We start from the raw sequence: 72,089 nt of genomic DNA, 5'->3' as shown, positions 1-72,089 counted from the left end.
ACAAGACCTTACGTGAGCCGGGCATTTGTTTGGTAGGTGATATAAAACTTATTAAGAACATCTTTGTGCTCTTTTAAGTCTACTGTATAGTTGTAGGTACGATGGAAATTACTTCTATCTGCATTTGCTCTAGTAGGCTGTAGTTCATTGATAGCCTCCTCCCGATTGTTACTAGTTCTGAAAAGACTTAGTTGCTGTTCGGTTTCCTCTATTGCAACGTCTGTCAGTGGGGCTTGAAATGACAAATTCTTCGTGTCAGTAGTTGTTATTGTGTAGATTCTCCATTTACGCCAAATACAAACTGATCTTGCAATGTGTAATATACATTATTATTGTATTAACAGAACGAAATTTGTTTCTTTAACAACCTGACATACAGTACTCCGTTATGGGTTGTCTCTCAGCTTATACTAATTTATGTACTCAATATATTTTCTGCAGTTAGATTCTCGTGTGTCCCGTATTAAATTATTAACACTAGTGTCTTCATCAGTTGATGGAAGTTTTTCTTTACCGGAGTATCAGCCATGTTAAGTTTTTAAGGACTTCATAAGTCGGATTAACAAATACTGCTAACAATACTGGTGCTGTTCTTTCTTTATCTATGCTGGCGTCTATAAATAGTTGTTCAAGCTATTTCGTACAGTTACTGTTTGTGAATCAAACAAATTGAAAGTCGACAAATGTGCCATACTGAAGTGTGGTTTCGTTTCCGTGTTCGATGCACCACTGTTTATATTCGAAATCTAGGTGTAATCGTGAATTCTGTATATTTAAGGTAGAACACTTAGTAGCACTTGGTTAGGCATAATGGGTTATCATAAAAAGGCTTACTTAGATTGTACGAATAAATACTTTCACAAATCCCTTTTAATATTTATTAGTATCTCATTCTATGGTGACTTATATCTCATTAGAGTATTATACGACTCTCTAATACTCTACATGAATGAATTATACACTTATTTATCTGCAAACTAAACTAAATAATCTCTTCTGTTATTACAATAACGTAATTCAGCTGTTCTCGTAGTTGTTCATTACATATTTTTATTAACTTTCTGTCCTTCATACAAATTCTTATCAATCTCTCAACATATACATGGACCCTTTTCATCGGCATTGAAAGAGGGGAGAGGGGTCACTGAAAAATTTTAAATTGGAAGACATGTAATTTCATATATCAATGGAAAGACCATGTTTAATCTTGCGAAACGAATCAATATCTCTCACCCATCTTAGAGAAAAATAATAATAATAACGCTTAAGTCCAGTATGACGGAAAAGAAAGGGATATAAATTGTAATGCGTGTTTGGAGGAGCTTTGAGTGTAACAAGGAGAAACAGTTCATTGAAAAATATATGGTGATTGGATTTCTTAAAACATTTTATTTTTATTTTATATGTGACTAGCTGAAAATACCCATTCTTTGCATGGGGGCGTATTTGGAAGTCAACGCCTGTGGGAGTATCACCATTCATCTCAGCGACCGCAAAAACTATGGATTTGATACTAATATCAGTCATTATGGATTATTTTTACATGTCTCGGTCCCCCCTCCCCCGGTGACCCCACTCGCAGCCGAATGGGGTGGATTTGGAAGTTAATGCGATCTGAGTTTCATCATTGATCTCAGCGTCCGCGGAAACTGTGAATTCTACACTGTCATTTTCTACTACTTTTTCATTTTCACGATAAACGCTCCCCTGCCTGAGATCCCCTGGATCTAAATTTGAAAAAAAGAAAAGTTTGTCTTGGTCTAGGGCCTGGATCAAGATACCCGTGACCCAAATGTGGTAACTCTCGGTCCACTCGTCTTCGTCCCCAGGCCGCACACAGGCAGACAGACAAACTCTTTGTTTTATTTATATGAGAAGATTAGATTGATTTTTTTTTAGTTTCACGTTTTGATCTTTAGGCTGAAGGGCGCATGAGAAATAAGGGATGATAATGAATGGCATTATGACAGCACATAATTCATATGCCTTGAGCATGATACCAACGTGCATCTTTTTTTTTATTTGTTTATTTTTTTTTAAAGTAAATGTTATAAGGAACTATATAACATATAGTTGCATCATGTTCTCTACTTTCAGGATACAAAGATTTATTGCAGCAAAATTAAGGGGTCTTGTTTCTTGAATTTACGGAAGTATGGAGAGGAATTTGGAGAAATGTATGGAAGATGTGTAAGTATATGTGCATATATATAAATGAAGTAATTGATTTAAAATGAAGTACGCTAAATTTGTAGCGTACAAATGTTAATTAATAGTCAGTAAGTCATAATTATTAGTACATCTTTTCTTACTTATATATACTTCAAAATACTCCACAGATGTAATGCAGTATAATATATGTATATCAGGTGTTCCAAGAGAAAAGAACAATATTTTGGGAGGTAAAAAGATGGGTCATGACAAGTAAAAATGGTTACATGAACAATAAGTCGAATCGCCTTGATTTTCGAGATGCAGAATCCGAACTACGTGAGCTCCCGTCAGAAATCGTAGCCAGGTCTCCAGCGCAGAAGACGCCTACGCTAATCATTGCCAAGAGGGAGCTGTACTTCACTGCGCATACGAGTAATGTTTTTGGGAGGGAACCTCGTGTAAACAGGCCGGCTGCTGCTTGTGCATAGTGTGGGTCATGGTTATATAGCAGTATCTTGTCCTTTGGTAATTAAAGTTGACTGGTGTCCAATTTTTGATGGGAAAAATAGTCTCGATACCGACGTTCCCATTAAACTGTGATCAATCAATGTTTGGTGTACGGTGTCTCCTGGGAGAATCACGTCACGGTTTTATTACACCTACTCAACGCGCTTGTCCTGTGTTGGGACAGTTCGAGAAATATATTATTTATATTCAAAATAGTCTATGTCTCTCAAACTCCTTGTTTTTCGACCTCATTGAACATAATTGACCATCTAGTCTCAGGAAACATCCCCCACTTCGGCATTGTAGTCATTACTTTGATTCCAACTTTGTATAGAACTCATTTCTCAGGATAATTGGAATTCACTGTAATTCTCGAGTATTATATCAAACTATATCGTATTCATGCAAAAAATCGAAATTGTATTAACTAGAGCCTATATTAAGTGGTATATCGCTTAAAATGTGAGTAGAAATAAAGGCGTTTTAAATTTGAACCAAATAGCTCTATTAAGAACGTCGTTGTGTTGCTTTTAATTTTTGTAGGTTGCATTTAAGTAGAAGATAAAACATCACTAAATTAGTATGTTCTTGCCTGCATTTTTACGTTCATTTTATGTGATGTAAGAATGAAAGTTTTTACATGAATAGCGTGATTCCTGTTTCGTTTCAATGAAATTTCGTTAGCTATAGACCGCAAAGAGTAGCACAAATATTGGATTGAAGGTGGCTTTTAAATCTCCATAAATATCCAGAAATCCTTAACAGGTTACAAGAATTATTGTCTGGATGAGAAAGTAAATATGAGGTTATATGTAATTATAATCGAGCATAATATCGGTATAGCAAAAGAGAGATAAAATCTAGAATAAAGGAACGTACCTAGTTCGACAAAATGTGTCAAGAATATTCAAGGAAATTAATTTTCACATTTGTAATACTATTTTTAAAGTGGTATTGTGAGTCTGCCTTGGAAACAGGCCCGTAACCAGCCTGATTGCTTAGGGCGGGCAATGATGAATACTGAGGGGGCAATGGGAGGGACCACAAAAACTCTTTCTCTCTCTAATATATAATGTATATATACCTACTATATATATATATATATATATATATATATATATATATATATATATATATATATATATATATATATAGAGAGAGAGAGAGAGAGAGAGAGTTTCTGTTCCTTGCGGCGCTTGTCGTTGTCAATGTCTATGTTCATTTATATATATTTATTTATTATTTATGGAATCTATAAGAAAGTTGAAACACTTTATTATGGTGATAATATTACAATACCAAATCCACGACTATCAAATATCATCATTAACATTTTTCGTTAAAATGATGGTATATAATTCAATATATATTTTAATGCACTAAGTAGTACTAAAAGTAAAGAATAATAATTTATTTTAGGAACATTTATTAACAATTATCTAAATTATAGTATTTTGGAACTACAATACTTTTATTACAAGTAGATTATGGAATATTTTTATGTATAAAAATTAAGAAACAACCCTGACATAAGTAAAATAAATATTTTTTACAGTTCTTATGTAACTAATTACATCAAAAGGAGTTTACGTGAGCACTTCGCAAATTCAATTACAAGCTGGTCTAGATCTAGTGCACGCAGAATATCTTTGTTGTAAGCCAGGAGAACGAGGTCCGATTTTCTTTCATGTCCCATAGACAGACGTTAAGGTCGAAGGAGAGCTGTCAGATGTGAGAAGCAGTTTTCGACCGTAGAAGACGGAATAATTAGAGCAGCTTCTGTAAGCATCTTTAGGCCTGGAAAAGCCTCGCCATATTTTCCAATTTGTTTTGTGAGCTCTTCCAGAGATGATGTCTTGTTGATCAGTCGATTTGCTAGATCTATTTCTTGCTTCAAATTCGGAAGCACTTTGCAATGCAGGTCTTTATACTTTACATCACACAGAGGTTTCAAATTTTCTTCACTTCTCTTCTCGTTCAGTAAGTGGTGAATGGCACCAATCACAGCTGTCCCTGTCTCACTGAATCTGCTCCGAATTTCTTCGACGGAGATATCAAGAACTTCGCAGAATAATCTTTTCAGCTCCTTCTCGTCTTCCCTTCCCTTCTCCAAATTTATGCCTTTCAAATCAACAACCGAATCAGCTAAGCGACTGGGGAGTGTGCATTTGCGTTTCAATGGTTGCTGAATCGACGTGTTTAAGGCATATGCCTTCATTGCATCGTGAAGGATATTTTCAAATATTCCTTCGTCTTGCCGGCAAGACCTGAGCTGTTCCGTTACCGATCCTATTAACTTCACAGCGGCATCAATGTCCAAATCTCTTCTTTGTAGCAGTGCGTTTGTCGGTTTTAAATATCCAAGAACCCTGAACATGAGCTCAGTAAGGAAACAGAAAGTCTTAGTGGAGATCTGATGTAGTAAACCAGTAGCTTCAACTTTCATTGAGGCGTGTTCTTTACGATAAGTTTGAATTGCCATCAGTGCGATTATTATGTGAAACCTGTCGTCATGAGTTACAGTCACTGTGTCAAGATGTCCAGTCCAACGTTGTTCCAACATATACCACACCGATTTTACGGTCATAAAAGAAATGAATACATATCAGGCAAATCCTGAATTGGATCGCCAATTTATAACACACCAGTTTATGCCGTTACTTAACTTAACATCAAAATCGACAATATGACTGAACGAAGCCAATTTATTACAGCCTAGCTTCACATATTATAGCAAAGGGTCGCCGATTTATACCAGTCTATTCCAGGGATGAGAAAATCTCGAGGATAAACCAATTTATATAAAAAAAAAAATTCAGTTCAACCATGCGCAACAAATTCTTTTATCAAAAGATCCCAAATTCTTGTTAAGTGGCTAATCGGAATGAAAGACTCAACGTCGTTAACTTAAATTGAATAAAAAAAAAATCAAACTTACATATGCTTAACTCTATGAGCAGTATTTGAAATTATAAAATTGAAATTTGGTCGTGATGTTTATTTGTGCCAATCAGTCAACAGTTACATTGTAATTATCGAGAGCAACAGAATAAAGTTGGTTGAATATTTGCCTACATCGCAGTACTTTCAAACAATTACGATATTATCTTAATACATTGACTTAACATCAGAGTCGTATCCATTCTCACATTTCAATATCTGTACAATATATATTCAGTTCGTGATCACTCGAGATCAACAGTCCATATGCTCTAATTATCCATTTAAAGAAATGACATTATCATTATTAAAATTATTGCTAAATAGACGTTCATTATTCATAACCCTGTCCATATTATTGGAATTAGGCAACAACATAAGCCTACACGACTGCTACTACATTATCATTGCACTCTAGCACAAGTAAGTAGCATGTATCAATCGTACATAATACATCTACAAAAAAAAAAAAAAAAAAAAAAAAACAAATCTACTAGTAATGAGATGATGTATTTACAAATGAAAGGAAAAAAAAATGCTCTACTTCTACTTCTCTACGCCAGGGTTTACATATTTTATGAGAGATTAGAACGTCATTATCAACATTATTATCATTTTTAACTTCACACTATAATGTCATAAAATTTTTCAAGAGCAATGGACACATTATAAATTTTAGATTGTGTGTAAGAACGACAAATTGAATAAATGTAAGTACGTATATGTTTATCGGTAAAGTTGAGCATCAGTTAGCTACGCTGACTTTCCGATGAGGCAAATATATAAGAAATTCCATGACGCGTGAATGGCACCCTTAAAATAAATATATGCCCAAGACAGAGTCTTGCACGGACGCGTATTTTAACAAGATTTTAAGTATAAACAAAATAAAAGAAACTACAACTGAAGGTTAGCTGAAATCTGCATAGATCGAGTATGCACTTACATATCATGAGACAACAGCAATGAAAAACCGGTAAATTTACTATCCTAAATTTACCAAAACCCTTTTCACATTTAAGACCCGAGTCATATGGACGAAATCATTTTCGAAATATAAATTCTTAACCTACATAAAGCCCTAACCTACGCAATTGGAAATACATGTTAAAAAAAAATATCGCGAAACAAAATAACAGGACATTATTTTACCGTAAACACACAAGTTCAATTTACGTAACCTAAGCAAGCAATCAAAATATGTATTTCCCAAAATATATATCACGAGACAAAATAATAGCACATTGTTTAACCGTCAGCACACAATTTCAATTTACCTAACCTAAACACGCAATTGAAATATTAATTTCCCGAAATATATCACAAGACAACACAAAAGTACATTATTCAACAGCAAGCACACAATTTGATTTCCTAACCTAACAATCAAGATAGATGTATATTATGGGACACGTTAAATTTAAATCTTACCTAACCTAAGCAACCTAAACACATTATTTAATAAGGTACACATTAAAATAACATTTCAGAGCAGAGATATTACTTAATCTAACAATAAGGAAAACCGTATCAATTCTCACATGGAAAATATTAATATCAAGCGGTGCGCTTAAAGTAAAGTTCACAAGTTTCGATGTTAATCACATATTCTTATGATATCATTCTATTGAGTGGTAACGAGATGAGCTGTCTAAACGCGTAACGCTCTTTACTTTAACTACACATATTTATTTCAAAGCACTCCATTTGATGAGTTAATGAATCTGTTTATGATCGGAACAAGAAGAAAATAAGATAAAATGGATAGAGATTACCAAATCGATGGGGTTCCTACAAGATAGTCCTCTCAGTCCTTGTCACCTGGATCCTTGGCTTCACAGGACAGAATAGGTTACCAAACCTATTTATTACACGTCGCAATCTATCTCTTCGGATAATCGTTCCACGTCCTATTGAATATGGGACTTGGTCCCTTTATCCGACGAGATGAACTCCAACTGCTATACTTCCTGCCCCATTACTTCATATTACTCATAATGGCGGAAGTGATATTCGATGGCTTTGGCCAAAAATTGTTTCAATGAATTTTCACTTCTGTCGGTTCCTCAGTGTTTCTTTTCCTCCCAAACTAAGTTAGGTTTTCCAATAAATAATTTATAATAGATTAACGTCCAAAATTTACACTTTTGATTACAAAATTTCTGTTTTTAAGGAACCGACTTAAGCCATCGTTCTTTCTATATTGTAAAACGGCGTTTCACTGCGTCATCATCTTCGCGTTACCAGACCTTAATAAACGCGTTTTTTAAATATTGCATCTTCGACTATAATTAACACAATTTTACCATAAATACATATCGATACAAGAATCTAACCTTAGAGACCGCTAATATCTATATAATTTTCCAATTTCTAACTTACCGATAACCATATTTACTAAAATTTTAAATGTTCCTTTGATTTTGTCTGGCCGTTGTTTGTGAATCTCCTTAGAGACGGCGGGATCAACTCACAACGAAATCGCCATATTGAGAATTCTAACATTTCGTTTTCTCTAATAGTGATCCGAATGCCCTCTTGCGGTAGTAACCAGAAATAATCGCTACGTTCATAACAGATGAACGACGAAAACAGCAAACTAACACGAGCAGTTAAATTTTCTGTAACCAAGACTTGTTTTAGATTGATATTCGGATAAGGTAAAGTAAATTGAAATAGAATAAGAGTGTAAATTAAATTTTCACTATATTAAGCTATAAATGAGTGGAATTATTACAATAACGCAAAACAATTGTAGAAAGAAAGAAACAACTCAAATTTTTGTGGTAAATTATTGGTGTGTTTGCGTATCTCATAGGTGTGCATATCGCATATAAAACTAGTAACCCTTTTTGTGCCATTTATCTCATTGGCAACGAAACAGACTAATATTAATACGAATCTTCGGAGGCAATCAGGTGCAGTATTACAATGCACGAACCAACTACAACGCTGTATAAGCAACCGGTAAGAATTACAATCCGGGAGCCAACTTAAATAGAATGTAAACAGCCGTTAGTCGGTCTGTTACAAACAATCGCTTTAAACCCCTTCCTGCGTAATCTGCTACAACGCGTTTTTTTCTGAAAAAGTAATATAGTTGCTGACAAATATCAAAGAACTCATTCAGTTCAGGAATTGTGCCAATGGCTCTACAAGTAACTAAATGTAATTGGTGATTGAAATAGTAAACAAACAAAATGTTCCTCTTCAAATCCTCAGACAAAAGTGCTTGCACTCCATTTTTCTGTCCACTCATGACAGGTGCTCCATCGTAGCACTGTGCACTTATCGTGTCGGTTTTGAATTCTACTTTTCTTAAACAATCTAAAATGGCGTTCTTAATGCTGGCAGCTTCTTGTTTGTCCAACTTCAGTATATCTACGCATCTTTCTTGCACTTTAAAATTCACAAGGTACCTAATTGCGACAGACAAATCTTCGATTCGTTGCTTGTCTCTGGTATCATCTGCAAGTAATGAACAAAATGTACACTTTTGTTTGCTTCATTTAATATTTTCCTCTTAACAGATTCTCCCATGAAATGAATTATCTCATTCTGAATATCCGGACTAGTGCATGTTGCATTGGCAGGGATAGTTTTGACAATTTCTGCTAATTTCGGATCTTTACGAATACTAAATTCAAACAAATTTAAGAACAAAGCACTTGATTGTTTTCCGAGTTGCTCACACCCAGAATCTCCCCTAAAGGACAACTGATTCACAGCCAAGAATTGAATAACTTCCATCACACTTTTCACATAGTACCTATTATTCATAATTACATCACTACACACCTTCTTCACGACAGTTTTCCCTAGGTCCTCACGTTTCCGTTGCTCCAAGTAGCAAGCCGCAGCGTGCCTATGAGTTTCAGAATCGGAGTGACGAAAAACTCCCTTATTTTTCTCGGTTGCATGCTTCCAGTCTCTGAAACCATTCTGCACAAATTAGGGATCATTGTTTCTTGACGGATATTTGCGACATGGGAAGCAAAAGGCAGCATCTAACATAACAGAATACTCGAGCCAATCCCACGTTTTGTACCATATTGGACGAAATCGTCGAATTGAACCAGAAATCCTGGAACCTGGAAAATTTGCAAGATGCGGCTGAGCGGGTTTTGTATCGCCAAGGTCTGATATATAGTGGAAATCAACACCAACATGATGGAAATCAGATGTTTGACGTTTAGTTTCTTCTTGATCTTCTACACATATTGATACAGATGACCCTGCTTCTGAATTAGTTTCATTTTCGATAACTTTTGCACCAAAAATGACTTGATGGATGCCTGCTTCATATTTATGGCATTATAATAGTAGAGTAATTGGAAACGTGTGGCCAGGTACATTTGCCTGTAGTTCATTTTCTACTGTTTTTGTTTCCTTCTGGAAATTCGCTAAGCACTCTGCTACTTATTATTGCGCGCAATTATAATGGTGTGTGACAAAATCTTTTTAAAATAATAGGTTCGGTGTTCTGCTGCCTCTTGATTTTTTCTCTGAGTGCATATAAGGAGTTAACGTTCTCTTCATTCCGTATATTTTTAAACAAATCGTGAAACAAATGGTTCAGAGCCACTCAGAAAACAAAGTGAGCCGATGCAAACTGCTATTTAGAAACATTTTAGAATCATTGATTTATTTTCGCGGGTGCTCGGCGCAAAGACTCAAATCACGTGAAAAATAGCATTGTTGCCGCTTTTACAATAAACAAAACTTTTTTTTTTTTTTTTTTTTTTTTTTTTTTTTTTTTTTTTTTTTTAAATCTGACTATTCTAGAGGCGCATGTACGTTTTCTCCAGACATCACAGTTTCGGTACCATTTTCATATATGAGACATACGTTTTCCTTGCACTGTAAGGAACATGGATATGTTGCATGTTTTACACGTTAATTACAGGCACACGTGAGTCTTGTACTGTCAAGACGGCAAAACAAATGTTTTTTACCTGCAATGTTACACATACACAAGCCGGGCACTCACATTCATGAAACATAGCCTGTTTTTGGGTCAATTTTCATATGGGTATTCCTTGGAAGGGCATCTTGTCCAACATCTTGAATGCTTGTCGTGGTTGTGATTCTTCAAACTCTTGGAATGAGGAAAAGTAATACATGGGAGATTATTGAGTATATCTATCAATAAGAATAACTGTTGTTTTTCGTAGAAATATACGCCACGTTCAATTTCATTTGTTAGTAGTAGTAAATGCGCGCTAAGTTCAATTTTATTTAGTAAATAAAATCACAAGATTTTCCTATTTGAGATTTGCTGAAACAATTTGAAACTTCTGGACAGTGTCCTTTTTAGAGCGGAAAGAAATATTTTAGAGCGGGTATCCCCTCCCTGGCTACGGGCCTGCTTGGAAAGGACACTCACCTTGTATATATATATATATATATATATATATATATATATATAATGATCAATATTAATTAATTTGGAACCTACTTTAGTAATGTCATCTCTAGTTGCTCTTCTTTCCTTACATATTCATCCTCAGAAAGGTATTTTATGAAATATTCGAAGAACGCAGGATCATCTGGAAATCCTATTAAATTTGTAAGTGCTCACGACACGTAACTGGGATGCGAATAAGGTTTTTGAACCATTTGTAAAATGCTTTTCTGAACTCTTAACAGTGACATTCATAATTCAAGATTTTGTATTCAAGAACAAATTTCTACAAGTAACGAAGTGCGAGGATCTACAATTGATACTTCCAATTTAATAGGATTTTCGAATGATCCTGTATTTTCAAATATTTTAGGAAAATCCTTTTCGAGGATAAATATGTAAGGAAAGAAGACAAATTAGAGTAAATGTTGGTAAAGAATGGAGAGCCAAAATTATGTATCTTTTTTGAATACAAGATGATTTCCTGTTATTTAATAAACACTTATCCCATAGCGTCCATTTGCAAATAGCAGATCTCCCTAGTTTATTGCGTCTTTTAGTTTTCCTGAACAGTTAACTTATTCTGTGACTGCTGAAGTCACTCACATGAAATCCGAATCACTGTTTGAAAACATCATGCTCTTTAGTTGCAAAGACACTAAATTTAAAAAAATAAGGAACTGATCTATTGGTAAACTTGTTTTTGTAGAAAATATTCTTGCAAAGTTCTCTTGATGAAAGAACCATCCTACATCGCTCTATCGCTAATTGTAACCCTGAGTAATTAGTTGTCATAGTAGAAATTTCCTTGAAGTTCTGATTTTTCTTTCGATCCGTTGAAAAGGTGATTACATTTCTCTTACCCAAAAGAATTGAAAGCTAGGCGAATATTCAACATATTCCGAAACATCAGCTAGGTTAGAGATGGAGCATTGAACGAAAGTCATGTCATAAGTCACTGAATGTTAATGTGACTTAAGTTGAAATTTTGTATAGATAAAAAAAAAAAAATATATAAATAAATTTTAAAAAAATGGCGTTCACAGTTTGTGATCGAAAAGACTTGGGTTCGAATATTGCTGCCAGACACACTGGCTTGTGTCATATTATTAGGTAAAGTTGAGATGATGATCCCTTTGAAATTTATAGGCCGATTTCTTTCGCAGGTTTCATTGCTATATTTCTAGTGTAAAATTACTATAGTGTGGATATCTGAAAACCTATTTATTAATAAATGCACTTTTACATTTTAGGAGTCGGATGCCTGGGGTAATTGGTGTGGTTTACGCTGATAAACAAGGCTTATGTTTAGGAGGTAAGTGTAAGAATGGAAAATTAGCTAGTTACCAGAAAATAGTAAAAATAAAAGCTGCGTTATAAGCCCTTTCAAGCTTCATCAGATAAATCGGGTCAGAGTTGAAAAGAAAAGAAAAAAAAAAAAGAACATAAAAGTATTGCAATGTAATCCGCTTGAAGATCAGTTGGTTAATTTGAGTTTAGCGTCTCTTTCAGCAGCGAGACCATATGAGATGTAGACCTATAGCTTAACGTGGAGTCCGAACCACATAAGCTCCCAAAGCACTTACCCCAGAAAATGGTTTAGTGGAGATAAGATGTGTGGAAATTAATTACATTTGAAATTTTAAAAGAATCCCCTGTACTGAAAGCTTTTCTCACCCTTGTAATAATGTTGATAGGTGTCTGCAAAAATTGGACATTTAACATGTTTGCTACAGGATACAGAAGTGCAAGGGTGAGTACCTTTTCAGTTTATTGATAAAATTTCTCTTCAAGCAGCTTACATTGTGATGTACGTTGCTTAATTATTAACAGTGGTGTAATGCTAGAATTTTTGGTAGGTATACGCTCCATTGTTTCAAAAGTACAGCGTATACGCAAGACTCCTTGGCGTGCACGCACCCCAATATACGCTCATTCTTTCGTAAATTTAAGGTGAGTATACGCTGGATTATTAACATTTTAGATGAGTATACGTCGTATACTCCCGTATACGCCCCATTACATCCCTGATTATTAACTAAAAGTCAATGTGTACTCTATTGACAGTGCATTTTTTATTTTTTAGGTACCTTCGTAAAATAATTGCAGTAAAATTTTGATATATTTTAATGTACATTATATTGTCGTTACTCACGTCGGTAGAAATGAGAGAGACACTGTGAGGTGTCTCTGACTCTGTTAGGGAGATTAAAAGTTTTATATATATGGATGGATGGATAGATGTGCAGGGTGTTAATGAAGTCGGTATGATTCCTTATATCAAATGCAAGCAAAAACTAGTAAACATGGGTCGTCGAAAACTTCTCCTTTCGGATTTATAAACCATAGGAAACGTGAAATATAATGTATTAAAATGCTATAGTGAGACCTCTCGCAAGCGGTTCAAGGAATTGCACCTAGGAATTATTATGTGGTCTGTCTAAATATCCATATTTCACAATCCTCTGGTACATGCGCAACGAGTACTCAGTACGTAGAAGTGTACCCTTGTGCTCCAACTTGCTTCATACAATTCGTTACACCTATACAGGAGGATTTTCAAACATGGATACATTGATATTTAAAGAGCACATACTGGTTCTGTGTAAATCTTAAACCACTTGCAAGAGATCTAATAATTTTCAAGCTTGGGCGTTTTAAAACGTCATGTTTCGCATCTTCGACGGTTAATAATTCTCAAAAAAGGCGTTTTCCTTCCCATGTTTGTCTAGAATATTTTCTTTCATTTGATATAAGGAATCACCTCCTAAATATTGATATCGAGTTCATTTGCACATACGAATACGCTCTCTCTTTCATATTTTAAATACAGTCATATAAAATTCATTTTTCTAATATATATATATATATATATGCTAGGTGTGGCTAGAAAAGTACGAATTGATTTTGCTATTGGCGAGCAGCTAGCATGTGAAGTGTGAAGGTCAGTCGATGTGTGTGATACTATGATACCCTGCCATTCGAATGACTGGGTGCAGGCCGTTTAAGTCCTCTGTGGCCTTTGAACGAAGCGAACGGTGCGTTTGTGCTCTGTTGGAAAAATGCTTATCAATGTGAAGTTTCTTTTCAAACTTACAAAATCCGCTACACAAATTACGATTTGCTGAAAGTAGTGAACGGAGATGATTGTTTATCACACACTTTGAGTGGTTCAAACGGTTTGAAGAGAGACGAAAAGTGGTCACAGTAAACCCGCCTAGCCACATTTCGTATATTTATAAAGACGTTTAATATTTATTACATGAAAATGATCATTGTTATGTGTGTACTTTCAAGCAGAGAGTAGGATATTCACGGATGCCTCTAGCATGGAAGAATGATCAAATAGGATAATTAACCGGGCCTGTCTGTTTCAGTAGAAGATTCTGTGTTTAAAATGCAAACGAACTCGTTATGTACAGTATATCGGTAGAAATAGACAGGCTGTATTCAGATGAGATTGAGGGAGTGTGTCAAGTTGATTAGGTAAGATGAGAAATCACTTAAGATTTCTGAGCCTATAACACAAAGAAGCTCTTGTTATGCACATTAGTAAAATGGCGAAGGATTGAAGGGAGTCTCCTAGTATAGTAGGGCTTGAGTAGTACTTGTGACTAGATATCCGGGAAAACTTCTTAAAACGTTGCTTCCACAAAAAGTATTTATCCTATTTTATCTGTCGCCAAGTGAACTTTGTGGTGGACAAACACCGTGTGCGTGGGTTTTCTCGGGGTTCTCCCGTTTCCTCCCAATTTCTTCATTCCACCATTTCATTCATCACTCATCATCACCGTCTCCTTTAGCCTAACCGGCATAACCGTGGGACGTAAAACTCAAAGATTTCATTTCATTTCCTATTTTATCTGTGTGAGAAACTTGTAACATAGTCCGTAAGAAAAAAAATTCGCAATTCTGACTGAAAAAAATAAAAATCTTCCTGTAATTACCCTTAATACTTAACGTATGTTCCTACGTGGGTACAGAATTTCACGAAGACCAATCACTCCTCCTGTCTCAATATTGAAAACAAGAATGTAAGGGACGTGCTCTGACTTGTCGTCTTCGTGCTTTCAGTTTTTGGATTGTATTGAATATGGCTTGAGAATATGTTTTCTTCCATCTTTGGGTGCGTTTGCTACTTACGCTGTGTATTTAGTGAGCATATGCGTTTGGGTGTAGGATTGTCAAATGTTAAATCATGAATGTAGATTGTTGAAAACATAGTGTTACTTATAACGGAAGTGCTATAAGAAAGTAAAAGTGTCACCAATAATATGTATCGTATTTCATTACAGTGAAAGGAAAAGCCTCACCAGATAGCACGGGTCTTATTAGTGCTATAGCTGAACAAGCTGCCAAGTTAGAACCAAATTCCAAACCACCGATTATTTTGTTTGAAAGTGATTCCAGGTAAGTTCATTATTTTTTAAAAGTTGTAAAGATTTTGTATTATTCCGAACTCGCTTTTAAAGTTTTTTTTTTTAAATTTATTTATTTATTTTGTGATGTTACTAAAATGAAATCTTCGATATAGCTTTGTACGATTAATGTAAGAAGAGGAAGGAAGTGGGAGAAAATAAAAACACTCCGAGAAAATCTATGATATATGTATGTCAATATTTCTTTTTCAAAAAAAAAAAATCACATTGAATTTTTTTGTATATAGGGAAATCTAGGATATATATGTATAAAAAATCTCAAAATTTTGAAACTGAAATGTAGAGAAGAGAATAAACAGGGAAGAGAGATTTATTCCGGTCAATGAATAACACAGAGTAGGCAGTTACTTACAGACGTAACATCCAAAAAGTGGTCAGATTCTTGTTATGAAGATAATGTCTAATAAATGATCACTGTTTCTGGGCACTCGTTCCAGCAGTTGTCCGTGATTTTACTTCATGGACTGTAGCAAATCGATTGTGGTATATTGTGCTTATAAAGGTAACACCACAGGAAAAAAGTCATACGCCGTGATGTCAAAGGATGTTGGGGGCTTTGACATGTCATCTAATTCACAAATCACCTGGCTAAAAATTTGTCATAGAGCAACTGGTGTTACTCCGCCTTGTTGAAACTATCAGACATTGTGTGGGAAACCCAGTGAATTCTCGCGCAACAGATGTGTCCATAATAAGTTGTGTCTTGCTAACCGTGGCAAATAATTTACTGTGTGACATTTTGTGGACGCGAAAGGACTATCTGCAACATTCTTCAACGTTTTCAGGATAATGTGTTAGCAGAATGCAAAGTGCAGTCTGAAAACAGTGCTTCAATTTCCGTACGCGTGGCGGCCAAGAAGTGTGATGTATCAAAAAGTTACATACACAAGACAATTTATGGAAAGATAAAAAAATAACAGCAGATGACGGTTGCAAAAATTTAATGTGTCCATCTTCACAACAAATTCTCGAAGTATGTGCTTATACTGGATGACTAGTCTTATTTTGCTTTCAGCAATTCAAAATACGGGTAACGTTGGTTTTCACTCTAACGATCCTAGCACAATCCAAGCGATAAAAGGTTTCAAACCAAAGCGACGTTTGAAGCAAAGGTATTGGTTTGGGTTGCTATTAGTCCAAACAGGGTATCCATTGCACTGGTTTAGAAATCTGACTTTTTCATCAATTTCCACACCTACTTTAAGGACTGTATTCACACTAAATTTATTCGAGCTCTTCTCCCAACTGAAGGGACTTAAATAGCTGCTTTCCTACCAGAGGTCCTTTCTGTATGTAATTTGCAGGGTCACATGATTACGACCAGAAGACATTACTGTTGCATTGGCCCTTGCTGTCACAAAGGTCATTTGACTGAACGGTCTGGACTTTTCTTTGGGGCTACCAGAAAAATAAAGTTACACTAAAACCACACTGAATTGTGCAAAAATATCTTCCATAATCTTGAGTTAAAGATTGTCATCATGCCATCTGAAACACAATAGCCATTTGGGTAATATTATCTCTCACACGTGTTATAATGAATTATTGTATTATTGTGTTGCATTACAAAAGTATTTTCATTTCTCTAACGGTGTAATTGCTTAATCTATAGTACACATCTTTACCTCTTATTGAAAGAAATATATATAAATGTAAATCTATAAGGATTTCTGTTTGAGTCTTGCTGCCAACCGATTTGTTTTGTTTTATTTAAATACTCCAACCAAGAAATGTATCTTGTCCTTTATACACTGAAAGACGATAGCGAACCACGCTAATAAGATCACAGTTAACTAGTAGATGCTATTGTAGCTTCATTCTTATCATTAATGTCTCCTGTACGTAACATTCTTTCTTACAATGTAATTATCTTCTCTTGCAGCCAGTGTTTAATCCAGCAGTGTGGGGACGTCACAGCAGCCGTGTACAAAACAATAACTCCATCGTGAATGGATTGACTTCATACTTTCCAAAATGTGAAAGTTGCATTTAAATAGACGCGCGTTTCATTGATATTTTGTGGTACTTTTATATTTTGTATTGTGGATATGAGTCATGTATTTTCGTTGTATAGTTGTACAAATTGGAAAGCGACGAGTTTAGTTATTTGCAAGATAGAAGAATCGTAATTTGGTGTATATTGGAGGTACGAGGATTAAGTTATATTTTCTTATGAGTCTGTATTGTGTATATTGTGTTTTCATTTTTTTTTTTCAGCCAGAGTCTATATATATCTTAACGATCATACATATTTACATTTTTTTCTGAAATTAAATTATCATACAATGTTGAATTGTTAATATTCTGTGTGACCCTTGCATTCGTAGCATGGATTGTTTAATACAAACATATCTCTTATCCATCAGTAATTTTAATTACCATGTACGTTTAGCACTCGAGTAAAATGTTTTGAATAGTGTACATATCATAAGGCAAGCGTAATGCTTAATTATACGTAGAATCGTTGATTTTGTTACATACTTCGTACTATATTGTCTGTTAAATAGTATATTTGTGAAAATTTGTTAGATTTTTCTTCATATTGTGTATGTAAATACTGAAACTCTGTATTACTAGATTACTTATTCGTAACTTGAGATTTTGTCTGTTATACACTTTCAATTAAGTTAATACGCTAGCAGATCTGAGCAAACTTTATGCAACGAATCAACCGGTTCTAATCTAAAGTTGTTTCACTTACTGGATTGAAGTATGTTATACGTATATCCAACCGCGAAGTTAAAGTGACATTTTCTTATAGCACACGGATTGTAAACAGCTGAGACTTTTCTTCTGTGTAATAAAATTTGTTGTTAATAAATGTGAATATGTGATGAATGAGTGTGTCATATTTGGGTTCGTTACTGGATCCTCTGATTTTTGAAGCGAACGACCGAGAGCATAGCCGTCCGCAAGGTAATTGCTCTCTGGATTTTCGAAGACAGTTCAGTTCTTTGAAATAATATCAAAACCTACCAAATTTCCTTATTCACACATAGTGTTCAGTAAATTTATATTAAATACTATAGTATATTTATTATAGTTAAAGTAATGCAATGTGCATGTATTATTGCTGTTCTACATGAAGTATTGTATGCACTTGTGCATTAAGATGTGTCTGTGTATTCGCGATTGCGCTTGTTTGTCGGACGTTTGCCCCTCGCATTGGAAAAAATCCCGCGGGCGTCCCTGAACGAGAGACTTTTACCATTGCACAATCAACATTAATTGAGATAAGTCTTTTTAAAACTCAGTATCTACAAAATATCAATTTGATTAATTTACAGAGAATACTAAACCTTCCTTTCCAGGTTCGTTGCCTCGATCTCATAATCTATAGTAAGTTTCAGAACAGCAAATCCGATGCAATTTCCTCCCCATTATTGCTGGCACAGCTGAGTGCTAAAATGCATGAAGACGATTCTACCACTCATCCATCTGAAAAGGATTTTACAAGTTACATGAATCCCCGTACGAATAGAAGCTGCACGGCATTCCAAAATTAAAATGTTCATAAAAATTAATTCACTACAGTAAACTACAATGCAATTTTGAAAATGACGTCTTTTAGATGGTCTCCTTTTCTAGCTGTGCATTCTTGTGATCTAGCGTTGAGCTTTCGCATTGCTCGCTGTAAAGTCAGGTAGGATGTCACGAATTTCATCTTGAATACATTGCTTCAAAGCTTCAAATCATCTCTTGCCGTTCTTTTCATACCTGATCCAGACTCTTCAAAGTTTTTAAACCACGTTTTCATCGCGTATTTCGATAGAATACTTATTATGAAGTCTGAACTCCCTCTGTACAATATCCAAACTATCATTGTTACGGCAAAAGCTTTCTGTTGAAGGATATGCCTATTTACAACTTCCGTGGTTTTCTAGTTTCATTTCGGCTAATAGCCTTTTATTGATCGTTCCACTGATCCAAGATTACTAAATGGCAAGATTGTCCGTTGCTCTATGTAATGATAGGCAGTGTTGCCAGATACGCTTTTCAAAAGTTCCCGTTTTTCAGTATCACTCTGTATAATAAAAGCGAATGTTCATTCGATGGCTGATAACCATATCAAAGTTGGGGTTGCCAGATTGAATTGAAGGCAATTTCGGAGAAACAATGTTTGTGTAACTAGGGACACCGAAACTGAAGGTTGGTTTGTTATTGCCGCAGTTATTTCTAACACACAACCACTATTATTAACACTACCATTACTGTTAACCAAACATATATTGCACCAAACTAAATGAAAATAATATATGACATTAGTGATTAAGACGCCTACCACATTATTAGCTCTCGGTGTGAGCATATGGGAGCTTATTGTAATATTCGGTAAAAGTTCTTTCCTCTATAATTGGACCCCCTGCCCGTTGCAACTCGGAGATAGATTAGGATACCTCTTGCCCGTTGGGACTCAGAGGTGGGGTTAATATCTGCTCGTTGCAGCTCGGAGGTAGGGTTAATATTCCCTGCCCGTTGCTCCTTAGAGGTAAGATTAGAGGAGTCTCTCCCATCCGTTGCAGCTTGAAGAGAGAGGATATGACCAGTTAACAACTGATATATGTTGCCTTCGAGGTGTCCGTTTATATATGCAGTCTTTGTTGGCGAAACCTGTGGAGGGGTCCTCTTCGTGTTCCGTCGGTGGTACTGCTTTCGTTGGCTGCTTGCTGGTGCTTCTGCCGAAGCACGTGGTTTTCTTTACTAATACGGGATACTTCCAGTATGAGGAGATATTCCATTATAATTTAACTCCAAATGTATGTAAGGGGGTACTTTATTTCTCGTTAATTACTTCCGGGATCAGAGCGGAATTTTGTAGTTAAGTAGTCCATGTCTAAGAAATAAAGCTTGCTATATTTATGGCCGAGCTGTCAGAAGTAGGCTTGATTCGGTTCGATTTACATGTATTATCGGTAACTACTGGCCGGATCTGAACCAAATATGGTAAACAAGTAACCCATAGTCTTAAGGAATAAAGCTCGCTACATTTGACGACATGCTCAAGAGACATGCTCGGCTTGATACTTTATTTCTTGGCAACTACTGGTCGGATCTGAATGAAGTTCTGAGGGAGGGATAAAGATTACAGGCTCCCACAGCTTTCCACGCCGGGAACATTTGAATTCGGTTCACCTCGCTTGTTCATATGAGAAGAGTTTAGTTTCCGAGAACCTTTTCGTAGAAATATTGACAGGTCATTCTCATCTTAACCAAATTTTGGCCATCACAAACTTTGTTCCTCTATTATCTGACAATAAAGCTTTCATTGTACAAAATACTCTTTCGACATGTGCATCTGTTTCCCCAAAATCCACACACTATAATTTACTACAGTTACTATCTTCCTTTTAAGTGTTGATATATATTTCAAAACAGAAAACTCATTGTGTAGTGTAATTCCCATGTTAATTTTCATCCTTAAATTAATGAAATCAGTGCTGGTACGCACAACCATACCACTCGAAGACAGCACAGAAGCATAGCACTGTAATCGTACTGTCACCTCGTGATGTTTCCAAGAAGACTATATACAAGGGCTCATCCACATACAAATCAAAATTAAGGGAAATTTTCATGAGTGCCTGAAAATCCAGACCCTCTCCTTACCACGAATAACCTCAACTTGTATTAAAATCTTTCATGAAAGGATATCAGTTATTCAACTGAAACAAACTTTTAGATACGAAACTAATCCATAGAATAGAAAACTGATCGATACCTTAAGGGAATATTATGTGAAACAAGAAACAAAATAGTGCAAACAGGATGGAGAATTTCCAACATGTAGACTCAATTTCTCAGAATTTAATGACGCACAAAATGTAGACACAAATTTAACATTCCATAAATATAAATAAAAGGACAGAAATTAAATAACAATTGGGATTGTTTAATGCACAAAAGAATTCCAACTTGAATAAAATATTCCGTAAGAATGGGGTGAAGGGCACAAGTATATTTCCAAATAGGAAAGTATATATCTCAAAGTTACTGTTACATTACTCGAAAGTGTCTACAATAATATAGAATGAAGGACCCTGGTAAGATAGCGAGCAGATAAGTACTTTGTAGAAGAGTTTTATACTCACCTTAATACATATTTTATACTTTTAAATTTGTTTTAGACTTTATGGGCTCTGTGCAGAGTCGTTTCTAGCGTTATATCAAGAGCTTGCTTACTGTGTGATGCTAACTTCCATATTTAGAAATACGTTAGAAAATTTAATGATTTATTTCGAAGAAGGCCAGGCACGACTACTACACAGGATTGTCTAAACACATTGGAAGAAATCTAGATAAGAGATATCTTCCCTCTCTCAAATTGTGTTTGGATAACCCTGTGAAGCAGTCGTGGCTGGCCTTTTGTTTGCAAACTTCACGAACGTGTTCCTAAATATGGAAGTTAGCTCAAGCATTAGTCAGGCTCTTAATGCATCGCCAAAAATGACTGTATAGAGCTCTCTATGTTTTATTATGATCTTTACGTATAGTTTAAGTGAAATATAACAAACGCCAATATCAGGACATTCTTATAACAACTTAAGTATTTAAACATATCACTCGAAAACACGCAATCTCGGATCCATGTCCGTGCCACTTCAGTGATGTGCTGTAACCAAAATTAAATAAAATAAAAACATAAAATACAGTCTCCTTGAATTTTTTCTGCAGTCATATCGTTACACATCATGGTGTAACATATGAAAATGGAAAAACAAAGACTAGCATGCAATCTGCGAGCAATATCTAATATCAATCACTGACGACGACGCCGTAGTGAGAAAAATCGAAGAGCTGATCCTGGAAAACCAACCAATAATCATCCATAATAGCATACAGCAAAGTGGCCTCAGTTATGGTAGGTAGTGTGTGGCAAATAATTCATTAAGGAATTGCACATGTCTAAGGTGTCAACGCGTTGGGTTCCGTGTTTGCTGACTCCTCTTCAGAAACAAACATTGAGTGACGTCGAGTCACATGTTGAATCATTTGGAGCCAGATGAGAAGGAATTTTTAATAATGAGAATCATCCTTACAAACTACCTTCAGATGAGTTGTACTATTACTGAAACATACTAGTACTCACTTCTGAAGCAGTTACGACACGCTCTAAAGCAAAAACGTCACGATATGCTCACTAAGGGGATCCATCTTTTCGCGGACAATGCATCCCAAGCGGCATCAGTGGGAATTGGTACATGTAGCTTTGAGATATTTCCGCACCCACCCTATTCTCCTGATGTAGCACCTAGCGATTTCTTCCTGCTCCCACAGATGATGAATATACTTCGAGTCGCCATTTTGACAACACAAGTGACGTCATAGTGGATGCGGAGCAATGGTTGTCCATGCAATATGCAGAATTCTACAATGACAATCTTCGGCAACTCAAAAAGCGGTAGAAATGTGTAACTCTGCAAGGAGACTATGTAGAGAAGTCTTAAGAAAGAACACAAAACTCAACACCGTCTCTATTAGTTCATGGTGATAATTAAAACTTTCCGACACTCCGTTGTATTGAAGTGAGGTTCAACCTACTAGATTCAGCCAGCATTTGTGGACTACGAGAGTTTTCATGAAATTCATGCGATTTCAATTATATTCGGCATGTCCCTTCCTTGAAATTTACGAAATAATCTTATATTTTGGGGTTGAAAGCTGTAAGAATTAGGAAGGAAGAAAGTTGCTAAATCAACCCCGTGTTACAAGTATATAAATGTGTTTCCTACTGAGTCAATCCATTCTAAGTGATCAAGCATGTGCCGCTCGACCATCTCCAAAAAAATATTTTTTTCATGAATGTTTATCTTATATCAGGGTACTTCAAAACCACAATTAATTATTTTCTACAACATCCCATGGCGACACAGGGGCTGGCGCCATTTTGCGCTTTTTCGATTGTAGGCGTTTACGTTGTTTTGAATATCTCAGCATGCATTTGTTCTAACAAATTGAAAATTGCTGGACGTCTCCAACTCGTCCAGAGCTAAAACTTTGATCTCTTAACATTTTTGCCTAAAACCACTTGAAGGGGGTGAAATCAGGGCCTACAGTAGCAACATTTTTGGACATTGAAAACATGTTTGAGAAGAGGAAACAACCGACGTAGAGGTCTGAATTTGTGTGTGCATGTAGTCCGAGGACATAAGTTAATACACAAAAATTTACAGACCTGTACCTGTTCCCAAAGGTCTGAAAAAATCGTGAAGTTAGGGAATTATGCCAATTTAGCATATTTCACTGTCCAATAGTTCCAATGGGCCTGGATAGAAAAATCTGAAATTCTGGGAATAGTTAGTCCTTTACTGTACAATAACACACAACAACGCTTGTTTTGTGTTTTTGAGCAGAAGAGGGTCAAAGTACTAAGTAATGACGTGTTTTGTTCATAAAATGTACTGGAAAATTATCAGTGCTTACAGCGAGTAACTGTTCACTGACTTGAGAATGTAGATTAAAAGAAAGGACAACAGTCTCCTGCATGAGTTGACAGTTAAAACAAGAATAAACATGATTGAGTATCATTGATATAGCAAGAAGCAAGAGCAAGGAATACTTACGGACTTTTTGTCAAGGGTGCATTTTGGCTTTCCTCGCCTTCTGCTGATAGCGGCATTCATCTCCAGTGCTGCTGTGGGTCTAATAAGACAAGTGTTACAACTAGAGGAAAGAAACGAGCTTGAGAGCCTTGACTGGACTAACCATTCATCCTACTTTTTTCTACTTCACAACAACGAATTTCCAGAAGATTTTATGAACAAACCACCTCCTGGAGTATGACGTCATTACTTAATACTTTGACTCCCTTCTGCTTAAAAACACAAAACGCGCTTTGTTATGTGTTATGGTATACTGAAGGACTAACTACTCCCAAAATATCAGATTTTTTTATTCAGGCCTATTGAAGATATTGGACAGTGAAATATGCTAAATTGGCATAATTCCCCAACTTGACGATTTTTTTTTTTTTTTTTTTTTTTTCAGGCCTTTGGAAGCAGACATGTAAATTTTTGTGTATTAACTTATGACCCCGAATTACATGCACTGACAAATTCGGACAAATTCGTAAGTTATTTCCTCTTCCCAAACATGTTTTCAATGTCCAGAAAAGATTTTATAAACAAAACACCTCCTAGATTATGACGTCATTACTTAATACTTTGACCCTCTTCTGCTCAAAAACACAACACGCGCTTTGTTGTGCGTTATGGTATACTAAAGGACTATTTCCAAAATTTCAGATTTTTTTCATTGAAGATATTGGACAGTGAAATATGCTAAATTGGCATAATTCCCCAACTTTACGATTTTTTTCCCCCCGACCTTTAGGAGCAGCTACAGGTCTGTAAATTTTTGTATATTAACTTATGATCCCGGACTACATGCACACACAAATTCAGACCTGTACATCAGTTGTTTCCTCTTCCCAAACATGTTTTCAATGTCCAAAAATGTTGCTACTGTAGGCCCTGATTTCACCCCCTTCAAATTGTTTTACGCAAACATGTTAAAGAGATCAAAGTTTTAGCTCTGGACGAGTTGGAGACGTCCAGCAATTTTAAATTTGTTAGAACAAATACATGATGAGATATTCAAAACAACGTAAACGCCTAAAATCGAAAAAAACACAAAATGGCGGCAGCCGTTGTGTTGCCATGGGATGTAAAAAAAATAATTAATTGTGGTTTTGAAGTACCCTGATACAGGATAAACATTCATGAATTTTTTTTTTTTTTTTTTGAAAATGTCTAGTGGCAATTTTTTTTTCTTGATTACTTTGCATGGATTGACCCTACTATAATTTACTTGAAAATTATCCGAATTTGATGCAACAAGGTGTATTACTTTCTTGAAGGCTTTCCGATCATCCAAACTACTTAGGATTGAAATTGCGCTTCAAATGAGTTTAGTGCAGCCTCAACTTCTAGTTTCCCTATTTAACCCTAGAAATACCAAGGGAGAATTAATTGTGCCAGCCAGTTTTCAACGAACTTAAAAATTGGTTACTGAATTCTCTGTCTGTGTGTCTATCTGTTATTTTGAACCCAACATTCGATAAAGCATCAAAAGCTACCAGAGAAAGTTATTCAATTTTTCGCGTCACACTTACCGTTCCCGAGATACTGGCAAAAAAAATGGCCGATTTCCAGAGATTTAAGGAGCCGTATCTCGGGAACCGTTAGTCATAGAGTAATCATACTGGTATTGATCAATACCTAAGAGGATGGTAAATATTTTGGTATCAAATAGTAACCAGTGGCCATTGCCCAACTGGTCACTGGTTTGGCCAGTAGCCACCAATTAATATCGGTACTAAAATATTTACCATCCTCTTAGGTATTGATTAACACCAATATCATCTCTCTAGGACTTACCGTTCCCGTGATATTGGCCAAAAATAGTTCCGATTTCGGGAGATTTAAAGAAGCATATCTCGGGAATTGTAAGTCATAAGAGATGATATTTTGCGAACTTCTGCACGAAACAGAACAAGGTGCGGACAAGATTATTTACTTTTACATGTAGGAACAATCACAATTATCCTTCCCGCTCCATTCTTTTTAAGTTCGTTCTGGCAATGCTCTTGGAGCATTCTCATCTGTTTATTTCTGTATTTTTTTTTTCAGGATAAAGTGTTTCTTAAGAGGTCTTGACTTTTTTATATTGTTTGTTTGAACTTTTTTTTTTTGTTCACTTCTGTTAATTTTATATTTATTTTTTATAAAAAAAAATTGCGTGGGCTGCTTTGATCCGTCCCCTTTGGTACTAACTCGTCTCTGCTTTTGCATTTTTTCTTTTTTAGTCCAAAAGTGCATCTTCTGTCGTACATAAATAATGACTCATACAAGAGCATTTTTTAATGCTAATGATACTAGCTTAATCCTTTCTTGAGTATTTTTTCATATATGTAATATATGAGGGATGTCTGCATGTAACCATTTACGATAGATGTACAGTAAAACTACTTATAACGTTTCTTTTAATAGCGTAGTTTAAAATGTTAAATTTAAAAGATACAGTATAACATCACCTGAAAACAGCGTGGGCAAATTTGACTTCCCACTCCCTCCTTGGTAATATGTACCAGATATAGGCTTGGTACTTCTAAGGATTTTTTATGCCCCTCGCAATGATTTTTATGCGATAGGAGTTTATTTCCTCTTTGCCTTCTCAATCATCCTTATTGCTTCGAATTGAAATCTGTTAAGATAGAGGAAATGAATTTACTGCCCACGATTAATTAAAAAAAAAAAAAGTTTTACGGTACATTTCAGTGAAATTCTCTTATTTTTATTAAGCATCACCATGTGTTTTGTTTTCGACTTACTCCTGTCGTTTGGGGTTGAAGTTAATCAGAAGATATATTCACTCCATCTTAAACATGTTGAACTGTAATTTTCCAAAACTTCATCCGATTTTCATGAAATATTACGTGTATTTTCTTTGAGGTTTCCCAGTGTAGCCTGTTATTTGGGTTGAAATCAACATATCTTGTCAAACATGTTCAATTATACCTTTCTTAGGAATTGGAATTTTTGTAAACCACGGCATGTGCTTTGAGTGTTGCTTGTACTTAGCATCATTTAGGGACAAGAGTATGAATTCATATCCAACTTTAAGATTTTTTTTCTCTTTTTGAAGAATTCTTCCACCTCTTTCTGTAATCATTCGTCCCTACAGTGCCGGGGACCACTATCATAAGAAAAGAAAACGCTTGTTTGGGTCCACCATTATGCTCAATGCCAGGTGCGATGACCTCTTTAGAAGATTAGGACCAATGAAATAAAAATACAGGCTGAAATGTTATCACACTAAACTGTTATTATGTATCAGTCATGATACCTCATAACCATGACTGATACTAACCTCGGGAATGGTAAGTTTTCTTACTTTCTGATATACTTTGAAAAATATCCGAAGTTCTGGTGCTTCAGAAATAAAATGAAACGTTTTTAAACCATATATTTTATTTACATAATAGAAAATAAAATCTCAATAACACTTAACAACTAATAAAATTTTTAATACTTTGTTTCATAGTCTGCTTAACGCTAATTCTGAGCATCAAGTTTACTCAAGAATTCACGTAAACGAAACCTCAATGACTAGATTACAGAACACAGGCAAAGATAATGCACAAACAAAATTTAGTTATTTTTCTCTTTGTCACACTATTTCAGAATCATCATCGAGTAAACAGTTTCAATTTAGAAAAGTTAACTCACAACGAAATATATATATATATATATTTGGTTATAAAGTTCCCATTATATATATTTTTTTTCACCTGCTTATTTGTATACAAATATGAAAATGGATCACATTTTGCATTATCAAAGTATTATGATGAAATCGTTTACAACGGAAGCTTTGTAAAGCTAATTTATTTAAATAAATATACATGAACGATAAATCTCTTACCACTAGCAAATTGTAGTAACAAGTACTTCATCTGAAACTTAAAATTTGCTGGACTTTTCGCTACTTTTTAAACTAAGATGGTAATATCTTAACTAACTCTGCATTTACCATTAGAAATATTTAATTCTAAATAAGGTTATATTTACTAATTCTACTAGTTTTAAACGCATATTTTGCAAGTAAAAACCCGAAAGACTTGGAGATTAAAATCATTTACCTCATGTGGGTAACTCAAATGAAGCCAGACGGACGTTGCAATTGATTGTTGATGAGTTCTCTTCGTGCAGAGAAGGAAGTCAATTCTAATCAAAACATCAGAATCCTGTTGAGCTTTATGAATTGGGTTTTCAGTGAAGTTTATGTGGTTCGGATTGGATGTTAAATTGTACACTTACACCTCATACGGTCAGCGTTCAAAAGAAGATGAACTCATATTAATTAACCACCTTAACAAGTCTTAGTCACGCGATAAAAGAACATCCAAAATTGCCGATTTTCCTTCATGCTACTGCATATCTGTTCTTTTTGGAGCTGTTTTATTTGCAGACACTGTATCATGCCGTACTTCTGATCTGTCACAGGGAGATTATCATGTGTTTAGTCTGCTAAAGAACACACTTGGTAAGGAAAAGTGTTCACAACGGATAAGCTAGAGCCAGCCTTCAATCACAGAGTTCAGTGCACTGTTGAGAAATGTATATTTTTTATGTTATACACTTCCAGAAATATATACAGTATTTTCTCCTTTTAAATATATTCTTGCACGGAATCTAGACTGCAATCATGTGGATTGACATTTCTTCGTTTGACGTCACACGATTATGCACCGAAGGTAAGGGGGACGGTAATAATAAAGTGGGCGGTAATTCCGGAATGAAACTACAGAACTCCGAGAAAATCTACACACACGATGACGATTACAAAGCCCATTTGGTACGAGCAAGAGACCCCCCACGCCTAAGAGACTAGCACTCTACTACTGAGTCACCCCTAGCCCTTGAAGTCATTGCATTGCTGCCTTGTGTCCAAGGGATTTTTCATTAACATTTAAGCAAGAGCAAAATTACGGAAATTTAGAAAATGCTTTGCTTGGCCGGATTCATTAACTGATAAAAACAAAATGCATTTTAACAAACTAGAAAAAAAGAAAAGATATATATATATATATATATATATATATATATATATATATATTTAAAAGATAAGAGTTGTGCACTTGTCTTGCAAATAACGGTACTTCACTGCTGGCTGCTGTTGTAAGATTTCACCATAATAAATGTTTTGTTTTGATTTCATATACACAACCACAGTTGTAGCTGTTCCTATTTCAACCAACTCGCTCCAAGTATATCACTTCCCTTTGTCATAAATTATACATCGAAAACAACATTTAGGGAGTAAATATTTATACATAACATTTCTTTTACCGTAAAGAGAATAACCTGTGTCGAAAACAAGAATATAAACCTTACTCCTGTTTTCAATATATTCACAACAAAACTGGGGTCTTAAACGTAAGTGGGAACTACATGTCTTTTATAAGCACTGTGCGGAATGATAACTTTAATTTTCCGGATAAGTGCTTCCCAACCTTTATGAAGGCGAGGATGCCTTAATGGTCATGCTACTCTTAATAGAGCAGCTATTTAAGCACATAATATTTTAAACCAATCCGAAAAAAGCACAGGAGTTGGTATCTTCAATGGCATCAGTTTCATTCTTTCATTCTCAGTAAACTACACAGACAAGGAACCTAGCGTACATTAACGCTGTGGTGACTGACAAACAAAGACATCAATGGTTCTCCAGTTACGCCCCTAGTGGATTCACTAACCACTCGTACACTGTCAATCATTCTCCACTCCAATATCCTGTCCTTCATACCTTTGCTCTATCCGTTTTTCTGTGTCGCTACTCTAAAACCACGCTCCTACGTTACACATCGGGCAGTTGGAAATGGCTCTATAACATCTACTGTATTATACTCATTAAAATCCACAAAAAATAACATGTGCCGAGTCTGACGCCTTGCAAAGTATTTACCAAGAGCTATGACCGGATAGTCAGCGCACATTCAAAATGACACTCATTGTTATTTCTGGCTTTTGGCTACACGGGAGTACCATATATTTCACCTACTTCGAAGATTTCTTTGAGAATATCTATGGAATGAAATTTAGGTAAATATGGAAGTCCCGCTTTGTGCTTGTCGCGAACGACTGGTTGGGAAACACTGGTCTAGCATCATCTTTGGTGGTAACTCAATAATTTTGTTCTTTCGCTGAATTTATACATAACGATATGATTGTTTACAACAATGATACGAACATAAAAATCTATATAATGTGAGATATGTTTAAGGTCAAAGGAGAAACAGCACCTGACCAAATTTCTTCGCTAATTTAGGTCGTCACACAAAAGACAATTAACAAAATTCATGAATATTTCTTCTCAGTCATTTTCTGAGAAAATTCAACAAGAACTATAAGTATTAATCATTTAAAATATACACATAACACATTCTAATCAAATAAAAGCTTTTATTTGATTAACAATTAGTAAAATATGTTAGATGGTAGAGGAAAACACACTTAAAGAACTCAATTGTATATTACCATCCGAATATAATCTGTTCTAGCTATGCAGAAACCAACACTCATATTTTAAAAGAAGTTTCCCGTAGTGTTGCTTCATTTACTATACAAATCAACAAGTATTATATGAAAGCAATTTACTCAATATTCCGAGCTATTAATACTTCATGAGACACAAGAAGTTGATACTGAAATGAACTAATTTTAAATAATATAAACAACAATTCTTATTTTTCTTTCTATTTACTGAGATTCTTATTTAGGTGCTTTAAAAAGATACACTAAAAGTATGGACTTCTCTACATAAATTATAGTTCAAGATGATTAAGATGATTTTAAGTTATCAAATTATAATTATGTTGACTCTAAAGAACAGAAATGTGAAATTAGTATTACATATTCAATACTTTAAAAAATAAGCGACTAGTACGTTTAAAAAAGCAACTCCTTTTTGCTTTTTTTTCAACGATTTTGTTTCCAAACATGTACATTAAAAAATATCCTAACGTAATAAACAATAACTTAAAAGGCAATTAAGAAACTCGCTTTAGTAGTGTGGTATGAAGGTTATATAGATAAGCTGTGTCCAAAACTTAATGAGTATTCTGCAATGCTTTTGAACATGAATGTGATAAAGACTTGTGTCGGAGTAACAAAATAGACTAAAAATGAAACTGACAGAATATTATGAAGAGCCACAGTTAATACTATTTTAAGAAAATATTAGTTCAGTGAAATAATTGCGTGGAAATATTAACAGATGGAAGAGTTGTACTGTGAGATATGTTGCTCAACCATTAATTTGTTCTAACTTTATTCTAATTTAATATTAGCTTACAAGGAGAGGAATACAATGAGTACTATCGATCTAAACTTTGGTAAGATGAAGCCGCACTTCTAATAGTTTAAAATGGTATACGCGTATTTCAGAATTATTTACTGTAATGTTTGGGAAGTTAGTTAAGTCGTCTATATGAAAAACACTGTAAATAACTTGGTTTAAAGCTCTGCGATATGTGATAAAATACAGTTCCAGACTTCATAACAAGGGAAGCTATGCAGAAAATTTCAGAGGAAGTCATATTCGGACTAGCCAATATTATCCAATTCACAGCGTCCGGGATGGTGTACAATATGTTTCTAATATAGCGTGCTACATTCTGGGCAGATTATTTTAGATGTTCTATACCCTTTGGAAAATGCCTTCCTTAGCGCTCCAAATATTTTCAACTGGGTACTATTAGTTAGTCCAAGTGTAATTTTCCCTCAAATTTCCTTCCTCTACGGTTGGTAATGTTTAAGATTATATATATATATATATAGCGTCCAAACTTTTCTTTCCACAATTCGAGGCTCGTCACTCAGAAATGAAGCCAGTTTCTACTTTTCTTTAGATAGTATCTGGGTTATTTTCATGTACAGAATCCCGAATGTTGTAATTAAAACTTTGCAATATCTTGTAGTTTTGGGCAACACTGTAAGTTCATTTTGAGCAAAATAATAATAATAATAAATAGAATAAAATAAAATTAACTTCTTATTTCGTGTCTCACGGTTATCTTCTTTAGGCTAAAAGAGACATGATTAATGAAAAAGAACGATTAGAAACAACTGATGGAATGAGAATGTGGGAGGAAACGAAAAAACTACAACGAACACGGTGTTGTCCGCCACAAACTCAACATGGCCTGACCTCACTCACTCATGAGATACTAAAGCTTTTTAAATCTGTAACATGAAATAGCACCTAGAAAAACTCCCAAACACACACACGGCAGCAATCTACCTAGTAAGAAACTAACTTCCAAGTTGTAAAACGGAGGTAACGTAATTTTAAACCGTTAGAAATAGGCTGTATCTTACCAAAGCCAGATTATATCGATAACACACACTGTGTGGTATCTCGCTGTTGACTGACTTCCATCTCTGGCAATAATAGATACGATTTGCAATAAAATGTCCTCCAAAATTATGTGTATACCCTACATAATAATATATTTAACGTTATTTCCTTTTGGAAAGTCGCCATTTAGGTAAATGTACAAAGCGAAGAGTGTTAACACGAATTACATCAATTCTAAAGCCAGATTAAATTCCCTACAAGGAAATTAATTCTTCAGTTGTTTTACGTGACATATAAAAAGGTTATTACAATATATATACTGATTCAATGTAATTTTGATTAATTTTCTTTCGTATCTGTATTTACTGCTTTAATGCTTTATATTCAAGATAGAGAAACATCATGCCCCAGCCGGGATTTAACCCGGAATCCGGTGACCCTATCGTATCAGGATTTTGAATCCTGCAATACTCGATCACCATGACTGGCAAAATGTCTCTATCGGCGTATCAAGCTATCATGCTAAATCCAAAACTAGCTTCAAGCAACTCTACAAAGTTTCCAAGTAAGTTCAATTAGTTGAAAATATGCTTTTGTTTCTAAACTCAGCTTTACAAACTGAAATTTTGTATATTAATATTATACAAGGAATCGATCTAATGACTCACAAATAACGGAAAAATTTATCACGGAATTACCAGAACATTATACACCTATCACACTATGTATGTCGTCAATGGTAATTTATTTCAAGAATCTGAAAAAAAATATTTTAATAAAGTATATTTTAATTTTTTACTAATGTTGTTAATTCGGTAAAATATTTTCTTCGATTATAAGTTTTTTCTTCGTTATTGAGTATTATTAGTTTCCTTATATTCGTAAACAAATCTGCATATGCACAAAATTATTATGACGACACATTACTTTGTGATATACAATACTTTACATGTGATGCATGTACAAATAGTGATAATAGGCATGTTTTAGCCCCATCTTAATAGTTGAATTTGCCATTTACACTATACAGGGTGTTTTATGGGAAAGGCTAACACTGAAAAATGATACTAAGGGTAATTCTAAGCAAAATAGTTCATATGAACATGGGTTTTATTTTCAACAGTTTGAAAGCTACAGGTGGTGAACACATAGCATATTTGAAAGGTGATTGAATAGCCTTTTCAACGGTATGCAACAGAGGATGTTATAGAGGAAAATTTGGGAAAGTTACGATGATTTAAGAGAATTGAATAGTAACACATTCCCAAATTTCCATCCGTAACTTCCCTTAGCATAAGGTTCACAACCTGTAGTTCTTGAACCGTAGAGAATGGAACCCATGTTCATATGAACTTTTCTGCCAACAATCACCTATCCTATCAATTCACATGATCACTTACAAAATCATCCACACAAAATAAAGTACAGATCAGAGGTTCGGTAGAAGAACTTTAATATCCAGTACGAATGCAGAAAAATAGGCGTGATTTCAGAATATGTGATTTTTGTAGTGTAAAAACACCACATCTATGATTTACTTTAGAGAACTCTCGCTTCCTCATTCTTTAAAATCACTTACTTCTTTCACCATTATAATTTGTACACAATCGAAACACAGCAAAGTGGAGCCAAATTAGTTTTTTTTCCTTTTTTTTTAATTATTATTATGTATCACTATAAATACTCCGAACTTTGCTGGTGGGATTATGTGTAGAGGTCACAAATAGTCGCCAGTCACAACTACTAAGTTAGTGCTAAAACATGCCTATTGTATAAAAATAATTGAGAAAAACACGTTGGCCGAATAATCTGTCGTACATATAGTGCCTCTCAACTCTTCAGTACAGGACAGTGCTAGAGAAGAGAAGAAAAACGACTATTACATTCACACACGATATTATTACAGTTAATGGAACAGGTTTAAGATATACTAATTTTCACATATTATTAGTTCTATTGCTTGTCTGGAGGGGTACTGAACCCAGTATATGTTTTCCATTCTCTACTGTTAAGGTACCAACAAGATGTCAGTATTGTATGTATTACTTCATTTTTGAAACCTCTGCCAACATGTTCGGTTGTAATCATTACCTACAATATCTCGAACAGTTTCGTTCTCGTAATTCGAAAATACCTATGTCACTTTTTCTTCGAAGTTCTATATTACTTTCACAAGCGGAAAAAAAAAGTTAGAACAGACTGACTGACTGACTGACTGACTGACAATCATTTTAAACGCAGAACTAAAATTTATTCATGAATGAACGAAGTAACAACTTTAGTCCTCCCTGTTGGTCTAGTGACTAGCGTGCCCCTTTAGTGCACGTTGTCCAGGGTTCTATTCCTGGTGGGAGAGTACTGAAATTTGAAAATATTTCTTTGGTTTGGATTTCACCTTAAAACTGTAGGTTCACCTTCGTACTGGAAAAAACGCTTAATTACATACAAAGAAAGTAACGAAGTTGGCGTTTCTATCATGTATAGTGAGTTGATTTCACTAAAACCGTTCACCCACTTTCAAGTTCACAACATTTTGAATAAAATAATTTCACTACTATATATGAGATGATGACAACTATCGTAACTGTATTAAACTGCTCGTTATCTATAACAGTTTGAATTGATTTGAGTCTAGAGTCCCTTTCACCAGCGAGGCTATATGAGAAGTAAACCTACAGCTTAATGTGGGATCCAAACCACATTCATTCCGTTGGGTATCGAATCCGGATCTTCTGTGCCAAAGGTGCGCACGCTATCCACATAGCCACGAAGAAGCTCCTTATCTATAACCGAGATATTTTTTTATGTTGGGACAGAAAAGTAGACTTCCTCTTTGCTTTTATAATCCTGATCTTTTTAGAATGTAACATAAAATATCATGTGTGTTTGGCTGAATCTATACTTAATACTTGGAATCAGAAACAAAGAACAGAAATTCTTAAATACATTAATTACTGTATAAATTCATATAAAAGAAACAGAACTAAGCTTTCTGGACATCATAAGCAATCTTATTATTACGTCTCTGCGACGAGCGTTTCGCTCATTTACTGCTACCAACGTCGGGGTTATGGCACGTTACGTTTTTAAAGTGTCATGCAATTAATAAGTATATACGTGTACGAGGCGTAAAGTCACAAAACTTTAGTTCTATTTCTTATATATGGATTCAACAGGAACCTATTATTGCTATTTGATTATCACTCTAAAAACAATCTTTTTAAGTTATACACACCAGTAACTCTATTTTTGCTTCCGCCTCTCTTTCCATTTACTGACTGCGAATTGAACTAACTGCTTCTCTTCATATATACAAGTTACCACAACAATAAGGAAACATATCATTCCTATCAACAAATGACCGATCTTGGACCAAGGGTAGATAAATGTCTGAAAAAAATGAGAACATGAGAATGTAAGGTAGTGCAAAACAGACTTATCTTCACTACAAAAAGAGAAAAATTTAGTATGATTACGTAACATTTCTTAATATGCAATTATTAGCCTGCAGTAAAAAATTGATTCTCATTGTTATATATTAAGATATCCTCCATAAAGCATATACAGAAGGTTGTTCACTTTATATCTGACCATTTTTGATGGGTACTCACCTTCAGCGCCGTCACCGCCGATCATGTTCTAGTGGACCATCACACAGCATCGCCGTTTCCATTGCAGCAAGCTCTGACGCAGGACATGCATGGGAATTCTGTTCCACTCCTCCCTGCAAACTTTTCATAGACCATCCAAGGTGCGCGCGCGGCGATGTTGAAGATCCATTGGACTGACATCTGGGCTTTTCATAGGAATGTCTTGAAACGGAATGACACGAATTCCTAATTCCTCTCCATTTCCTACTAAAAACGTAGTGATGTTCTGGTGATAAGACTCGAAGCTTTGTCTATACGAATCATCACCTGGTTCGCGTCCATTCGATACAATTGTGGGATGTCTCTCCTATAGATAGGTATCAGAATGGATTCTTGGAAGTATTTTGCATTCACCTTCACGTTTTTGTCCACTTTGCGTATCATCAACTTATCCTCATATCCGAATCCCAAAACAACCATATTTCCACGCGGGAAACCTTCCCTCCACTGACGAATAAAGTTGCTGCACCCCTTGCCGTCAATGTCGTGGTATGTGATCGCCCGAATGTGACCACCAGCAATGAGATGAGCATATGATTCATCCATTGTGACAACTTTCTTCCATTTGGAACCCACCAAGTACTTTTCATACAGTTTCCTGCAGTTCATCTTACGTTCGGCAATGTGACGCGGTGCCAGGTGGTGTACACAGGTCTCCCACACACACTTCAACCTGAGGCGCTTGCGAATGTTTTGTTTACAGTTGGCGGTGCAAGGTGGAATTTGTGGCCCATATACATTAAGTCGGGGAATTTTCTTGGTACGCCAATCGACAGATCACCCTTAGCACTACGGTTGTCACTTTGCTTGCAGCCTTTCTCCTGGTGTTTTTCCTAATGAATATTTCACAAGGAGAGAATGTTGTGTGCAAGGAGAGCCTGTTGTGTGTAACGGGCCACAATAGCTTTCGCAGTAGTCACCCCGAGTTATAACTCATTCTCCCGACATTGTTTCACAATGCGTACGTATGAAAACTTACAGTAGCATGGAAAAGGGCCATTACATAACCCTTCCGACACCGGTTGGATTTTCGACTTCATTTGATAATACTCACTAGCAACACTCACGCACCTACAAGGTCATACACAACACTGCTCCAGCTAGCAAACCCATAGTTCCAGCACCGAATCGAAAATGGTCGGATATACAGAAAAACAACCTTCTGTATTTTTGGAAATCTCCTGGCAGGTTCTTTCATTTGGTAATTCACTCAAAATTTATATTCAGCCACTCTCACTTTATGATAAATCTATCAACACATTCACTATTCATCCGCTTTTGTCAAAACATATAGATTGTATGTTGAAGTATAAAAAAAAATTTAAAAAATCACAAATTTACTTGCACATATACAGGATATCTACTAAAATTCCAGAATAAAATTCCGTGACCTTTTCTTTGGCATAAAATTTCGTAACATTCAAAAACTAATAACACTACCTATATTCTTTAGCACTTTTCTTTATATTATTTCTACTTTCAAAGACTGTTCCTTGGAGCGATAAAAAATTGACTTCTCACAGTTGAATCAACTGATTAATGCGTAGGTGGTTTCGGCGATGCGATTTGCCACTGCTCAACGATGCCAGCTGAAGGACAATCTCAAGAGCAAATTTAGGTGCGAATTAGGCCGAATTTTCATGCATTGCTCGCGATTTTAGCGTCTAAAGCTGACCATAGACATTTTTGATGGTGAATTTTGAGGTTTAATAGAACATAATTTTCCAGTCGCTACTTATACCAGTACAGATATATATATATATATATATATATATATATATATATATATATATATATATCGAGACTCCAAAACTAAATTTCTTGACTTTCATGACCGATAGACACCTTGATCTACATATATTAAAGAATTTGAATAAACTCACGCGAGATTTGAGAATAGTAATTAACTCTACCGATGAAAATGAAATATTTAAGTTTTACGTCCCACGGTTATGCCGGTTAGGCTAAAGGAGACGGTGGTGATGAGAGATGAGTGAAATGGTGGAATGAAGAAAGTGGGAGGAAACGGGAGAACCCCGAGAAAATCCACGAGCACGGTGTTTGTCCACCACAAAGTCCACACGGCGCGAGCTGGGATCGAACCAGGGACCCCAAGCACCGGAGGTGAACGCTCTACCACTGAGCCACCGCGCCCCCTAACTCGACCGATGAAAACTACAAAGCAGAAAATCTAGTGTTGCCATGTACAGGTACCGAAGTGTGTGGCAGCCTAAATATGAGAGGAATGACAACATTTACAGAGTCAAAATTTAACTTTGTAAACATATTTACCTAAAGGTTTCACACCATTGCTTTACATAACACTTTACAAGTTAACACAAATTTACAATTGCACCAGAAAATAATATATATATTATCAGAAAAAGGAAGATAAAATATAAAAGGGGCATTAAGTTAAGCATGCAGCGTACCTCTGAAATAGAAGTTATTATTCCTCCTATTAACACAGATGTTAGCAGCAATGGTCCTGGCATGAGACCTCGTAACGGTTTATATGGTGTTCCCTGGTATTGAGAATGTATGAACCGTACACTAAAATTAAAAGAAAAATCAAACAGAATGTTTAGTTCTTATACTCGAAGATCATACATACTGTAGAAGAAAATGATCTAATTATGTATATTAGCCAAACGGTTCACATGCGTGTCTTTGGTGTACATAATTATGGATTCCACTACAAATCAGAGCAGCATCATAATACAGTCGATGAACTATTTGAACTAACAGGCATCGAATTCCAGTCTAGGACAGAAACAACGGCAATAAGATCCGATGTACTGACCGTATATTATTTAACTAAAAATTGTTTGGCTGGTTACAGACTTTTGTGGATCTTTTAACTTGGTATTGTAAATTTGAGTAATTTCTAAATTAAAATAAGAAACAATATTATGCAGCAAGGAAGGCTCAATCCTGCTTTTATAAACGGGCACACTAATCACGTGCGCACGGGCCGCATGAGGCTGGAAGTGCAACGTGGATGCAAGTAAAAAAAGAAATGAAATGAAATCTTTGAGTTTAACGTCCCACGGTTATGCCGGTTAGGCTAAAGGAGACGGTGATGATGAGAGATGAGTGAAATGGTGGAATGAAGAAAGTGGGAGGAAACGGGAGAACCCCGAGAAAACCCACGAGCACGGTGTTTGTCCACCACAAAGTTCACTTGGCGGGGGCTGGGATCGAACCCGGGACCCCAAGCACCAGAGGTGAACGCTCTACCACTGAGCCACTGCGCCCCCTACAAGTAAAAAAGAGTGGGATAAAATTAGAAAATTATCTTAATCTGAAAGTCTTTAAAAAATAACTTACGATCAATACGGAATGTGAGATGTGTCTCTTATTATGAACTGTATTTGTCTCTGTGTCCTTGCATTATGCATACGAAGTACTCTTACCAATACCAAGAGCAAGGAGTCTGGGGTAGGTCTTGGCTCTGTAAATAGAGTGCGAGCACCTTAACTTTGGACAAGTGAAGAATGTATAATCATCGCTCGCTTCTCCTCCCCTTTAATAATCTTCTCACCATCATCTGCTGATTTCATGAAACGGATGTCTGTGATACAAAAAAATATAAAAAAGAAAATCTATATTTTCGCAATCACTACGTTAACAATAGTTTATTTTATCTTATTTTACGGTTGTCGGTTGCCAGTCCGGACTTGATAGGTATATACGATAATAGCAGTTTTCCGGAGGAGGATTAATGGAGAAAACCCAGCTAAACGAAAACTGGCATATTATTGTTGCTGTAACGGCTGAAAAGTCATGACAGGGGCTGTCGGTTACTCACAGAGTATAATTAAGTTTCACATAAACTGACAATAATGAATATCCAAGAATATCTAACGAAGTATATAGAAGATATTTCAGTTTAATGTGAAGGATGATAACGTACGGGTTATAATTATACACAATAGTTTAGCTGGGAATTATATGTTTAGCGGTAATCAATGTAATTTCAATTGTCATGAACGTATAGCTTATCGAGGAGTCGGAAACTGTAGTGTACCGTAAACCAAGATAGTCCGGAAGGTATTAATCTGGTGGAAAATTATATGGAATAAAACAAAATGTCTCCGTTTTGGTGACCAGATTTGTGTTGGCTTCTTGGAATTCAACATCACTTTTTCGTATTTACCAATAGGGATCGTTTCAATTATTGTCACAAGTACTGAAATGTTGCCAAGTGGTAGAAATTTAAGTTTCCAAGTGGATATAATTAGTTCATATTAGTGGCTTTCACTTTATACTCTCTCTCTCTTTTTCTACTGCTATATTTCTAATATTTCGATAAATGAATGGGTATTGTTTATCTGGAACATTTCGGTTGTGTAAAAAATTACTAATTAATTACAATTCCACTATTTGTGGAATTATTAGAAGATTATTTTATGTTTTAGCAACGTTGTTTTGTTAGCATTTATACTTCTCTAATTGAGATTAACGTAATCTTTCGCCGATACTTTTTTATTAGAATCAATCAACCTTCTTTGTGTGTATTCTATCATATGTGTGTCAAGGTTCAAGTATCTACGTACATTCTCGTGCTTTCCTCAAATTACAATTATCTTCTTGCAAGACACATGTCTTGTTCGCCGTTATACATTCTAAATGTGTATTACGAGGAGCAGTCAATGTTTTTGTAATGTTTTGTGGTTTTGGTATTTATGATGCAATCACAATGAATCTTATACAGTACAGTCTTCAGGTTGCCTAATGGTCAGGATGAATTTGACATGTGTGAACAGGTCACAACAGGCAGTGTATGAGTAGTGTAGCTCAATGGAGGAGTGTGTGGTGATCGATTGGTGCAATGTCGCAGTTCGAACAACATCCAAAACATCAAGTTCATGTGCAAATTGGGGGGAAATCTGCTTCAGAGACTTTGATAGCCTTAGAAACAGTTTAGTATTATCGGATGTTTGGTTCTTCCCAAAGTTGAACCTCAACGGTGGGTTAAAAATGGAATCAAAACCAACGCGACCCCGCCTAAAGTTCGGAAGGCGCCAAAACAGGACTTTCGCCGGAGTTTTTAGTAATAGCAGAAATGATGAAGCAAGTGTATGGGTTCCGAAGGTGACTACTTTGAACAAGATTGAGTTACTGTGTGCTTATATTTGGTAATTAAGAGCTACACCAAATCAGGGGCGGATCCAGCGGGGAGGGGCAATCGCCCCTCCACCCAGAAGAGAAAACTTTCTTATTTTATATATATAAATAAAACCCATCCCAAAGTTTGGAGCCCTTAAAAGTAGCAATATGACAACCCACCGCCCTCCTCCCCCTCCCCAGAAGTCGGTCCTGGATCCGCCCTGCACCAAATTCCGGGATTTTTTTCACTGACCCTCGTAAGTTGATACAATACTATTTGCAAATACATATATTTCTATTAAGTCAAAAATAACACTTCTAAATATAATGCTTATGGGATAGCTTGTATTGTATGTACTATGATACCAAAAAATTTCTGTCTATTAGCAGATTCTATATATGGTCAAACTTTGAAGGAGTCTACTAAACTTGCTTTACCGTTAGGAAGCACTCCTTATAAGCATTTTCTAAGAATTGTTGTTGCAGAGAAAATTCTATTGGCGTCTTAGCTCTTCCTCTAAAACATACAATGAGCTTAAATTAACGTCAGATCAGATACTATCTAGCAATAAATCATAGAGGCCTTTCGGCTCCTCTAAAGCTAGCTATGCATCATTTCTCACATAATATTACTTTACGACATCCACTTACTTCGTAAATTCTTAACTATGTAGTATTAATATATCAGCCTAAGTTTGAAGACTTAAGATTTTGTTACCTGTGAATGATTCTGGCCAGCATATTACAACAATTGGCCAAAATAAAACCTACTCCACCGAGTAACTTCGTCAATCCCCATGACACAGCCAGAAACGTCACCGATAGAAGAACCATGATATAATTGTAGCTGAAATAAATGAACATGAACTTTAATAGCAGCTACTACATAGAACTACAATATTATTATTATTAATAATATTATTAATAAATAATAATAATAATAATGGTTATTGCTAGAGGGTAAAAGTGTTATAATAAATGCTAAAAATGAAAATGAAATATTTTAAGTTTAACGTCCCACGATTATGCCAGTTAGGCTAAAGGAGACGGTAATAATGAGAAATGAGTGAAATGGTGGAATGAAGAAAGGGGAGAAAACGGGAGAACCCCGAGAAAACCCACGAGCACGGTGTTTGTCCACCACAAAGTCCACACGGCGCGAGCTGGGATCGGACCAGGGACCCCAAGCACCGGAAGTGAACGCTCTACCACTGAGCCACCGCGCCCCCTTATGATAAATGGAGGAAATGTCCCCTTCTTCTCCCACAATTTTTCTATACGTGCAAATTCAATGACATTTATCGAGTGAAAAAGAATAGGGTTTTTGAAGGGTTCGGGGAAAAATAATGCCATCTTTGTCATCTTATTATCAATGCCTTCAAAACCAGCTCGCAGCAATGAATGGAATTTCATGTTTCTCAAACACTAGATGTGCATATGAATCACATTTGTCATATGATATGGAAATTTATAACAGTTCTTTCCTGAAACTTTCAGAATCTTTACTTCAGAATATCATGCAGTTGCTGTGTTTACAAAATACTATTCTTTATTAATGCATTAACGTTATATTTATCAACAGCAAAAGTATTCGAATATTGTAAGATCAGATACTATCTAGCAAAAGTCACAGAAGCCACTGAGCTCCTCCCAAGCTAAGTATGCATCACATCTTACAATGGCTTATGATCACTTCTAAATTTACAACAAATCTGTTACAGTGTAACCCTGTATATGAAGCTAAAACCCCGTATAATTTTATATTATCTACGTACATCATCGTACGTGGACTCGTAAAAAATAAGCTTCGCTATTTTATCTAGAAAATGTAACTTGTTTGCAATATTTTACAAGTTAGGGCATATTTCACATATTTTTGTTATTTATTATTTCTATATTTTACAAATGTTCTCTTCTAAATATATTGTAACGGAGCACTACAGTCTTTAACTATAGTTGTCCGTATTACTATTATAATATTAATTTTACTATTAAGTAGTTAGTATTTTTACGTGTCATTAGTTATCGGCGCTTTTGGTGGTTTATTCTATGTACCTATAAAGACATGACAATGAGCTATTATTATGAAACAAGTTGATCATTTTGATTATCTGGGTTTATCAATTTTATTTATTTATTTTTATAACGAGAGTGGCGAACTTAGAAACACATTACACTGAATTTATACACGAATCATTTCATTTTAGAAAATATTAGTTCATTTCCTGCTGATTACGATACTCTTACCTGTCCAATTCTTTTCGACTCATTGCTGCAAAAGCGTAACATTCCGTGATTCCATTGACGGCCAAAAGTAGCACACAGAAACAATGAGTGCGAAGTAAAGTAGGTCCTGGTCCAGAGACGAGTGATGGTCCGCCATACAAATATAGCAGCAGATGAGAGTACGAGAAGCCGAACATCAGAATGCTCAATCCTAGTACGGTTATGCCGCGTAACAGGTAATAGAGGACTTGGGAAGCTTCAGCCAATTCTTTCTTGGAAAAAAAAAGATAGAGCAGTTAAGTGTAAATGAGTTCTATTATTAACTTTACATATGGTTTGTAAAAACTTGTTTGGTTTACAAGACTTATTATAAGAATTACTAATTTATATAATGGGATATATATCTGTTAACAGTAAATTAAAAAAGAAAACAAATCTTACACGTTAAAACATCCAAATGCATGAGATATACGAACGGTTTTCGACGCAATCCTCATCTCTTCCTCACCGCATCTAAAGAAAAATTGTTACTACATAAAAGACATATGTGAACTTCTCTGTCTGTCCACCCTAGCAATGCGCTGAGGAAGACGTGTTTGAAGATTTTGAAAATGAAATGAAATGAAATCTTGAAGTTTTACGTTCCACGGTTATGCCGGTTAGGCTAAAGGAGGTGGTGGTGATGAGAGATGAGTGAAAGAGTGGAATGAAGAAAGTGGGAGGAAACTGGAAAACCCTGAGGAAACCCACGCACACGGTGTTTGTCTACCAAAAAGTTCACTTGGCTGGAGCTGGGATCGAACCCGGGGCTAATCTAGACTTGGACTGTGTAGGAAAATGTGACTATTCTTCTCAGCGACCTGGAAATCTATGAATTTGACACTAATATTGGCAATTTTGAGCAAGTTAGTTTTCACGCTACCCTCAATTCCTTATTACAGTGGAGGATAAAACTGAACTTGAACGATGTCAAGTGTGTCACTATTCATCTCAGCGACCCCGAAAACTATGAATTTTAAACTAATATCTGGTATTCTGTGTATTTATCATTTCTTTTTATGCATACATTTAATCTTCGTGCCGTGCCCAAATTCGAAAAAAGGGCTTCATTGGCCTGGTTAAGATCTATCCGTGTACCAATTTGGTGACTGTAGGTCTCTCCTTTCCATGCGAAAAGCCGATGACTGACACACATACTCACTCTCTCTCGCTATATATATATATATATATATAGCGAGAGAGAGAAATGAAATATAAAGGAATGGATCAGTCACTTCATTAAATATTATTACACCTATATTTCCATAACCTTATTTTGGATAGCCTTAAAATATATATTTAAAATATGAAAACGACAAAGCAGTACACCATAAGTTGAAGGGAAAAGAAGCAAATAAGAAGGGAAAAGTTGATTTATCACCTGGTTTTGTTCCTGCATAGTTGCTTCTCTTTTCACCATTTGTGAAAAATAAAAATATCCACTTTCTTCTATGGGACGGAAAATGAAGCGAGCAGCCATCGATCCTAAGTTATTTACTATGTCGTAAACTCCTTGCTCAGCAAAAGTCAACACACTGAAAACAGTCATTACATACCGTTCCCCTTCAGTAAGAATTTGCTTTAGTATTCCTTGTTTGAAAAAACTCCACGTTAAAGCTGCAAGAGGCATAGTGATAGAAGCCTGCAATAAACAAATATACAAATAATAGGGAGAAAAATGCTATAGTTCTGTCAATCAAAAAGGAAAACGTTCATCCAATATTTCTAACCTAGCTTGGTGAGTGAAAACTTGATTAACTCGTTTCAATAAGAAAACAAGCTAACAACTGTGCTTTGCTATCTCTCAAGCTCTTACAGAAATAATTTAACAATTTCAAACTTATTTATAGAAGTAAAACAGAAAGTCCGTAGATCATACATTTGAAGAAACAGCTTTTAAAACCAGTACCAGAGAGACACATAATCAGAAAAATTCCTTGTGTTGCAAAGTCACATACTCATAAAAGTTTTAAAAAGTTAGCCAAAGTTGGGAACATATAACCTCACTAAAAGAAGAAAAACAAACTATACATTCAAAATCCTCTTTGACACATTTTGCAGTATCTCCTTACAGAGTAACATTAACAGAACCATTCTTGGCATTTATCAAGGTTGGTACGTTGGTAGCTTGGTTGATTTCGAGTTTAGTGTTCTGTTCAGCACCGAATCTACATTAAACGTCGGCCTGTGAGACTGCTAGTGATTTTAGAAGTAACAAAATATATTTATGATTCAGAACGTAAAATTAATTTCTTCACAGATAAATTTACAATCACATTCAAAAACAATTACTAAGCTATAAAACAGAAGAAAATATCATGAGCAGTCTGATAACATGAGATCCGTACCAAATGAGTTCCCATCGATAATCGAACCCGGGTCCCCTCCACAGCGCCTTTGGCGCGTACTGGCATTTATCAGGACATCAAGGCAAGATAATGTACTATGTGCAGGTTAATATAATAGTAAGTCAAGAATTATTTGAAATATATATATTTGTATTAAATGCAACACATCATGCGAAAAGCAGAAAATTGTAATTGACAACGAACGTGAGAAAGTGCTACCATATTTTGTTTCTCATGTCTACAACATTATTTTCAAAGAAACTATCTACGTGAATCTATGTTGCTGTTCTACACACAAACCATTCTTACATTATGGGCCTTCTCTACGACCCAACTTTTCTAAATTATAACTTTAGATGCAATATAAAGATATACTGATATTATTATCATTTTTAAGTCTTATTTCATTTGGTTAATCCTATTATCCGACTAATTCTTGTGTTCACAGAATTTTATACAATTTAACGTGATGAATGCTAAAGAAGTCTAAAATACTATCTTAACCCGAATCTTTACATACAAGCATGCCTTTTAGCCCAACAAAGATAATGATAAAGGCACATAAATTATTTCGAAATTGTTAGTGAAATGAAAGTCCGTATGAATCATCTTCCAAGAAAATTCGCATCAGAGAATGAAGGTTGGAGCAGGAAAGTATGGACTATAGTTAAAAACTGTAACATTATGCTCCCGTGAAAAGCGGTAATGAATTCCTGTATTATTAAATTCAGAAAATAAGGTCTCATAATGAATTCTTGTATTATTAAATTCAGAAAATAAGGTCTCATTCAAATCATCACATAAGATCAGATACTATCTAGCACCGTTCACAGAGGAAGTTCATTCTCTCCACTGCCAATTGTCTACATCATATCTTACGTGATATTTTGATGTCACTCTCACTAGTGACTCAAAAAAATAATTAAATTTCTATAAAATTATTTCTTGTTAAAAAAAAAAAAAAAAAACAGCTTATATTTTCTCAGACACTATCAGAAAAACAATTTGAAAGAACACTTATTTTCGTCACTGAGTTCTCCCGCCTACCGGCAGAGATAGTAGCACATTTGAAACAAGAGGAAATGATCGTGAAGTGCTTAAGCGCTGTAAAGCTTACAATCCAAACAAAAATGTATTTTTCTTTCTTTTGTAGGTTATTCCGGTAATCATACTCAAGGCTCAAGAAATTTATCAGTTAAACATAAGTAGATTGTAAGTTTTCTTCATCATACGATGACGACACTCATAGAAGAAATAAGTAATACAATCTGCAACATACCCTGTCATCCAGCTTTCGAGGAAGAAAATCCAATAATGAAGTAAAAGGAAAATCATCATACACAGGACTATCTGGAGTTGCGGGTTGGTCCTTTTTCACCAGTTTTTGTTGTTCTTCTCGTTTGGAAATGTAATTATGAAAATACAAATAATAACACGCACTTGCTACAAACGCTGAAAATACTTGTGCTACTGAGAAAGCAACGACTGCACTTTCAGGACTCCAAACTACCAAGGAAGTGAATATAATTGACCGGACAGTAATATATATTGTATCAATTACAACCTGAAAGAAAGAAAACGGCAATGAACTCTTGTGTTGTTATGTTTAGAAAAATAAGGTATTATTCAAATCATCACATAAGATCAGATACTATCTAGCACCGTTCACAGAGGAAGTCCATCCTCTCCATTGCCTATTGTCTACATCATGTCTTACGTGATACTTTGATATTATCAGTGACTCAAATAATTTAATTTCTATAAAACAATTTCTTACAGAAAAAAAAAAACAAAATTTACATTTTCTTCAGATATATTAATCATACTTTTATAATAAAAAAGCTTTATTTCAATTGCGTAATGAACTCTTCTTAAGAAAAGAAATTCGATCACATAGAAGTACATCCACACGCATTACTAGGTTTATAAGGCATGAGGAATGTTTATAAGCTTATAGTCTTCTTACGCCACTACAGTATTCGCGCCGCGTCGTGAAGCTTGACCTAGATCTACCGATTTCACCACCCAATAGAATGCGAGGGTGGGCGTCAACCCCCACCCATCAAATTGTGTCAGTGTCGTCTCTCGCACTACACGGAAAATATCTCCCGAGTCGGATTTGCGCCAAGTTCCGTTTATATTATTATTATTATTATTATTAGTAGTAGTAGTAGTAGTAGTAGTAGTAGTAGTTGTAGTTGTTGTTGTTGTTGTTGTTGTTGTTGTTGTTGGTTATATTTTCGTTGTTACTATTTGTGTTATTGCTACCGTTTTAGAATAATTGTTACAGTGGTTATTGTTGTGCAGTGTTATTCTTGGTAACTTTTTTTAAATACTCATTTACTCTCTCTTCAGTTTGGCAACATTGTTTGTGAATTTCAGCTGTTTGACGTTTTCCCAAGTATGCGCTCGGGAAGCGGCTCCACGAATTGTACCGAAGTTTTCCGATGTATCAGAACTCAAGCAAAATATTTCTGTGATTGGTTTAGAGCCCAAGCTTCACGACTCGGCGCGAGTACTATAAAAACAATTATAATAAATATGTTTACATTATTCGAAGAGTCGGAATGCAAACTTGACTAATGATTTTATTTAATTCCATCAGTCACATTCCACAATTGTTTCTTTACTAATACCTATTTTCCTTCCAGATTTTAGAACACCTCCCTACGTGAGAAGTCGTCTGAGTTAAACATTTCACCGCTTAAAAATAACCCGTGTCGTAATACAATCGAATATGTCAAAATTAATAGAAAAGCCATCAATTATAGTTCCTGATAACTGCCGAAATCGTGCTTATTACATTAAATATAAACATAATAACTCGCTATTAACTTGACCTTAAACTGGACAAAACTTTGTTCTCGTCTGCAAAAACAAGTACGGATTTCGCCAATGATTCTTTTATAATCGAATGTACCTATATAAAAGGGCGAATCTTTCTTCATTAGAACCAAAACACAAAATTAAACCTTGATAAAGGTTTAAATGAACTACATCATAAATTACAGCAAACAATAAAATCTTTACCTACTGCACCGAAAATTCCAGAGCATTCGATTCAGCACACTTCACTTAACATCCATGCAGTTCAATGTTAATGGATACAGAAACACTATTTAAACACGCAAGATGAAGCTTCTGTGTACAGTTTTTCTTAGAAAAGAAAGTCATATACTATCTGCTAAATTTCGACCTTAACTGCTTAAGTTATTCTTTTTACCGAACACAAGAAAAAGAAGAAATGAATTAAGAACCGGTTCAAGAAATAATCCAGCAGGTTACATTAAAAACCAAACAGTTGAGGTTTGCGAAATTTATAGTAAGGAAACACTTGACGCACCACACATGTAACAATTAGTGGGTTAATACGCTTACATTGATACGGCTTATTACCTTTTTCTTGTTTGTAAACGAAACGAATTGAAGGATCAGAGACCCTAGCATCAGAGATGAGTGCTGTCCCATTAAACCGCACAATTCCTCTACTTCATAAAGTAAGCAAAAAAAGTATAGCATTAATATATCCGTTGTATGCTGCTTAACACTTCCATAGGGTAACTGAATAACCTGTTTATTTTACTGATGTTAAAAAAATCCTTAAATTTATCAATCTACATTTCCCTTCTTTATGCCCTTTATTAACTAGGAAAAGTCTACAGTGTGTTACCGAAGACAAATGCTTTAACGGAATTCACTGGCAAAATTAGTACATATTACTTCTATAATAATCTGCGCGCTAGAGCAGATTTCATGTTTTCTTTCGTTCTTATTCTCTAAATTATTCTGCGAGACGCGTCCCTCCTGTCATATTTGAAAAACGTAATACTCACCTTTAACCTAACGAATAAAAACGCTTGTGCAACTAAGTACAGAGGTTCAGAGAGCATTTCTACCATGCAGCTTATAGCAATCGACCACACTCCTAATTTATAATGCGCAGTTACGGAGAGATCTGGCTGATCCAAAATATTCAGCCACACAAAGCCAAACATCACTGAGCACACAAAACATGTTGGAATCCTGCGAAATAAGGAAAGTTAATAATGTTTTCACAAAGAATACAAATCTCAAAGAAAATGAAAGAATAAAAGTACGTTAAATAGATCAACAAATATTCCTCTACTTAATTTCTACGCTTAATCGTATAAAATAACATGTGCGGAAAAATTTGGTTGTGAAAATTTTTCGTGATGACATTCTTGAATTTCGTATGCAAGGTACAGGTTCGATTCTCACGAGCGCATATGATTCCAATACTACGTTAAGATGTAGGTTTACGTCTCGTATGGGTTCAGTGACGAAAAGGTCATTCCAATGCACAAAAAAGTAGGTCTGGATGGAATAGGAGACAATATCACTCTAGGAGGCAATATCACTCTATATATTCACTTAAATAAAACGTACATCTTTAATTTGAAAGCTTAAGAAGACACATGATACATACAAATGAATCATGATAGAGAATAAAAGTTTTAATAGAACTTGCGTTGATTTATTTAATTTGTAAACTAATATTTCTCTTTCTTTACACTGGAAACATCAAGTTTCTATTCACATCCTTGTCAAACTGTCTTCTTCCTTGTATTTAAGGATATTTCTAAGTTTTAAACTTCAGCTGCAAAAATTATTATTTACACTATAATGAAAATTGTATTTACAGGCCATTATATTAAAAAATATGTATTTTTACAGAGAGTTAACATACTTTTTCATAGAAGAATTTCTGCAGAAGAATTTCCATTGAACAGTTATTCTTTAGTAATACTGAAATCTTATTGTACTTTTTCTGGTGTTGAAGGAAAGATGCCATTTCTCCCACCTTAGATTACTGTGTTCAATATTGCAATATCCTGCACATGACTCTGTTTAAAATCCAACACATGTTTGTATTTATAAAAACAACACCATGTGTTTCATACTACGAACAGTGGCGGATGACAGGAACACCAGTGACACCATTAATCATGTGACGAAGAAGAACCACCAGCTATAAAATAAGGACGACTTCCATATCTGGTATCAGCCTTTAGCTGGCCAAATCTACTCTCAGCTTGCTCGGAGCTCTAGGCCTCCTATACTGCTCACTTTGTTTGCTAGAAACTCCTAACCTCAGCCACCCAGCTTGCCTGGAGCTTTGTAGCTTTCTAACCTTTCTCTGCTTGTTCGAAATCCACTCCACTCAGTTTGCTCGAAACTCGGTAGAGATCTTTGTCTAGGCTGCTCAGGCCTTGATAAACCATATTTTACCCAGTTATTAGAGGATTTTACATCAGTGATTTTTTAACACACTGTTTATAAAAAGAATTTTATAATAAAACTTAATAGTGAGGGAAAACGATTCCCCAGTATAATTTGCTCTACTTAAGCAGAACTTTACAAAATAGAAAAAGCAAAAGCAAAAATACTAAAACTACTAGAAATGAATGCAACTTACGTCAACCACACAAGATTTATAATTTGCGGCCAGTAATGTTCTGTTGTTTTACTTAAGCATGCTCTACGGAAAGCCTCTCTACTTAGAAACAGAATAGTCGATTCTAGAAGTAGTAGTCGAACATTCATCACACCGAGAACATCTTTGGTCACATATCGTAACACAAATGCATTTAATAGGAATGTCAACACTCGAAACGCAATCTGGAAGAAAGCAAATACAAAAACAGTTAATGCAAATATACGCATCATTAGGTAAGAGTTCTTGTGCTACTTTGTAGAGTATTGCAACCGCGCCATTTTATTATTCCGGATTTTGTTCCGTGCAGGTATTACCTTGAATATAAAACCCACCAGTGGTACTGATCTTATTTTAAACTATAGATCTTGTCTCGTATATCCTCAACTTCTCAAAAGAGACGTTTAACTGATACGAACCAAGCTATTAGTCAAATAATTGAAATTCAAACCAACAAGTACACCTTATGACTATAGCATTGTAACAAACACAATGTCATAGTGTAGTAATTTTCCAAAGCAACATACAACGGCGAGAACGTACAACGGCTAAACTTGTGTCTATTTTGATATTAAATATATTTATTATAACAATTATTACTATACAGTTACAAAGTAGTTTCATTTTTTATTATATGAAACAATGGACAAATTTAACCAATTTTCTTCATACCATATCCTCTACGAGTGCGAATTAAAAGAGTTAAAAACAGCAGAACTTAGTTGGGAATCAAACTCAACCTGTAGTTCATTTTTTTTTTACTACCTTAATTGTTTTAATTTAGTTAAAACTGTAGGTAAATGTATAAAGTATCAAAATTCAAATGTAATGTGAACAAGTGCAGAAACCAGCCATTTATCGAAAGTGTTCAAATTATTGGCCATTGTAGCCAGACACAGCCTATAACGCTGACGGATGGAATCTAAAACGTTCCTAATCATTGTAAATTGGTATTTGGGTACATTCGTTTCCAATGGCTGCTTTCAACTCATCGATTGTAGCTGGTCTTGTACTATAAACTGAGTTGAATTGAATTTCAGTTTAGCGTCCCTTTCAGCAGCGAGGCTATGTGAGACGTGGACCTACTGATTAACGTGGAATCCGAACCACATGAGCTCCCGCCGGGAATCGAACCCGTTGTACTATAAACTGAGATAATTTTATTGTTACTTATTGTTTTCTACACGTAAATGATTGAAATAAAACTTACATTCTAAACAGTATGGAGTATTTATCCTCCTTTTCTTTCTTATATCTCTCCTCATGTCTCTCGTTCCCAGCTTGCCACGACAAAACTACTCTCGTACCATGCCTTCATCAATCTTCACCGAGAGCTGGGGACGATGATTCTTAATGTAAGCACCGTTAACTGGTGTTTAAACGAATGTTTTAGTTAATTCCACGCAAAGTACGTACTAAGAAATTGAACTGGCTAGTAAATGAAATCCAACAACGTATAATACAATATAATTGGAATTATAGATTAAGATCGCACGCAGATTGTACAGCGGTGGACACTTCTAAATGGTACAGGCATATGGAGATTTACGGCTAAGGTGTACCATTTAGAAGTGTCCACCGCTGTACAAGCATCACAAATAATTACAGTTTATTACATTAGGCTCTCCAGGCAAGTCAACAGTATAATCTCGCTTCACTTACGACCTCAAAAACGTGGTTGTGTACATTTAAGGGTGGTCGTGAGGGGGTGCTCAAAATTTTTTTACGTAAATTACCAAACTTACAGCTGTTTTTCAACACTAGCCAATGCGTATCTCTAACGGCGTGACTAGTTATGGTCTTCTTAACAACACTTAACAATCAGTGTTGCGTATGTTCGCACTTTGCGGGGGTGGTTACCCCTTCATCCCCCACGTTGGCCGTATAAAAAACATGTGTACCCTACTTTTGATTCATTTTTCACTGCAGGAGGTTCAAGCAAATCTGCATTGTGTGTTGCTAGTTATGGCCTTGCTAAAATGTGTCATATTGCCTTATGTTCGCTCTTTAGAGGGGTATTTACCCCTTCATCCCCCACGTTGGCCGATATAGGAGGAGGACAGTGTGATGAACTTGAGGAAAAGTTCCATGTTTCCGCTGAAACAGTCAGACTGCACTTGCATGGAATAGAAAAGTTATACAAGTGGCAAATGGGTACCCCACATTGTCGGCAGCCAACAAGGAATAGAAAGTGACAACCTGCTTGTCTTTGCTCACTCGGCACCTGAACATACCCATCTTTGATCGCTTGCTCAGGGTGATGACAAGTAAGTCCTCTATGATACCTCCAAGCGTACTAGACATTGGTTGTTGCCACATGACTTTGTTCCTCACACCACCCTTCACCTACGAATTTATTCTCTCTGATGATGGAACTGTCGGCAAATGGTGCATTAAGAGCTCCTTCCACCTGGTGAGACCATCAATGCTGATCTCGACTTTCAGCAGTTGCAAAAGGTGCACCGTGCATTGCGTCAGAAAGAGCCAGGAGTGATGAGTAGCAAGAGTGTGCTGTTCCTGGACGACAATACCAAGCCACATGTGGCAAAGAGGACCCAGGAAACCCCTCAGCAACTTGGCTGGGAGAGTGTGTGCCATGCACCATATTCACCTTCCCTTGCGCCAGCAGATGTTTCATTCTCTCGACAACCACCTCCGTGAGAGATCCTTCGCAAATGGGGAAAACCTGCGGAACGCACGCAAAGACTTCTTTGCATCCACGACCGCCGAGCGTTATTACCAGCGTATTGTGCAGTTGCAGGAACGTTGGCAAAATGTGTTGGATGCTGACGGGGACCTAAAGGTATGTACCGCCCACTGTATTGCTCTTTGTTTATCACTGTTTTAGAACAGCATGAAATTTTCTGATCACTCTGTACTTACTTAATCTGCATTAATAAGAGGAAAACACACTTATTATTATTTAACGTATTTATTGAATTGAATAGGGTATTTGCTATTGTACTATGTGCACAACACAAACAAATGTATTTACGTCACAGTGCATTTACATTGAGTTTACAAAAACTTCAAGCTTTAGTTAGAATATGTGGTTCGTCAGGAGGAGAACGCAAGTGTAATGGTTAGCATACTAAGATAGTAAGATGGAGAGGCTGATTTGATTCCAGTCCAATCGTGTTGTGCATTATTGTGTTTTGTATATCGTGTTGTATATTATTATTCTAAGGCCATCGTAACCTGAGCTCTGAGAGATCTAACATCGTGTAAGTTGACGACAATGTTGCGAACTGTCATACCAAGAAGAATCAAAGCGACCACTTGACAGAACGATGAAGGAATCGAGTTACTTTATCACTGATTGAATCAGATTATAAGTTGAAATATTTACAAACTAGATATTTAAAAGATAATTGTATTTCACTTTACTTCTCAACATTCCAGCACAACGTAGTTCCACTACGCCTAACGTTATTGCCATAATAATGATTTTTTAATTCTTTTTCCACTTATTGACACAACTCTGTCCTTTTGACAAGTTTGCTATGTAAATAGAATTAGGGTTACATGGAACAACAACCGGTCCACCTCCCTGTCGCCGCAGGGACTGGTTTTCGTGGAACTGAAAGCGAAGAGGGTAGCGAGTCTGTACGGCTCTTCTAAAGTTCAAGGGCAATGAATGAACCGTGATTTGGAATGTCAGGCTGAAATTAGTAGAATTTCTAATGGTCTTTGTAGGAAATTTGTTGACATCGAAAAAAATGTACATAGTCTATATATTACAGAGACCGTTATAATGAGATTTTCAAAAGGACTGATTTAGAAATTGAGTAGTTGGAAAGTAACGGACATGATCCAGCTATGTTTGTCTTTTCGTAGAAGACATTTTTTCACCAATATCTCAAGGGAAGGATAGGTTTAGACCCACAAAAAGACATTTAGAAACACTAGGTCGTTTCCATGGTAACAGAACAGTGTTGTCGCATTTATACCTACTCATTACTGTTAAAGTTTTTGTGTTGTCAGGTTGTTTTGATTTTTTTGTGCTATCATCTCAGTGCATTGGTGTGAATATTGTGGTGTAATTGTTGTTATTTTCAGTCATCAGTGTAACACAGGTTGTAATCGTATTATTCACTTGGACCTAAAATATAAATTTAGTATGTGTATGTGTGTGTGTTTGTGTTTATGAATACAATGTCTGAAGTGAGTAAGAACTGCGGAAAGGGGGTGCCCTTGACAAGTCAGGCACGGGAATTTGTGTTTAATCTTAGGGAATATTTGGAAAAAGAACTTAATGGACGGTCCTTTATTGCCATTGAATAAAGTGATTGAAAGAGTAGATTCAGCTTTATACATTAGCCCTACAACTCTGAAAGGAATCACAAGAGAGAAGTGCCCGAAAGACCTCGCTGAACCGACGGAAACTTTATCTACCATAGGAAAAAAGAGTAGGATTTCTACAGCAAACGGGATTAAATTGTCTACAATTGAAAGCCATTCTCTAACGTAGGTAGTTTTCATTTTTTTTTCTTTTTTTTAAAGATATAACATTATGGGTCTTACGCAGAGTCTTTCTGACGCGTGTTTAGTGTCATACTAAAGAGTTGAGTTGATTTTGAGTATAACGTCTCTTTCAGCAGCGAGGCTATATGAGACGTGGACCTACTGATTAACGTGGAATCCGAACCACTGAGCTCCCGCCGGGAATCGAACCGGGTTCTCCCATGTCAAAGGCGTACGCTAACCGCTTAGCCACGAAGAAGCTCGATGTCATACTAAAGAGTTCGACTAACATATGTTTCCATGCAGTAGTCAGGCATTTAGTATGACGCTAATCATACGTCAAAACGATTCTGCATAAGGCCCTATGTGTTTAGAAGTAACAGTTGTTTTCTTTGCGATTTTGTAAACTATCCTAAAGCAAACTAATTTGTTTGTTTCTTTTGACTAATATTTCGTCAGGCAAAATGTTAAATAATATTTTTGTAGTAATACATAGGTGATTCTTTTCCCACAAAATGTGCCCCTTGTTATATTGTATTGTTACAGAAGATAAACGTGGCAACCGCGCTTGATCGCACGTGAGAGTTGTCAGAGTTCTTCTTAGCGCGGCCTTACTCTATTATTTACTTTGAAAGTCACTAAATTTGCACCTGTAGAGAATATTGAAGACAAAATTGATTATTTTCAGCTTATCTTGTGTAATACTTCTTACATAATTATACTGTAAAAAAAAAATCACCTTATCTAGTTATATATATTGTGCAACTACCCTGTAGTTACAAGCACAGACTTTTTTTTTTCAACTAACCAAACTCTATTCGCAAGTTAAAATAAGAAAAAAAATAGCCTTCAATCTTATTCTATAACATTGTTTGTACTTATTTTGTTTTCTACATTGTAAATGTCTTTGTCTTCAATAGATTAGCAGATCACTATGCAAGATATGAACTGAAGTAACACTCACCTGGCATACAATATTAAAAGAAGCATTTTCCAGACTGCTTTTTAGAAAGTTTCTCTTTGGTTCGGTTGTCATATTTTCTTCTGTCGAAGGAACTCAAATTTCAAATACCATAATTATCAGATAGTTATGTGAACAGAACTGAAAAATAATAGTTAAAACACATTTAGACCACACAATGTAAAGAACTGGTACTCCATATAATTAAATTATACTGTATATTACTCAAAAGGTAAAGAAGTGAGCTTTCCGACGACGTACACATTACTGCAAGTATGTCTAAAGGAGGGAAGTAAAAAGGAAAAAAAATAAATAAAAATTTCCCTAATTATTATTATTATTATTGGGTAAACTATACAATACATGCTCCAGCTGCGCATCGATAAGTAGAACCGCTTTAAAAGAATATAGTAGAGTAAGACAGGGATAAGAAGAATAGTGTTAGGGACGAGTTCGCTTAAGGTTAGGTAAATTTTGACAAATTTTCATACAATTAATAGGGTGTAATTTCTTATTATTGAATGAGTATACCAGCTGGAGCGGGCATTGTAAAGTTAACTATTTCTTTCTTTACATTTACCTCCTGCATTGTGCACAAACACGGTCACTTGGGAGAGAAAAGAATAAAAAAAAGAAGGGGGGGTTGTTAGCATGAACAATAGTCGAGAAAAAAAATCATAATGTAACTGTAGGTCGGTAAAAGCAAGGTTGCTTGAGTCTTGCGACTGTTTATTTAAATAATGTTATTTAATAATCATTTAAAATTCAATAATTATTTATAAGATTGCAATAATAATTAATTTACATATATGATTTCGTAACATATATGCTTCCTATTATTCTGCCTATCACAAACTCTCAAAAGCGTAAGATGACAAATTTTCCGGAAATAATATCATAACCACTTTCGTGGTGAACCCCTCAGTTTTACCCATACCAAACGGTTTACGGGTACCATAAAACCCGGTTCCAATCTTTCGGGAAACGGTAAAGAGGTAGATAATTAGTAAAATAATTTCTGAAGTTAGTGGTGTTCAAAATTACATTTTTTACATATTAATCCTCTTAATTATGCAATGTGTAATGTTAGTGATGTTTAGACATGCGTGTTCTAGTCAAAATTGAGCTCTTAGATAAATATATTTTGATGATATTCTCATTTATGAGGGCATGATTTTATTAAATTTGCGGGAGAAACACGAATTATGATTTCGGAAGAGATACATATGAGAAGTCCGAATATATATGAATCTTACCTGTAGTATGCATAAAACGTGAAAATATCTAATAGAAAGTCTGCACTGCAAATATGTGTTATTACAAAATATATACATATAACAATATATAGAGATTCTACATCGAAGAAATCGTCGTGACGACGTTTTATACTGACGACATTTTTTCCCAGGCGAGATTATGTCCCGCCTAGTTTAGACCAGGCGAGATTCTGTGTCCAGAGATCAGGACTGCGAGGTTTTGGCGGGAGAGATTTTGGACAGGCGAGGTTTCGGCCCGGTGAGAATTTGAGCCGCGAGGTTTTGGTCCGCGATGTTGTTGCCGCGAGGTTTTGTACCCAAACCATGAATGTTATCTAACCGAGTCAGGGTAGATCGCAACAGGATCCGAGCGGAAGCGAGGGAGTGCGTCCGTAGGGAGCAGATGCGTCAGCGGTGGTGGGTATAAGTGGATAAACAAGGATAGTGTAAAAAAATACTTTATAAGTCATAAAATGCATGGCTTATGTGTTGCACAGCTTTGGGGGAGATACTAAATGTCATTCAAAAAAAGTAGCTACCAAAATGTACTAAATTATTTTTGGTTAGATGTTCTTTTCTGCAGTTTCAATTAGTTTCTACACTTACGACTAACTGTTCGCCTGTTTAGTAGACCCTGTCTTTCATACAATTTTAACACTTAACACTCCTAATTTTTGTACAATTTGATAAAACTCAAACACGATATGTGACGATCTCATCATTTACGCACCAGTGTACCTTTCTGCCTCTATATATTGGGCCGCTTACATCATAAAAACAACTAACAAGTAGTATTATGTTAACTTCAACTATATTTCTCAACTGACTTTCACTCACTCTTCCTCGTCAGTTGCGGCACAAGAAGCCGGTATTGGTGAACTGCAAAATAAATTATCCAATTCATCTGGTAAATTTTCTAAAAGTGGTTAGGCGATACAGCAGTTAACCCATCTCAAAGATGTCTAAAGGGTGTCTAACTCGTTCCAGTCAGGTGTTTTAAGTAACGTACTAGTAAGTGATGATAGTGTTCGAGAACAGTGTTAAGATGGTGGCAGTGGTCGAATTGAGACGGTATGCGGTGGTATGGTTTTTCACAGTTGAAGGCATACCATCTCTGGTTTTGCAATGATTAAAACATACCGTCACTGAAAAGTAGAAACTAAATATCTTTAATAAATCCATTTTATACACAGTAGTTGACGAATAGCTCTGCACGTAAGATGATTTCATTTCTTACGCAGAAATAATTTCGAGCTTGACAACACGTCGACATTTTTCTTATCTTTTCCTACCTTTTGCTTTTAAAATGAGGCGTCTTCAAAGAAGCTCACCTAGTTTATATTTTTATGTGTTGATTGAATTATTTCTTTATTATGTATGTGTGTGTGTCTTTTTACCTTAATGTATATAAATGCCATGTTTTGAGTATGGACGAATTTAGGGGTTGTTTACTGTGGGGACGGACCTTCCGGGGGTTTGGAATACCCCACTGTCGAGTGAGGGACCTGGAGTTTTTCCACAGGAAATTGGTAAGATCGTCAATCAGTTTTTGAGCATTTTCATGTATAATTCCCTATAATACATCATAAGAGGAAGATGTTTTATTTGTTTCGGAAAGTTGTTGGCAGGGGATCAAAATCTCTCCATATTCCCCCTCCCCGTTTCTACAAAGAAGCTCTCCAATAGTTTTCAGTTATTATGTAAATGGAAATGCAATCTTTTAGCCAACATACCCTCACTGCATTTCAACATTTATTTGGTCTAGGAATTAATTCGTGCGGGTGGACAAGAGATGGCGCAACGAACGGAGCGTCCCACAGTTCCGTGTATCCACACATGTGTTGCAAACCCCTGTCATCGCGTATCGTTCGTAGTATAGGGCAGTGGATTAAAGCGTCAACAACACCAGTTTGTAGTTAAGTGAACATGGCGCAATTTGTGCCTGATAAAGTGTTTTTGCGGGGTGTCCTGCTGCATTACTTTAACATGCAGAAAAGTGCGACTGAAAGTCATCGTATTTTGGTGGAAGTGTATGGTGACCATGCTCTAGCTGAGCGAACGTGTCAGAAGTGGTTTGCACGGTTTAGAAGTGGTGATTTCGGCTTGGCAAACCAAGAGCGAGCTGAACAGCCAAAAAAATTTCAAGACGAAGAATTGACAGCATTGCTCGAGCAGGATTCGTGTCAAACGCAGGAACAACTTGCAGCAGCATTAGGCGTTGATGAAACAACAGTCTCCAAACGCTTGAAAGCCATGGGAATGATTCAAAAGATGTCACATTGGGTTCCACATGAATTGAAAGACAGAGACGTTGAAAGACGAAAAACCATTTGCGAATTGCTGCTTCAACGACAGAGCAGAAAGGGGTTTCTGCATCGAATTATTACGGGTGATGAGAAGTGGATCCATTACGAGAACCCTAAACGAAAAAAGGCCTGGGTGAAACCAGGTGAACCAGGTCCATCACAACCAAAACGAGATATTCACTGTGCAAAGGTTATGCTGTGCATATGGTGGGATATGAAAGGTGTGGTGTACTATGAGCTGCTGCAACCGGGTGAAACTATGAATGGAGAACGTTATCGACGACAATTAATGCGTTTGAAGCAAGCTCTGGCCAGAATACGACCAGAATGGGAGAACAGACATGATAAACTTATTGTTCAACATGATAACGCTCGCCCACATGTCGCAAAACCGGTCAAAACCTATTTAGAAAATGTCGGATGGGAAGTTTTACCCCACCCGCCGTATTCACCAGACGTTGCTCCTTCGGACTACTACTTGTTCGATTGCATGAACAACGATTTGATTGGACAGCGGTTTACTTCTTCAGAAGATATCGAAACATGGGTCTCTGACTGGATCGCTTCCAAGGATGAGGACTTCTTTCGCCACGGAATCCGTACATTGCCTGACAGATGGGCGAAAGTGGTGGCTAGCGATGGACAATATTTTTCTTAAGGTATTTATGTATTTTGTGTTTGTACTACAGCTTCAATGTGTGCGTACCAACCGCACGAATTAATTCCTAGACCAAATAGATAGCCGGTCGAGTCAAAATTGTAATAAATCATACCATCTCTGCTTTTTTTCCACTTCGAACACCGTATGGTGGAACTGACTGATGTGTTCAAATATCACGGAACATTAAAAAAGCGAGCTGAATCACCTGACGTAGGAAAGGTTAAAACATAAGGATTTCAAGAAATTCCCAATTTTCAATTCCTCATATTCTAAGTTTTATGGTAAAGAACGTAATTAAAATTTTGCAAGGATGTGATTACTCAACCATGATGTAATGCGAAGAACATACGTTAGAAATATGTCAAACATAACATTAACAAAGAGAAATCAATCAGTTGACGGCTTAACATCGTACTGCAGTAAAATAAGACGTAAAATATGATAAAGAAAATTGCAGTGAAAGAGTGCGGAGGAAAAATGAAAGGACTTGCGAAAATTCTGATGAAACTTAAGTCAGTTTCATTGTGATATCTAGATTAAGCACATACCCACCATCGCTGACGCGCCTACTCCCTACGGAAGCACCCATTACTAACCTTCTGCGCTGCTACTCTGACTTGGTTAGATAGTATACATGCTTTTCAGTGCCTCCCTAGCTCACAAGTTCGGTTGTGCTTTGTAATAAATTCCCCCGAAAATTAATCTACGCCCATTAATGCAACTCATTCCCTCATCTATGACAGTAAGAGTTCATTTCCTGCTAAGAGAACTTAACATTTTATCAATATAAGTATGCTTTGCATAAAATGTGATGGTACGTAACTTCCTTTATTATTTCAATCTTACCCTAGATTTTCTAACAAACTTTTGAAGTTAGCTGAGTTTAAAATTGAATTATTTACATGCTAATCCTCTTAATTATGAAGTATGTTACGTTAAACAGCGTGTAATAATGAAAATTGACCATTTTTCTTCAGTGTTTCAATTTCACCTTAAATTATCCACCCTGTGGCTCGATTATTGTCAATATTTGTTATTTATTGCAATAGAGTAATAATTTCAAAAACATCCTCTTCATATCAAATTACCTACAAAATAGATTACCTTAACATGTAACACGCCAACGCATAAAGCGTGCTCCTCCAGCTGTTCTGTTCAGATTCATCAATGTTTCCAGTTCCTAAACGAAAGAGACACCAGGATGCATTTCGTAAAAGTACAGATTGAACATTGAGTACGGGCTTTCATCAACGCAACCCAAAATTTGGCGTTTATTTAATTATGCATATTTCTGGGAATTACCTATATTTATGACCTTCAGACTGTGCCTAACACCTGGCAAGCCATCGAATTTCCCAATATAATAACATGGTACATTTGATTTAAAAGCTTTAAGAATATTTATTTTATATATTTCAAAATTCTCCCAGATCCATGTTATTATTAATATCATATGTTCACCATTTGTTTTCATTGGTAGGGTAACATTAGACCACGCTTGTTAAAAATTTACTTTCTTTCCATTGAAAGCTGTTTCAAACATGCCCTACATTGGGCAACTAAGGCCGATGTAGCCGAGGTAGCTACAAAGGCAATCATGTTGATTCTCCTCCTCAGCCTACAAAGTCAAAACACATGGGCTTTGAAATGGCATCAGAGTGATATTAATCTTTGAGTTACTCAAACAGGTTAGACCTGGAAATAATGACAAGGAAATGCGTTTAACCCCTGGTATTACAAAAACCGGATAGTCGTTTGTAAAAAAAACAAAAACAAAAAAAAAATCCCCATTCAATGTAAGATTCAATGTGGAATGGAGACCGATAAATAATGAAAAGTTTCCAGAAGGACCAGTGGTGTAGTTGACGGGCCCCTCAGAACCCGCAATGTGGGGGACTGACGATAAAGCTTGGATCATTTAAGTTTCGAAGATAAACTTTATTGATGTTAGGATGTTGAAATCTAATTTTCAGGTTTCATACTGTTGAGGGGTAGAAGTGTATCTGAAAAGGTAGGAGGACGCATGATGCCACGCCCATTGTAATTTTTGAGGAAGTGGGGAACGCCACGGATATCTTCTGGAAGCGAGGGACGGTGTCCCCCACGTTGCCCCTCGCTTTTACCCTTAATACTATTACATATTTTCACTCGCTATTGTTCTGTAGTCTCCTAATATTAAATAGCGGTTAGAAAACTATTTAATTTATGAACATCATTCTGTATAAGATAATGGAATACAAAACACACAAGGATTGGACAAGATTAACCTTAAACTAAAGAAGCAAAAAAGCAGGCTTCTCTTTAAAACGGACATTTTCTTGTTCAAGTATCACTTTCGTTTCCTTGTAGCAACCGCCCCAGGCCCCGCGCTCAGAGGTGCCCTGCGTTCTGAGCATGTTTCATCCAAGAAGTAGATACTAAAGCACACCCCATACACACACACACACACACACACATAGAAATTAAAGTCAGCCACCTGGGGAAGTTTTTTTATTGTTTTATCGGCTTTAGAAGTAGCATGTCGGCGCTCGGCGATTTTTACCAGTGTTCTGGTCCCGCAGGGTCATTTTTGGCCCTGCGCGAAGCTAACACCGTCTCTGCCTGTAGTGGATTATACAATTAAGAAGTGCGTTTAAAAAATTAAGTAATTCTAAGTCTACGTTCAGTGTGGAACTTGTTGTGCTGATTGGTTTTTAAACTGCGTTACAGCTGTTCCCAATAAGTGTACGTTAGTCAATCACATATCCCAAATGTCGTTTCAGTTGCCCAACTATCTTATCAAACGGTGGTAAAAGTAGATCTCATGGGAAAAGATAAGGGGACGCATGACGTCACACCGTCTCCCGTGCCTATCTTTGCCCATTGTAATTTTTTTAGAAAGTAGGGGGACGCCTCGGATAGGGATGCGCTCGAGTCGAGACATGTCTCGAATCTCGACTCGACTCGAGTCGAGATTCGAGTCGAGACACTCTTTGTAAAATTCGAGACGAGTCGAGACAAACGTATTTCTCGACTCGAATTTTCGAGTCGAGACTCGAGTCGAGTCGAGACAGCTGGTAAAAATCTCGACTCGACTCGAATGTCTCGAAAATCTTTCTATAATTTTTAATAATATTTTGAAGAAAGTACTCGCTCAGAAACACTCGGCACGAGAATTTCGGAAACTGCAGGAGTTGTCAGGTGTTCGAAGAGTGCTGTGGTGATTGTCTTCAACAAGTGGCGAAACCAAGAGGAAAAGACGTCCAAATGTCGAGAGGTTGGGCGCCCCCTACTTCGTTAAAGATGTGGAGAATAAGAACGAGGACAGAAAAAGAGAAAGAGAACACTGACCGTTGGGAATTATCCCTTGTTGAAGCGATGGTTGGAGTAATAAAACCAGTTAGTATTTCCGCTGTTGTATTGTTGATTTCACAGAAATGTTCAAAAATAAGCAAAACGTGACTCTGCACAAGATGTTTACTTACCCATAGTTTTATTATTGTCAACTGAACCCTGAGTGTCTGGGATGTTTCTGTCCCTTCTCACTTTACAACTTGAGAGGGGAGGGGGTATACCACTAGTAGTTCACCGCTAAAAGAAATGCTTTAGTGCTGCATCGGAAGCGGCATGTTTTGTATATATTTCTTAAAATGTTATCCATTCATAAAGTATAAATTCCCCCACCCTCCCCTCATTCTGTTTCCAATACAGAGAACCAACTCTTTAAATGAAGAACGAACCCTGAACCTTCCCGAAAATGCTAAAATGATTGATGTGTACAAATAAGAAATCTGTGGATGAATCAGAAAATGCAGATACATGAGAAGATACTTGATGCAGTGCAGTTCAACACATGTAAATAGATTTGAAGTGTTCATATTTGTGTATGTATACGTGTGTATGTGCTTGTTTCTGAGTATTTATATGCGCGTGTGTCTCGTAATTGTTATATTAATATCCACTGGATTAAGTGAAAGTATAAAATGGATTTGATGACTGCCAAATTGACGTCACATTGATAAGTCATTATTTTTTAATATTTAAATTAGATTATAGTTTAGCGTCGTTTTTAGGAGCAAAGCTCTACAAGACGTGAACGTACAGTTTAATGTCGGATTTGAAACACATGAGCTCCTACCATGAATCAAACCTCGTTCGAGAAAGGCGCATCGCTAACAACATAGCAACGGGGAGCTAAACATTTAGTAATATGTATATTAAGTTGTAAAATTATATTCGTTTAATTTTCACTAATATAATCTTCACAATGTAAAGCATTCACTAGACACGTTATCTTGTTTAAAAACAAAAAACCTATCTCTTATGTTTCCGTCTCGGGGTTGGACTGCGGGATAATAGAAACCCGAAAGAGATGTTTTTATTATATTTTGTACAGTAGATCTGCTCCTTCATAATCTCCGTGTTTGATAAGAATGAACCTCCCTGGCTCACGAAAATGTATACGTAATATAACAAACCATGAACATTAAATGCCAGACTAATATAGCAAACATTGAAGATGTTCCCCTAGAAAATTTTCTTCGGCCGCCCATGTCTGGAGGTACTCAATTTCGTAACTCAGTGGATACGATGTGGATGTATTCAAAGTCCACTGATTTACCCATCAAATTTAAATTTTATAAAAATATTATCAGTGAATACTAATCTGAGGAGAACTATTTTTTTATAATTCGAACCCAAAAGCAGTTTTTTTTTTCCACCAGGTCTCGGTAATCATCCGGTACGAAAACTGAAGTTTGTACAAGTGTTTGAGAAAGGGGTCCTCCAGGAGTGTTATTTATGGGGTAATTCCTGCGTTTGTTATATACATATATAGATATAAATATAGATATACTGTATACATATAAAGATAAGTAGGAGCGGGTCTTTAAAATTAGTTCGGAAAGATAATATGAAAATCTGGTATAATTTCCAAGAATCTATCTAGTCTAATATAAATAAAATAAACAGTTTGTTTGTGAGTTTGTCTGTCTGTATGCGGCCTGGGGACCAGACGAGTGGACCGAGAGTTACCAAATTTTGGTCAGGGGTACCTTGGCCTAGGCCCGAGATCAAGACGAAAAGTTGTTTTCAAATTTCGAACCAGGGGAGTCTCATGGGGAGGCCTTTACCGGAACCGGCTTGGGAACCAGACAAATTGACCGAGAGTTACCAAATTTTAGTCACGAATACCTTGGTCCAGGCTCCAGACCAGAGTTAAACGATTTTGTCAAAATTCGAACCAGGGGGGTCTCAGGGGTTGTTTACCGGGACATGTAAAAGTAGTAGAAAATAACAGATATGAGTGTTGAATTCATAGTGTTCGCGGTCGCTGAAATCAATGGTGAAACTCCGATCGCATTAACTTCCAAATTCATGCTATGCGGCACCGGGTCGGGGGTCAACGGGAAGGGGGAGTTGAGATATCGAGACATATAAAAGTAATCCACAATGACCGATATTAGTGTCAAATCCATAGTTTTCGCGGTCTCTGAGATCAATGGTGACACTTCCATTAGCGATGATTTGCAAATTCAGCTACAATCGCATGTGGGCCGGGAGTCAGCGGGGAGGGGGAGAAAACCGAGACAAGTAAAAGTAATCCAAAATGACCGATATTAGTGTCAAATCCATACTTTCGCGGTTGCTGAGATGAATGGTGACACTTTCATTAGTGATCACTTGCAAATTCAGCTACCATTGTATGCGGGCCGGGAGTAAGCGGGGGCGGGGATACCGAAACATGTAAAAGTAATACAAAATGACCAATATTAGTGTCAAATCCATAGTTTTCGTGATCGCTGAGAACAATGGTGACACTTCCATTAGCGATATTTGCAAATTCAGATACCATTGTATGCGGGCCGAGAATCAGCGGGGGGGGGAGGATATACCGAGAGATGTAAAAGTAATCCACAATGACCGATATTAGTGTCAAATCCATAGTTTTTGCGGTCGCTGAGATGAATGGTGACACTTTCATTAGTGATCACTTGCTAATTCAGCTACCATTGTATGTGGGCCGGGAGTCAGCGGGGGATGGGGATACCGAAACATGTAAAAGTAATACAAAATGACCGATATTAGTGTCAAATCCATAGTTTTCGCGGTTGCTGAGATGAATGGTGACACTTTCATTAGTGATCACTTGCAAATTCAGCCACCATTGTATGTGGGCCGGGAGTCAGCGGGGGGTGGGGATACCGAAACATGTAAAAGTAATCCACAATGACCGATATTAGTGTCAAATCCATAGTTTTCGCAGTCGCTGAGATGAATGGTGACACTTTCATTAGTGATCACTTGCTAATTCAGCTACCATTGTATGTGGGCCGGGAGTCAGCGGGGAGTGGGGATACCGTAACGTGTAAAAGTAATACAAAATGACCGATATTAGTGTCAAATCCATACTTTTCGCGGTCGCTGAGATGAATGGTGACACTTTCATTAGTGATCACTTGCAAATTCAGCTACCATTGTATGCGGACCGAGAATCAGCGGGGAGGGGAGGATATACCGAGACATGTAAAAGTAATCCAAAATGATCGATTTAGTCTCAGATCCATAGTTTTTGCGGTCGCGGAAATGAGGGTAATACTTCCACAGGCCTTGACTCCCATGCGAAGAATGGGTATATTTATCTAATATATATCTACATCTATCTATCTATCTATCTATCTATCTATATATATATATATATATATATATATATATATATATATATATATATATATATATATATATATATACACAGTGAAACCTCTCTAAAGCGGACAGCCGTGGGGAATCAAAAATTGTCCGCTATAGAGAGGTGTCCGCCTTAGAGAGGTTTCAATATTTTCTTACGTAAATTAATAAACAAGGTAATATGCAATTAGATTTTTTTTGCATGAATCACATATTTATGAATATTACCAAAATGTTACTGTACCTGCATTATCTTGCGCCATCCAATTCGAGGCACAACATGGGAATAAGATGTTATAGTTCTCTGCACTTTATACTTATCTCTACTTACTACGTTTCGGTGTGTTGCTTTAATTTGTGAGTTAATTGCAGTCCAGCAATGACTTTTTTTAAAAGACAATATGCGTACCCGTGGTCAAAAATACCAAACTTGTCTTCCTGTTTGGTTAGAGATCCAGCGGGACAGTAGAATGATGTGTCATTCCAAACAGTGGGCAACTGTCAATCACTTTTTTTTTTCTGAAGCAGGTTGGGTGGGAGTGGAATGCAAGCAAAGGATATAAGGGTGTTGTGAAACAGAGACCCTTCCTCTGGGTTGCTGAACAGACAGTTGAGGAGGCAAAATGTTGTCACACCCACATGTTCTTCCTTGGTGACATACGTATGAAAAATGTATTTTTACTGCGTATGAAAAATGTATTTTTACTGCACTTTCCAACTTGTTTCCAGAGAAAGTGTCCGTAATACGGAGGTAAATAATACCTATAAAAGACAAAAAAGACTGTCCGTGTCCGTACTAGAGAGTGTCCGCTTTAGAGAGGTTTGCCAATAGGGTGAATGTGCCACTAGTCAGCCCCTCACCAGTAGTCAGCCATTTACGCATTTTCGAAACAAAAATAAGAAAACGTTACGTTTTGACCCTTATCAATATGAAGCTTAGCTTTTAGACATTCATCCTCTACACAACCGATCACATGTCACACCGAAATGTCACCTAGTGTCGCAGCAATAGGTGGACAAAGAAGACACTATGTTGTAATGCGTGAATCTGCTACGTAAAAAATAACAGACGAGACTTTTTGTTGCAAGTGTGTATTTGTTATCTAATGTAAAAATAATAAATATTCTTTTTATTTTTTAATTTGTATATATTAAGGAAATGAAAACAGAAAAAAATTTTTGGTAGATTTTGAGCATTTCGTTTGTATAGGGGGGGCCGAGTACTGGAATTGAAAAATGAGTGATTTTCTAATAGTCAGCCCCCGGGGCTGAGTACTGGAATTATCGCATATGTGTGCAATTTCGTCCATCACATGCCCAGACCAAGTATTCACTTCCCTTCTGTTAATAACATACAGCATGACTCACAAATCTTTGTTTTTCCAGTAGTCAGCCCCGGTAAAAATGCAAAGGCCGAGTACTGGTGCCTCGAAAGCCAAAAGTCAGCCCTGTTGGTAATTTTACTGCAATTTTAAATATCAATATCCAAATTTGCAAAAAGCCAGGTTCCCACTTACTCATTTCATGGAAGTAAATATAAATGAATGAAAAAGGAATAAAAATGGAAGTTCAGAAATGAAAACGGTGGTCAATTCAACAGTACTTAGAAGAGTCTCTCTACAATGCACTGAGGGCTGTAGAAAGTGGAATGACTATACGTGAAGCTAGCAGAATATTCTATGTTTCTCGCAACACACTAAAATAGCCAAAGTTGGATTTGGGCAAAATAAAATGGATATATTGAATACAGTATACAATATTGTAAAAAGTGACAATAGAAAGAAACTTTTCAAAGAGAGCTATTTAGGAGAGAAATGGTATAAATTGTTCTTACGAGGAACCCAGAATTAGTTTGCAGAGTTCCCGAAGGCAAGAGCAACAGTCACCGAAGAATTTATTCGGAAGTGGTTTAAAGAACTCAAGGTACCTCCAAAGCATTAACGCATCCGATATTCTGCAAGATTCCACCCGAATCTTTAATGGTGATGAAACTAGTTTTAGCCTTTGTCTCGAAACTGGTAAAGTTATCGTATCGAAAGGTTTGAAAAATGTTTATGAAGTCCGACGTGCAATTGACAAACAATCACTGTTCTTCTAATTTCCTCTGGCAAACGGCGAAACTGTATTTCCAATGGTTATTTTCCCTTATGTTAAACCATCGCCTGACATCATAGAAAGTATGCCAAAGGTCTGGTTTTGGGGAAGATCAGAAACAGGCCTGGATGAGGATTGATACTTTTTATAAGTATATTGTAAATGGTATAAACAAGTGGCTGGAAGAATTAACGTTAAAAGACCAATAATTTTATTTGCTGAAGGGCATCGCACACATCCAACTATGGAACTTAATGTGATTTGCATCGAAAACTGAATAATTCTATATTCCTTACCACCTAATACAATACACATTCTTCAGCCAGCAGATGTTAGTGTCTTCAACCCCCTCAAGATAAAATGGAAGAAGACAGTTCATGACTGGCAAAGCCAACCCAAAAACATAAATGTGTAACAAAATCTCATTTCTCATCACTTTTGTCAACATTAGTAAACCGTTCTTTTCTCTCCCATTCAATTAGAAATGGTTTTAGGAAATGTGGCTTGTGTCCTTTCAATGCAAATACTGTAGACTACTCGAAATACATTAAAAATAGCTTAGTAAAAAGACGTTTGGAAAAAGATTGCAGTGTATCGGCTGACTGATTTCCTCGCATATTCCTTCTCTATTTCCTTGTCAAGCAGATTGTACTGAAATATTGGTCCATAATGTAATGGAAGATGGTACGGTGTTTTGAAAGATGGTACATTACTTCAAGTTCAAAGCGCCAACGATAATATTGAGAAGTCGTACACAGTCATAGATAAAGCTCCCGAAAAAAGTTCAAATAACAGTAGACAAGTCTCACCAAATTTTGAAAATAATTTATTTTGGCCAGAACCAATTGGAAGACTTCAAAGAGGCAACGAAGCAAAATAAATTATCAAGTGCCATATCGTCAGATGAATGGAGAAATATAATGATAGCCAAGATCTTAGAACGGAAGAAAGCAATTAAAGCCAAACAAAAAAAGAAAAGAAAAAGAAAGAAAGAGCAAAAAAGAAAATTCCAACTTCCTGGAATTTTTATGAAAAGACAACTACTACAATTTTATTATTATTATTATTATTATTATTATTATTATTATTATTATTATTATTATTATTATTATTATTTGTGAGAAGTAAATGCTTTATTTGCGTTTTCTAACTTAATAAAGGTGTTCAAACATGGTGATAAACTGATGGCTGTGACATATTTCTACTCTAGTTCTATGAGAAATATTCCTAACTTCGTAGAATTTTTATGAAGACATTCGATTTTATTTCAAATTTTTGTGAGTTTTTTTTTCTTTTGGCGTTTTCTAACTTTTAACTGGAGTAATCAAATGATATTGCGATATACTGGTCATGAAATTTAGCTTTGATCTGACAACTTTAGTTCTATTTGAAATGTTTTAGCTTCATGATTGCTTATATTTTTACGAAGGGTCCGCTCAATACAATTTTGTTCCTGTTTTTCCGAGAAATAAATAATGTGTTTTTTTTGTTAGACAATTATAATGTAATCTGTTATATTTGTAGTGTCATGTAGCAAAATAAAAAACGCTCCATGATATTACATCTGTTTTTATCATTAGTTTCAAATTTTGTTGGCTGACTTTAGGTTCGTTAATGGCTGAGTTCTAGAATGTAGTGGCTGAGTACTGGTATTTTTCGTCATTTTTAGGAAATTTATAAATATTGTTAAAATCCTAATAATGACATTAAAAACACTCCTTTCATTGTAAACTAGACTAAATAATGAATACATATATCATGAAAAGGTCTCATTCTGTTCAAAATTAAAATCAAAAATGACATTCAAACTTAAAATTTGAGTTAGGAGGCTGAGTACTGGCACATTCACCCTATGTTTTTTTTTTCTATTACAGTGTTTGGGGATTACAAAATATGTCCGTTATGGGAGGTGTCCGCTTTACAGAGGTGTCCGTTAGTAGAGGTTTCACTGTATATATATATATATATATATATATATATATATATATATATATATATATATATATATATATATATATATATATATATATATATATATATATATATATATATATATTGATCAAAAAATTAGGGAATCAGATGAAAACCCATGTAAAACTTCTTACGAATAATGTGAGAACACTGTATCTTGTCCAGTTCAGATTAAAATCCTGAAGGCCCAACGTGCAAACGAACCTTTGGAACATCTGTGCACGTGATCAGTGACGTGGCGCTAACAGATATCATTTTGTAGTGTGGCGCTGCCAATACATTCCAGCTCCAGGATACCTTTGTTTTCATTGTGTTTAGTGCGTCACAAATCTACGTAGTGAAATTGCGCAACAACGTGATTTGCCAGAATCGTTGGCATGGCGAGCTGTCGGCAGGTTGGAAGCTGGTCAGTTACAGCGGGAGGTGTCACATGCCATAGGAGTGGCACAAAGTGTGATTTCCCGATTGTGGAATCGATTACAAACAACTTGAAGTGTTCGAAGAAGACAAAGACAGAGCCGTCCACTAGCAACCAAAGCCAGAGACGATCGTTATCTCTTGTTAACAGCCCGTCAA

General features: G+C 36.0%; 2 protein-coding genes across 3 annotated transcripts in view; one reads left to right on the top strand and one right to left on the bottom strand.

The window, feature by feature from the left end:
* The window catches only part of Lamtor5 (Late endosomal/lysosomal adaptor, MAPK and MTOR activator 5), a 20,851-nt gene extending 2,569 nt beyond the window's left edge, over positions 1 to 18,282 (top strand). The window contains exons 2-5 of the mRNA XM_081742453.1: positions 2,098 to 2,190; positions 12,259 to 12,320; positions 15,301 to 15,415; positions 17,327 to 18,282. Coding sequence (XP_081598579.1) covers positions 2,156 to 2,190; positions 12,259 to 12,320; positions 15,301 to 15,415; positions 17,327 to 17,393 — 279 coding nt within the window. The 5' untranslated portion in view covers positions 2,098 to 2,155 and the 3' untranslated portion in view covers positions 17,394 to 18,282. The remainder of the gene's footprint in view (positions 1 to 2,097; positions 2,191 to 12,258; positions 12,321 to 15,300; positions 15,416 to 17,326) is intronic.
* An 11,746-nt stretch (positions 18,283 to 30,028) lies between these two features.
* Positions 30,029 to 62,034, bottom strand: LOC145673092 (man(5)GlcNAc(2)-PP-dolichol translocation protein RFT1). Of its 2 annotated transcripts, none has more exons than XM_081742448.1 (11): positions 61,887 to 62,034; positions 56,563 to 56,700; positions 51,117 to 51,319; positions 49,513 to 49,702; positions 46,959 to 47,243; positions 44,713 to 44,973; positions 43,314 to 43,564; positions 41,785 to 41,913; positions 38,387 to 38,507; positions 35,540 to 35,694; positions 30,029 to 34,158 (listed from the first exon to the last, which is right to left on the bottom strand). In XM_081742448.1, the coding sequence occupies exons 2-10, from the start codon at positions 56,632 to 56,634 to the stop codon at positions 35,548 to 35,550; spliced, it is 1,659 nt and encodes a 552-aa protein (XP_081598574.1). In that variant the 5' UTR covers positions 56,635 to 56,700; positions 61,887 to 62,034; the 3' UTR covers positions 30,029 to 34,158; positions 35,540 to 35,547. The 2 variants fall into 2 exon arrangements, with proteins under 2 accessions (XP_081598574.1, XP_081598575.1); XM_081742449.1 differs by having other exon boundaries at positions 61,871 to 61,920.
* Between the last annotated feature and the right edge of the window lie 10,055 nt (positions 62,035 to 72,089).

Source organism: Thermobia domestica, chromosome 16 (genome assembly GCF_964235325.1).
Source record: "Thermobia domestica chromosome 16, izTheDome1.hap1.1, whole genome shotgun sequence".
Lineage (NCBI taxonomy): Eukaryota > Metazoa > Arthropoda > Insecta > Zygentoma > Lepismatidae > Thermobia > Thermobia domestica.
Note: the sequence above shows the minus strand (reverse complement) of the source record. Positions and strands in the feature narration are given on the sequence as shown.

What these genes read in the sequence shown, in the direction of transcription:
- LOC145673092 (XM_081742448.1), bottom strand. Translation starts at nt 56,634, where the DNA reads ATGACAACCGAACCAAAGAGAAACTTTCTAAAAAGCAGTCTGGAAAAT. An exon ending in CTCGAAAGCTGGATGACAGG is followed by an intron (nt 44,974 to 46,958) that starts GTATGTTGCAGA and finishes TGTTTATTGCAG; the next exon opens with GCTTCTATCACTATGCCTCT. An exon ending in CTATGCAGGAACAAAACCAG is followed by an intron (nt 43,565 to 44,712) that starts GTGATAAATCAA and finishes TTTTTTTCCAAG; the next exon opens with AAAGAATTGGCTGAAGCTTC.